General features: G+C 37.1%; 1 protein-coding gene across 1 annotated transcript; it reads right to left on the reverse strand.

The window, feature by feature from the left end:
* Window positions 1–23,609: 23,609 nt before the first annotated feature.
* Window positions 23,610–55,461, reverse strand: LOC146003243 (mast cell tryptase-like). Its single transcript, XM_083141419.1, has 7 exons — window positions 55,147–55,461; window positions 52,244–52,280; window positions 51,329–51,491; window positions 48,893–49,128; window positions 33,366–33,565; window positions 28,884–28,947; window positions 23,610–25,956 (listed from the first exon to the last, which is right to left on the reverse strand). The coding sequence occupies exons 1-7, from the start codon at window positions 55,204–55,206 to the stop codon at window positions 25,835–25,837; spliced, it is 882 nt and encodes a 293-aa protein (XP_082997545.1). The 5' UTR covers window positions 55,207–55,461; the 3' UTR covers window positions 23,610–25,834.
* Window positions 55,462–65,820: the final 10,359 nt, after the last annotated feature.

Raw genomic sequence — 65,820 nt, forward strand, 5'->3', positions numbered from 1 at the left:
TTATGTGCCTTGTAATTCGAAGGTTTCGCCGTTCGTATCTTCTTCCTCCCAATATTCAAACTCGTGACTCAGTTCAGAAAGATACATGTATCCTGCACACTTCACTTTTCACAATATGTCAAAAAAGAAGGGTTGAAAAAGTACATACCTCAATCACCAGGACAAAACTCGTCCTGCCGACCGATCGAACTCCGGCACCATGGAATCAAATAGGTTTTGGTGTCCTTCTCGCACAGTCTTCATACTCTTACATGGAATCTGGATACGTCCCTCGAACTTCCTTCTCTGTCAAATACCATCTGCAACTCAATGGTCCAAATGTCGAATGGTACCTTGAAGAATACGGCAATCGAGCTGTCCTAAGGTCAAACGAAACTCTGCTCAACCAGATTCCCTTCTTCGCAAAAAATACAGTTCTTCCATGTCTTTACTCCAAGCGGTGCAATAAAAATGAGGCAGTTTGCGTAGTAGTCCGAATATAGAGAGAGTCCAATATCCCAGCGTGTAATCGACGGTGGATAGACAATTCTCGTCCAGCGAGTTTCTGTTCCGCTCTAAACACGCGTCATACTCTCTCCCTCTCTTTTCCTTCAAGGCTCGCTGGCTGGTTACGTGGGTGCCAGCTGGATCGGGACTGCTCAGCTTGCACGCTCGTAATCGCAGCACTCAAACAAAAGGCCCAGTGGAGACCTCTAGCGGTAACTCGCACAACCAATAAAGCACAAGACAGACGCAAGGCGTACCGACGAAGGAGGAAATGTGAGGCTTTTCTACGCGTAGTTTAAACGTAATACTTTTTATTACGAATCGCGCAGAAAAACGTCACAACCTCTATTAAAGGTTTAGACCTTTAGAAGATATGACCCAGTGTATGGACTGTCAGTCGTCGGTACACACAGGTCTGCCAACGTGAAACCCAGCATTAAAAGGTATTTTTGTACAGTCATGTTCAAAAAATCTGTCGCATGGATTTTTTCTAAGTCCAACGTCTTACGAAATTATGTTGGTAGCTCTGAAACAAGGAAGTATTGTGAAATATAAAATCCTCCAATCAGAGTGAAGTTCGATTCGGAGGTGCAGGAGGCGTGGCTCACGGTCTTGTCCACAGGAAGTTCAACCAATACATCATTTCTAAATATGAGATAACGTCCCAATTGGTTAAATATTGTTTCAATAATGCGAATCGGCAGAAAGATTGCGCAAAAGTTTACTTTGTCGTTTTAATTGCCTTTAATCGTTTCAAATTAGTATTAAATTGTCCCAATTATAGAGCACGAGCTTAATATAATGTATTCATGCATGTGTTTGACAATCATATATAACTCATTAGAACAATTTTCACATTGTTTTCACTACGTGAGATGACATTTCATTTACATTTACGATAAAATAGTGCTTTGGGTGTAATAACAGTTTTCATTAATTAATTTAGAGATGCATTTTTATTTGTTGAGTTAATGATTAGGTTAATTCGTTATTTCTCGCGAAAAGATGGAACCACAGCTGAAGGAAAATACACAACTTGTATTATTGAGGTCAAGAGTTCGTTTTAACATCACTTTTTGCACACATAGGATAATCACGACTTGGGATACATTTAAATTGGAATCTGAAACATTATGCGACCTGACTGGAACTCGGAAAAGGACATACTGATTACAAGACGTCGATACATTACCACTTGGTCTGGCGAACGCCAATAATAATGAGGGGTTGTGGGAGTGGGAGAGGGGTGACAGAAAGTAGAAAATAAATAGTATTTTTGGGGGTATTTAATGTTATATTTATACACATACAAACCTAAGAAAATATTTATTTTGATACATGTGTGTGGGGGTGGGGAAGGGGGAAAAGAGAGGGACAGAAAGATATTGGGAGAGATGGGACGAAGAGGTGATTGTGGAAAATGTTTCATTTGACGTTCAGTAATAAAAACAATCAAATCAATGATGATTATCTTATAAATACCATATTTAATGTAAATTTGTTTTAAAAATGGGGGCGGGGAGCTGTTTATTTTACGCAGTGCAGGATAATAAGTGGAGACACATAGTGGTTCGTATCTCACTTTAAACTGTAGGTCCAGGCCCCATTAGCTTATCTGTGTATAACGTGGATTTAGAATTCAGAAGAAAATAACGTCGCTCTAGTATTTTGGATTTTAGATGCGTTGAGACCACTAAAATTTCCAATTCTTATAATAAGAAACCTGTCCTCATATCCATTTTGAAAGAGAGAGAGTTAATTGTATAATCTTTCGTTGTTAGTTTCAAAGAAGACTAATTCAAATAGTAACAATGGGAACGAATAAAGTTTACGAAAAGTTTTTGCCAACGTGGGGATTTGAACCTACGACCATTAGAGTGACAACCCAGTGCGAAAACCACTACCCTACGAGTTCGTTCCTTCTTACGGCATGATTATGAGTTAAGACCAATTCGTTCAATATGCATTAGAAATGTAATCTCCACCCGCCTCTTTATAAACAACACACCCAAACGCTCCTTTGTAGCAAATGAAATAGAGGTGGTATGAATGTCACAAAACACTTAAGCAAAATCTACTATATTTACGACGCAATCGTTTTACATGGAGAGGCTACAGCTTCGAAAATTGAGGTTGTGACGTGGTTTTATGTAGTCGTAGGGTACATATTCGTATTTGAAGGTTCCTGCGTGTACTAGCCAGTAATTTCCGAGAAAAAAAAAACTTCATTTTTTTTATGATGGTAAATTGGTTCGGTGATGGGCTATCAGTATTACACGCCGTAGATTATAGGTTTGACTTCTGTTCGATTACCCCTATTATTATTATATATAGCAACTAAGTGTTGTATTTAATTAATAATTTAAACAAATAAAAATGTTATATATATTTTTTAAAAAACTAACACTCCTTTCTAATGATTTTTCAATGTTATTTTTGAAAATAATTTTCCAGAATATGTTTTTGAATTTATCATAATTTTACTAGAATTGGCATAAAAATTATCCATGTGTCATATTCGATGAAATGTTATGTACAGCGAAAGTTATACATTTTTATTTTAGGGAAAATTATCAAGAAACAAAACAAATAAATACTATTGACATCCTTTTGTGAATAGTATTTATTTTACATTATTTTTTGTTCACCATGCATAGTTGTATTCTTGTAAAAAGCATGAAAAACAATATATTCTCTACATTTCGCAAAGCAAATAATATACGAATTTTCGTAATAAGTAAAATGCAATAAATAATTTTTCGGTTTAATAAGAAATAAAAATCGCATAGTTAACCGAACTCAGAATTTTACAACCCATAAAATGCCTTGTAGCCTTTGCAATGAAGTGATGTAGATTCAAGTAATAAAATTTCATGCAAAATCGCAAGTTATAAGATTGTTCAAATATATTAAATCAATGTGTCCATACGTTATTATACTGTCAGCCATTTGGCACATCTCGTTACAAAATCTCAGCACATCACCATTCACTAGTTAATCGAATTGAATATTGATTCACTTCACAGTTCAATGTGCAACGATAATTTCGACTCATATCACGTGAGATGTAAACTCAATTCAATTCTCTCATTGTATGTAACTTGTATGTTGAGCTCATGTAGAAATATCAATTATGAGCTCTAAGCTAAATTTGTCGCTACAACTCTTGCGTCTCGCTGCCAGACATTCTACGTTCCTGTTTGCTCCAGGTCGCTTCTGCATTTCATTATCATCGTTTTTACCTCTGTTTCATTCTCATCGTCGTTATAAACCTACGTAATTTCTACTGTATACAGTAGACAGAATCTACTGTTATCAATTGTAGTACTCTACTGTGTCTCTCGGAAATCTACTCAAAATCAATGATTTCCTACTGAACACTTTCAGTAGGCCTAATGTGTAATTACAGTTGAGGAACTACAAGTGAAATATTGTCTTCAGTACTACATGTAATATTGCATGTAGTGTTTGAATTTGAATTCAAAATTTTGGGTGCGTCAGCACTTAGGCTATTTTGCACCTGTCACTTTATACGGGGTCCAGCCCCTTACCAGAACTAAAATAACATAACTGTAACGTCGTGTTGTAACTAACATATTAAAATATTCTGAATTCGGTTAAAAGCTGAGGCTGTAAAGAGGCACTCAGCACCCACAAGAACCAAACACAGGACAACACAGAAAATTATACTGGCCATGTAGCCAGTTGCCAGTGCCTCGTTCGTCTGGAAACTGAAGTCCAGGGTGTACTACGTGGAAGCAACAATTGGGTGTACATACTTCTTGGAAGGTCATCCCTTACACCCTTGCAGTCGGTTTAGCTCAGCATGTTATACGACGTACGGTTTTAGAAACGATATTGGGCGGAGTTACGGAGAGTGTGTCTTTGGCGACCAGCCAATAGCAGGAGTGCAACGTTGTACAGTTAGGAAACTGCGGAGAGCAAGTTAAGCGCCGTGTTCTGTAATTTTTTGCGCGCAAGAAGTTCTTTATAAAACTCGCCACTTTAAGGTTCATCATTGCATGGGACACGACATTATGAACCTGACTGTCCAAGTCCCATGCATTTCCGTCGCCTACAGCCGGAGATATCGTTTCTGGAAGAAACAAGGGAAACAGCACGTCTCTACACACACACACAATGACCCTTCGTTTTCATTCAGTGTTCCGTCTGTTTTTTTTTTATTTGCCACGTTGTTAACCCCGCTGAGTTGTGTCTTGGTAAAACTATGGGTGTCAAATTCGGCTGAATATCAACAATGGCCCTTCATTGTCGTGGGCGGTGTAAGATAATTGTACTCGTAAACCACGAAGAACAGTTGTGAGACGATTCAATATGGCCCTTATTGATTGATTAAATGTTGGTTTATTTTACTTCGCTTTTCTGCTACCTTTGGCTAATCGCAAAGATGAGGATGGATGATGATATGATGAAATTGATGAAGGGACACTTGCAAACACCTATGCCTGGGCCGGGATTCGAACCCGGCACCCCTGGCGTATTAGCGCACTTTGAAGTCCAGCCGTTATGTTCGATAGTTATGCAATAGTGTGTGTTCCGCGAGTGTTGCTTAATAATTTCGCGCCGGCCCCCATGGTAGAGTGGTTAGCATATCGCGCTACGACGCCAGGGATCCCGGGTTCAAATTACGGCCTGGACATGGATTTTGTGAATGTCCATCCATCAATTTCATCATATCATCACTCATTCCCATCTTCGCAATTAGCCAAAAGTGACAGAAAAGTTAAATAAAATAAAGTAAATCAAATCAAATTCATAATGTCGCTCTCGAAACCTATTACAAGTAGTACAGGCGCCAAGGGTAAAATATTACGTTCACAAGACAGAAATCTAGTGTATTCTTGCTTCAAAGAATTGGCGTCGGAAGAAGTGCATGCTGAAACAGTGTTTTCTCCGAGTCGAGAACTTACGGCTAATGCGTGTAGTGTCTGTGTCCATACTGTGTTGCGTATTATGAAACAGGGTAACGTATTTACCACAGAAATCGGTGAACCCCTATTCAAAATTTCTGGGAAACATACCAGAAAACAGAAACGAGAGTGATGATGATGGTCTTCCAGTTCCTCTATAATAAATACCATCAAACTTCTTTCAGGTACGAGTTTCTCTTATATGCTGCAGTGCTATGATATAATCCTGTGTAGAATTACTTCCGTTCAAGGTAAAAGGGGAAGGGGAAGAAATCCACCACAGTACAATGACGTATGAAGTAACATGTTCACAGGCATCCAATACAACTGATAAGGGTTCACCTGACCTTGGAAGTGTAGGAAACACGTTTCACTACTAAAGGCAATTTTGTGTTAATTTTTCGAAAACAGATGGCAGCACCGTTTGCCATGGCAACCGAGGGCCATGTTGCCAGATCTCCGCCTAAATATAACCAAGGTACATACATACAGGTAGGTCGATTAGGGTACTCGATGTGCGATGACGCCATATTGGTTCGAGGTGAGTTAGTGAATTAAAAAAAAAGTAGTAAATCAGGGAAATTGATAATCATGAGATTTTAGTTCTATGTTCTTATTACAGAAATAAACAATATATCATCAGTGGAGGGTAGTAATAGTCGAAATATTAATATAAAATCCGTTGTTTTATTTTAAGTATTTGTTTCAATATTTAGAACGCAGAGAAGAAAATGCAATAATGAGTGTAGTTAAATATTAATATAAAATTCGTTGTTTTATGTTCAGTATTTATTTTAATATTCAGAACGCAGAGAAGAAAATACAATAATAAGTGTAGTTAATTCAAACACGAAACTGACCAAGTGAGGACAGTAATTGAAATAATTGAAAAATTATGTGAATAAGTTTGAAGCAAATGCTGCTTTGACTCAGGCACGTATCCAAGGGGGCTCAGGGGGCTAGAGCCCCCCGAAAGTTTTCGGTTAACACTAGATAAAATGAGGCTTTTTGGTTTCTTGTGTGTGTGAAATAAAATAATGTGACGAAAATTTAAGGAGAGAAATAATTATCGAGGCAAGGTAAATTTTTCTACAACCCTGTAATTGATAATAGCACGTGTCCAATGTGGGGGTAAGGGGAGTCGATCCTCCAGGAAATGTTTCGGTTTACACTGGATAAAGTAGGTTTTTGGCTTCTTGAATAATGTGTCGATAATTTAAGGAGAGTAATAATTATCTAGGCAAGACAGAAAATGTTCTATAACCATGTTATTGATAATAGCATGTATCTAAGATGGGGATCAGAGGGGTCGAGCCCCTTCCAAGGGAAATCTTTCAGTTTACACTACATAAAATTTGGTTTTTGGTTTCTTGAAAGATGCGACGATAATTTAAGGAGAGAAATAATTATCGGGGCAAGGTAGAGAATGTTCCATAACCATATTATTGATCATAGCACGTATCCAAGTTGGAGATCAGGGGGCCGAGCCCCCGCAGAAAATCTTATCAGTTTACACTGGATAAATAAGATTTTTTGGCTTCTTGAATAATGTGACGATAATTTAAGGAGAGTAATTATCGAGGCAAGACGGAGAATGTTCTATAACCCTTTTATTGACAATATTGCACGTAAACTTTTCTTGCGTTTTCATTGTTGTTGTCGCAGCGAGCGCGATCATTGTGTAAAGATTTGTCATCATTTTGAATCTGCACAACAAAGCGTGCCACGAGTAGGACGATTCTTTGTATTATTTATTCTTTGGAAAGCGGAAAAGGAAACATTCTTAAATAAGAGGCGAAACGTTTTACCTGCGGAACATTCTAGAATATAATGAAGACGTAAATACCCGGCTTCAATTTCCCGGTTGATCAGTACAACAGAATCTGCTAGTAATTCGGAAATGAAGAGGACTAGTGAGACAATGTCCCGTAAACTACCGAAGACTACTTCTAGTTCGTGTCCAATATTGACGTCTGTGGAACTCTAGGAGCCTCAGTGTAGTGCTAGTTCGGGGCATGAGCCGAAGAGATCGAAGGTCTAAAGTGAATATTTCAGGAGTATCGGATATTGGGGCGGTTTATTAAGACATAAATAAGTTGCTCAGATCAATTGTAATTTTATTTGTGCCTGTGCCAAATTTCGTGTTTGCAGTCCGAGACTTTCATGGGATAAAAATGCCTTTTATTTAAGCCAACTGAGTTCGACCCACACTCAAAAACTTAACCACTACAATGGGACAGCCGAAAATTATATGAATGTCGAGAAGAGAAAGCAGGAAGATGTTGGATATGTAGATATTTTAGCGGAATTTTCAGGCTCTGCCAGGACCCGAACCAGGGTCTCTGGCATGTCGTGCGGTTCCTCTTCCCAGAATTTTCGAAGCGATGTGGGGGGGAGTGGGTGTTACGTACACTTTTTCTCGGTAGTCAGTCTTCATTTTGCCATATTTCTCTGCCTTTGACGTTTTTCTTCTTCTTTTTTTTTTTTTTTAGAAATACTGGGCCAATGGAGGTTTATGACCCCCATCACGCCACTGGAGATAAATGAGTGAGCATTTTATCATATTGGAAGTCGAAACATTAGATGTGTTGGGAACGGAAGGGTTTTCACTGTGCATTAATTGTTTCTCGATCCAGCTGTGTTCGAGAATACTTCCTTTGTTTCGTGCCGATATATGACAAGACTGCGGAAGCTGTGACGGACAATTTTGAACACTTGCGAGTGCTTAGGCCTGAATATGAACAATTCGGTGGGTTTCAGCTTTTATAAGAGCTGCATACATGGGAAGACAAGACACATTAGTGGTGTTCAGGCTCGAATCAGCGAGAAATATTCGAGAACTTTGTGCATCCAGTTCACAGCCCACAGTTTGAATCTCGCATCGTCGAGTGGATTGTCCATCCATTGTGTAACAGCTTCGTGAAGACACTCAAAGACACCAAAGATGTTTTGATGCCTGATGAGAAGAAACGGACAAACACGTGATACAAATGGCAGCCTTAAACGATGGCTACTATTTAGGGGACAGTTGCTCCCCATTTTTTTGCCTCCGCACTATGGCCTCTTAATGCTAGAGAAAGTAAACTTTCCTTGCCCCCCCCTTTCCCCTCTTTGCCACCAAAAGGGCACCACTGGCACCTGTGAGGTTCTATCTATACCACTTAAAAATATATTGTCCCCCCTCGCCCCGAAAGGAATTTCTGGATACGTGCCTGCGTTGACTATACACTTCATTTGGTATGACAGTACTTTCTACTTTTGATTGGAGACTTTATACTCTGTCCCAACTATCTCCGCTGCAGCAAGGCTGCACATAGCGGCAGAGAAAGGGATCGAGTGGGCAGAGCGAAGCAGTACACGATGCTGCGAAAGCTGGTAACTACAGCAGCTTTCCGCCGTTCCGCGCAATCCCGTTCCCTCTCACGTGTTCATTGGTAGAGCCGTCTCGCGTCACTACTTGCGCAGAGACTTGCTTTCGTTCGCTTGCTCCAGCGAAGTTCTTTTCTTGTGTATGGAGCGATTGTTCAAAATATTCTTTGGTAGAACGTATTCAACGCACCGTGCTTTCATTGTTGAAATACCATTCGCAAGATATTATTTTCTGCACCCTGTGTTAGTAAAACTAAATTAAAGATAAAACACATTTTCAACTTTTTCAATTATAAACATTGTTGAAAAATGCTTAAAAGTATTAATGTTAATTTTTCCATAAGGCCGTAAATTTCAGTTTCCTAATATATTTTTCTTGCAGAATTACAATTGATACAAAAAAATGTTCCATTTTCTCAGGATGACGATAAGACCAAATAAGGTGGCCGCGGAGGCTCAGTTGTCGACCTCCGTGGCGAAGTGGTTAGCAGAGCGCGCTACAACGCCAGGGGTTCCGGGTTCGAGTCCCGGGTAAGGCATGGGTATTTGTGATTGTCTGTCCTGAAAAAGTCCTGAAATAGAAATGTGAATGAAATGATATGAGTGAATGTGATGGGGGAAGCTTCCGCTTAGGGGGCTTTCCTTTTTAATTGACCTTAAAAAAAAAAAGTCGGTAACGCGTCTGACTACCATGCTAAAGATCCCGGGTTCGATCCCCGGCCGGTTCAAACCCGGGAACTTGTCTAACGTTGGAAGCGGCCCCGGCGTCCACCCTGCGTCGAATAACATGGGTACCCGGGGGAAACCCTGGGGGGTAAAGGCGGTCAGGGGCGTGGTGCAGATCACATCACCCCCACTCACGACCGGATCAAGAAAGTGTGGGGTGTTACCCCCACACCCCCTATACGCCTTCATGGCGTAGTACTATGCACAGGGGAGTACTTTTTTTAAAATCTTTGCTTATTGTCAATTGTGAATATTCGTCTGAAAAAGGTCTGTTAGAGGGTGGAAACGTTACCTTTTTTATGTATATTTTTTTATACTATAAAAGCTTTCCTACGTCAACATTTTAATGACATGAAAACAAGGCTTAACAGTGTTACAATGGAAATTAAATCTCAAATTACTATACTTTAAGAAAATTATTTATTTTAAAAACTTAAATTTATGTTTTAAGTCATGTTTACGCACAGAAAGACTAATCAGGACAGGACCTATCGTTTAAAGTGGGATCCGAACCACTGTGCAATGCGCCTCCACCATGTATCGAACCTCTTGAGTAGCTACAAGGCGACGACGTTACCACCACGCCATCGGGGAGGCCTTTATTTGAAAACCGGGAATAAAGGTAAACGAGCAGCAGAGTGATTGTTTGTTCGTTTCAAAATATTTAAGTACAATTTTACAAAGTTGCCTCCGCACAATGTCCAAAGTCCTGTTTCACAGTTCTTCACGAATTATACTGGTTTGTTCTGCAGCTGTCTTTGGAAGTAACAGTAACATTTTCGAGTAACATTAACTGTAAACTACTTACTTTATGAAATTAGTACCTGAAATTCAGTTATTTTTCCACCTAACTAGTAACTAACTTCGAAGTTAGTTGTACACTCCTGTTCACATAAAGTGTCACTCTTTATAGGCTCGAACAATTGAAGTATGTACCAATTGATGTGAACAGAAGTGTACAATTACTATTTTTTTTTTCCATAGAAAGGAATTTTCTTCTGTTCAATTTTTACAATTTGTTGAATCATATCCTCGCCTGAAAGAATGGATGAATTAGTGATTATTGAAATCGTGAAACCATGAGAACAATCTTATTTATTGCCAAGAACCGGAATGTATCTATTCCAAGTGTATTTTAATTAGAATAATTTCGACATAAGGCTATATAATCTCCAACAATCCTCATTGGTATACCACAGTTCAACAGTAATTCTGAATAATATATTGTTTGCTCAACAAAAATACAATAAAATAGTATTTTTTCATCTTTAAATAAAAGATGTGGATTTTATTACCTCTGTATTAACATATAAAATATATTAACTTAGTTATAATTATGTGGTTGATTGATTTAGTTTATTTTACTACGCTTTTCTGCCATTTTTGTCTAATCGCAAAGATGAGAACGAGTGATAAATGATGAAACTTATGAAGGATCACATACAAAGCATACCCATGCCGGGATTCGAACCAGAGACTCTAGAGTCGTAACGCGCTGTTCTAACCACTCCAACACGGACACCAGCAGTTTTAATTGAAGACTAAAATTGGTAAACGCTGTAAGTGCCACAATAATTCAAACATCGTTTTCCACGTTAAACTGTGAAATGTGCCATGCTTTATAATGTGGTAAACTTGAAATGTGGCTGGTAGTCCTCTAAGTAGTTCAAAGGGCGTGTAAAGAGGTCACTAGTGTGCACGTTCTTACGGGTTGATGTGCGGAACGATGCGATTTCCCAACACTTTCGCTTTTGGCACTTACAACGTTTACCACTTTTAGTTCTCAATTATATATGAACTTAATGCTAAGTTGTTGGTGGTCATCTGTGATGAAATGAATAGTGCACTTGCATTTCATGTTCTGAACCATGTCTTACAAAATGTAACTAATCTAGAAATAAGTAATTGTAATAGTAACTAAATTAGATACGTTTTAAAGCTACAGTAATTATAACTGAATTTTTCTCAAGTGATTAACTTTGAATTACTTTTGAAAAGTAACTTTCCACACACTGTTGATATCTTAGATAAGATACTCAGATAAGAAATGTGAGAGAAGTTTTCTAAGATACAATATGGTAATAATTACCATTAGAATAAAATTCAAATCATTCAAAAATCATTGCATGAAGGGACTACTAAAACTATATATTCGGGATATACGTATAAATTCACATTAACATTTTTCTTTCAATGTAACTTCATTCTCCTTCTTGCCCATCCTGCAACATTATGTGGTTCTCTCATAGATGCGTATGCTTCTTGCTGTCTTGAAATCATCATTCCATTCAGAAAGCAATAAATATCCTAAGATTGTGGGCAAATACCCTTCAAAATTGGAACTAGCAAAAATTTCAAGGAATGTGTGCTATAACTTGACAGACAAGAAAAACAAGTTATACCATTCCCATTATTTTCAGTTTCTCAAATATACCGTTCCCAATTGCTGACTACTTGCAATCAGATATTAAGAAATCTTGCAACATCATTTCTTGAGTATATTTTGGACTCTTGATATCTTGTAAACCATCACCATCCAACCATGTAGGTGCAAATTGTGTACAGTTCAAACAATCCACACACACGATTTTGATTCCATAGAAGCATATCCACAAGCTTCCACGGTATTGGGTTGCCATTGTTAGTCAAATCTGTTGACTTTTTTACAAATTTCAAGATATTCTTAGAAGACACATCAAATAGATCCTCAAGTGTTCATCTGCAAAAGGGGAAAATAAAAATATTGTTAATATGGTGTATGAGACTATGAACTTAACAACGATGAAAAAAATAATTTTCATTACATTGTTACAACCACAGACAAGTTGAGTTAATAATAAAATGAAAACAACTTAGAGATGTTGTGTAAGTGGATATGAATATAATTGATCTAAACTGCACCATAATGGTTAACGAAGTGGTCCTTTTATAACTGAATTATAAAAGGTTTGATTCACGGTATCAGCTCACTCAGATCTACGTATCTTTACAGTGCATGTTAAATATGACCATAGGCGTGCGCAGACCCTCTGATTAGGGGGGGGGGGGGGCAAAAGCCTTGAAAGTTTAGTCGGGAAAGAAAAACTTCACTTTAGCTCACTGTTTTAGTTCTATTGCATTGATATATGTGTGTGTGTGTATATGACATATTATTTATATACATTACATAATCAATTCATCCGCCCCATAACAAACCAATAGCAAAAATGTTATAAATTGTCTCTGAAATATTCGCCCTTATTTTTCTCCAAACCAAGCTGTTACAGAAGCTACTGTCTGAAGTACTTAATTGTTCTTACACTGTCTCTGGTAATTTACAATGCACTACAGAAAATAAATTGCGAGCGAAGCGAGCAAGAAGATTTCACGATCCAAATTTTTGCAAAGTGAAAACTGTATTGATTTAATATGGCGCAAAAAAAAATCACGGGACGCCATGGCGTTCTCTTTTACAATTTTTATCATTCAGATTGTTCATCGTCCAGGGACAACTCCCGCCGTCCCCAAGCTATGACTATGAACTTGACAAGACTGTAAGAAAAGCAGATATTGCGAGCGAAACGAGCAAGAAAATTTTACGAAATGTATTTTTGTTTGTATATAAATTTGAAGTCGAGGGGTCAATTGGCCCTCTGTGCCACCCTACAAGTGCTCCTGGCCGTCTGAAAAAAATGGTGATAGAAAGACGTGAAAACTAATTCCATTTTGAGTATCCTATTGTCCTGCTACTCTTAATTTCTGCTAGTTTTACTTTCTCTTAATTCAATGTTTGCCCTCCTAGAATTGCTTTCCGTCCAATGTTGTGATAAGGCAATGCCCCTCTGCCCCCTTGTGGTTGCGCCACTGCAACCAATATCGTTTAATAAGTCAGAAGATTCCTCTACACTAAATTTCTAGTTGAATATATAATAATGTAGGGGCATGGAACGTCTAGAAGGGGGGCAAGGATTACCACACCCCCCTCTTCAAAAACGAATATCTACCTAAAAGTATATATTTCACACGTATAATTTGATTTCAGTCATAGAATTTACATTAATTATTACGTATGTAATGGAGGGACGCAAGTATGCGATAATTTCAAATTCAAGTGGTGTTTTTGAGGGGGCAACACTATTATCGGGGTAATATGCCCCACGGAAAAATATCTTGCTTCTCCCTATGTGGAAAAAATCTGCGAACGTCCGTGAGCCCCCCCCCCCCCTTGCCCGCCCCCGTGCGCACGCCTATGAATAGAACTTTGACTTAAGTAGGTTATTGAATCAAATATTCGTAACATAATCTGGACAAATTATGATTTCTCTGAAAATCACTCAATCTTACCCACAAATAAATAATTGGCCTTGCACTTGTAAAATATGTGAACTTCTAATATTTACTAATCTATACTAATTTGTAAATTCTCAGTAAATACGCAAACTATTGTTTGGTAGATTGTTATGGTGTACTTTTACACATTAAATACATAAAGCTTGAACTTATTGGAAATGTTGCGCTACCATTACAAACCGTTCAAAATTATGAAAGAACGAGAAAACCAAATGTTTTATACAGCTTACAAAACCGGTTTTCTGACCTGATTCTGTGAAAGAAGATAACAGAACGTTGTCCAGAACTTGCACAAAATTCGGTGATCTCACAATAAATCTATTCCAATCCAACCTAACAACTTAACCTACTTATTGCATTTAACATTTGCGAGTTTTATGAACTGTGTTCAAGTTTCAAAAACATAAAAGAGAAAAATCATGTTCAAAACAGGTCAGAAACAACTCGTTCCAACCTTGTACAGTGGGATCCATGAGTATTACCGTGCAAATTGTCCATGACTATTTTCATTAACTTTTCTCTTGCATCCTATTTGCTTTTAAGCTATGGATTTTTAAGTATGCTGGTGCAGAAGCTGTCAACAGCATGTTTTGAATTTTCTTTTAATTCTTGAAGCTCTTGTTGGGTCAAAAAAAGTGCACGAACATGGTGATGGACAATTTGCACGGTAATACTCATGGATCCCACTGTACAAGGGTAAAGTGAAACTATAATGAACGGCTGATTTGTAATACAAATTCCGATGTACGTACATTTGAATAGCACCAGTGAAATACGAAAATAATCTCCCAAGAACGGTAGTAGAGCATTTTGTGTAATATCGATTTAATGCCAGAATATAATCTATATCAAGGTATTTCATGCTCTAGTAATAATCACAAGACTGTAATATCTGCATTATGCCTAATTTAATATAACATTCTCTTCTGATTTTACAATTGCAAAGAATTATGAACTTCGTTTGTAAGGAAAAATGCGTGCTGCGTTGTAAAGGTTGAGACGTTGAAGCGATATTCTCACAGAAATTATATCGGAAGGTATTTCCTCAACATATAAATAAATCATACATTCTGCATCACTCTTGCATATTGCAAACGTTTTACTTTTGATGGATTAAGCAACAAGCATTTAAATATAAGACTTACCTTTCAGTGTTTTCCGATGTTTCCTTCTTCCAACATGTACTGGATTCGTTATTCTCTGGTAACTCGGTTTAACTTTCACGATTTCGACGCACTTGTATTGATCATATAATTAGAAAACACGGCGTGAAATATCGGCAACAGTGTAGGCTAAAATCTGCACCACGGAGTATATTGCGACGAAACGCCACTTCAAAAGTTTTAATGATACTCTCTGAAGGTACGAAATGTTTTCATTTTTTCACATAGTATTTCAGATGCTTGCGGGAAGAACATGTGATCTTTGTTTCACCACGAAATCTTCCATACTAGTCATAAAAGAAAGAAAATGCACCGGTATTAACAAAACTACCACTTCAGCGCCATCTGTACGGAGCAGTTTGAACATGACGGAGACCTTATATTTTCTGTTATTTACTTAAATCCCTTCAATCGTAACAGAATTATAAGGTTCACATGTTCTAGTGAATAAAACAATCTTTCATATCGGAAAATTTCTTCCTTACCGAATCTATATTAGTTGTACGGTTACCTTTAGAAATTTGGGTCTATGCTTTAGCATGGCTTTAGAACCCCCTTAAGTAACAAAGGTTTTATCCAGCCCTGGCCCAAAACCATGGTAACGGTTGAAGTTTTTGCGTGCGATGACGTGTGACCGGCCAAGTGAATGCATCACTTCAATGTTAAGTCACGTGAAATGACAAAACGACAGTGTTGCAGTATGCAGATATTAAACACCAGAACAAGAACAATATCTAGATGAGGATGTGTACTACAGGCTGCAGAAAAGGAGATGCGATAACCACTAACGCCGTCAAACGGTTGGGCGGGAACTTTACGTCACATACCATGAAGAAGTAATAGGATCTGAGCTGATTATGTCCACTCAGAATTAGTTCACTTCATCAAATGATTTACTAAATCTCATCAATTTACATTGTCGAATTCATTATTTGAGTTTTTTTTGTTTAGGTACAACATCTTCACGGAAGAGAAAATTATGCTCATTTCTTTGTTTTCCTTGACCCTGTACATCCAGGGTCAAGGAAGTCAGTAAGTAATAAGGTGTGTTATATACAGTGTACGTACAGTGGGATCCATGAGTATTACCGTGCAAATTGTCCATGACTATTTTCATTATTTTTTCTCTTACATCCTGTGTGTTTTTAAGCGATGGATTTTTAGGTATGCTGGTGAAGAAGTTGTCAACAGCTTGTTTTGAGTTTTCTTTTAATTCTTGAAGCTGTTATTGGGTCAAATAAATTGCACGAACATGGTGATGAACAATTTGCAAGGTAATACTCATGGATCCCACTGTACAACTATAGATTGAATTGTATCTTCTCCAAATATGATGTATAAAGAAACAAACTGCCGGAGAACTAAGTGAGGTGAGTGTACAATTTTATATTACTATTATAGTGGAACTACAAGCAAAGAAACCTGCGCAGACTCGCGACTCCTGTGCACCGTACTCCAGTGTGGAGGGGAGGGGGAGAGTGGACCATGCTCTCTTATAGTCCGAGTTGAACGGAAGAGGAGGAAGGTTCTTTTTCTTGTGGTCGCTCTTGTAAGTAAGGGGAACTGTGATTGGCCATTTATCTATTTTATCACTTCTTCATAATCTCAATTGACTTAAATGGCCGGAAGAGCAAAGTAAATTTATCAAATATAAATAGAAACACGTACCGTTTAATAAATAACCAAAATGGAATGAAAAGTTAGCAGTTTGTATTTTTATTGCTTTATGTGAATATGTAGGGAAAAAGCGAGAGAGAATTGTACACCAATGGCAAAGAAATGGTAGGCGAAGTATTTACCAGGATTATACTCCCTACATTCCTGCTCATAATAAGGAGTCGAAGTTTTTCTTGCTTAAGGATCTTTCTTCGATGTAAACCTAAAAGTTGACTTTTCAGATTACGTACATAATCTTCTGGGCAGAAATGAGCACTGCAGATTCTAGCATTAGCATGATTCACGTTAGCGTTACCACACTAATCCAAGCTCGGTGACCGAAGAATCCTTTTGAAAAACGTATATAACGTATATATTATGTTCAACGTACTTGGAAGATGTATCTTGTGCTGAACTAAAATAAATAAAAATAACAAGTGGTGTGCGGTATCTCGGAAAGTCGGGACCGGGATAGGAAAGAAAAATTCCGTCCCTATCATGACTTCAGCAAATGACTTCCCTAAATTTCTGGATCCCGAGCAGTCGGGAAATACCGAATGGTCATTTTAAAACGGTATTAATTCTTGACGTTTTCTACATTGCAAGTGTCTGGAACTTATCGGAAATTGTTAGTTTTCATTCCAGAAATGCAAAGAAAATCACTTAAGGTGAAAATGAGAATTTGAGATTTCCCGACTAGTCGAGAAATTGCGAATATTTCCCGTCCCGAATGTCGGGATTTAAAAAAAATTCCCGTTCCGATCAAAAATATTCTGTCCCGCATAACAATAAGTACCTATCTATATTTATTTTCAATTTGTCTGAAGCCACAAAATGTAACTGGGTGGAAATGCTCATTTGTGTACTCGATTTCGTGTGTTCAGTTTCTGGCATGGTTTCCTATCTGCATAGTGCAACACTAGCGCATAGATTTGGAATTCATTTCATGGATAAATTCACCTCTTACCGTCGTTTCGTCATTACGAGTAAACAACGGATTGGCCCAACCTATACTTCTAATAACCTTGGGTTTTATCCTCATAAATAAATAAATAACAGAAATAGTTCATGATGTAAGGATTTCATGCGTCCGGAATAGGCATCTAAGGTAAATTTCTCGTATCGGACAAACGTCTGAAATTTGCTACTTCATTTAATTTGAATATTCGTACTTACGTATTCTGCATTGAGAAACATTGCTGAAGGTGGCATTTCGCTTATTTCACGGAAATAAGCTCTATTTGCAACATATCGAGTAAGTTTTCTTCGTTTCTTTTTGCCTTCAGTAACACGCAAAATGGCGGTCACAGTTTCACTACTGTACTCGGCATGCAGTGTTTCCTCCCCACTGCACCCAAAAATACCTACGTAACCCCAAAAAACCATTAATGCATAGCCCCACGAACCATTCATACATAGCCCCACGAACCATTTCCGGTAAGGTTAGGTTAGGTAGGGTCACTATAGGTTACAATAGTGAAAAATTGGTTTCGAAAAAAATATGCGTAGCCCCACACACCATTCTCGCATAGCCCCACGAACCATTGACGCATAGCCCCACGAACCATTGACACATAGCCCCACGAACCATTGACACATAGCCCCAAGAACCATTGACACATAGTCCCACAAACCATTTGTGGAAACGTACCTTCTTCAGTTATAAAAACATGTGTTTGGAAACACTGACCTGGATTACGTCATCAGACACAGGCTACATCCACATGGAAGTAAATGGATGCAAGAGCTTTCGTGCATCGGTCACACATTTATATCGAAAAATAAATGATTTACCGGGAAAATTCAATGAACGATGCAAGAAAACACTTCCCCGAACTTCCACAAGTCTAAAGAAACTGCATTCGGTAAGTAATTTCTCCTGTAAATTTGAAGAAATCCGTTTGTCCGATACGAGAAATTTACCGGCATCTAATATACTCTTAGATTTGGTCAAGTTCTATCTTTTGTCAACAATTTTTTTAGAAATATCAAATAACTTACCCTGAATTACAACGTTAAGATTAACGTTTAAGATGCGTTGTTGCTTATGATTGCAAAATAATTAGTTTTAAGATTTAGTGAACGTTTAAAATATTACGGTCATATCTACCAAAGCAGTTTTGTTAGTGTAAATATTATGTAAGCATTCGATAACATATTAATATAATTTACACAAATGTTCAGTTTCAAAATATGCCTAATGAAAGAAAGTTATACAACAGGGCCAAATTGATACATATGTATATTTACATTCTAATTTTACTCCGCTTTTATGCTTCTTTTGGCTAATCGGAGGATAATGGAAGAAGATATGGTATGATTTCAAATACAAGGGTATGATGTGTAACAAGAACTTCGATGAAATATTCATGTGTAAAATTATCCAAGATTTATATTACTTATGTTTCAACATAGCTAATTGTTTTTACACAAAAAACATTTTATTACCTAGCTATGTTATTATGAACTACAAGTGTAGTAAATTTTATAAAATTGTTTCATGTGAATTGTTATTTTATATTTCGACTTTGTGAAGCTTCGATGTTTATAATTTTGATTATTAAATCAGTGATAATGTTTCATAATTCACTAACATTATTCACATTTTATTAACAGAGTGTAAACAAAGTGTAAGAAATATTTCAAATGAATGCTAAGATCGAAATATTAATCTGCTTTTTTTCAATGAAAATGTTGAAACTCTTAAGTTATTGTCACAGATCTTACTAACCACAATGAAAAGATTCAATTTGTTTATTATCTTTTGTTCAATAAAGTCAAAAGGGTTGAATTTACAATGTGACAAGTGATTTAGGTTTAGTCTTTATTCACAGAAATGTAACATTGCCTTGTACCAATTTCTTTCGCATTTGCTGAGAGGTTATAGAAAATAAGTTTTTGTATTGAGATTTTATAGCTACACAGAATATATGCATTATCTGGTTGATTTTTGGGTAAAGATAAATAAAATTTAATTGATTAGGTATCTTGGCAAGTTTACTGTCAACCGAACATGCGGGGTTTTGATTTCATCCATTGATTTTTACATACAAAAGTTCATACAAAAGCTGTAACGAGTCTTACTGTAGCTGACTAATATTCCGGATAATATTTTTCAAAGAAATGCAATGTTTAATTTGTTTCCGCAAGGAAGTTTCTAAAGGTTTTCAACTCTCTCTCTGTGCTATGGTAGGAATTTTTGTGATGGACATAGTGACTTTCTGAATTTTGGTGAAAATATTCAATATTCTACTATTTTCTTCTAACTATATTCATCGGGAGGATAAATGTCAAAATTTAACATCATAAAAGAAATAAATATACCTTAATTCTCTACGACAAAAATACTACAAAGGGTTTACAGCGTTAAGACGATCGCCTCCAGATGATGACGTCTTGACCGAGCGCTGTGGCCTGAACCTGAAGATGGTCTTGGTTAAACCCTTTAGCTCGGGCTATTGATGTTCCTTCAGGTTGACAGTGGGAAAGCTGTGGATTGCGACTAATAAAAGAATAAAACAACTTTTTACTGGCCATTCTTTCTTCTTTGTTAAGGCAGTGTGGTAATTCGTATATCTCTGCAATATCAAAGGCTAGCTTACGAACATCTTTGATTGTGAAGCCGAAAAACCTTTCCTCAAATAACAGAATGTGGTCGGCGAGAATTTTTTCCATTTCTGCAGTAAAGGTTGCTTGCCTACCGAAGCACTTATTTGTATTCAAAAACGTATTTTTACTGTAAGCGTGTCCCTTTATTGTAGCCTATGGCACTCTATATACGCGGGCACACTAATTGTCCCCCTACTCACCGTTTCTGTAAGCAGCCACAGCCATCTGCAAATCATCTTCGTTCCATTTCCCATGCGTGCCTCTTTTCGACATCTTGGGAACATAATGAGAGACAGTCCTCCAATTACGTCCTGTCGAAATTTAACAAAAAATATCTCTCCTTACCTAACGTCTTCTAAAATGGACCGGTCCAATTTGGGAAACACATGGTGGTCCAACTTAGCCAACTATTCCCCTAAAAATAAAAAAATATTACGCTACACAAACATACGCAACTAAACCCTAGTTTTACGACATGTAGTTAGTGGTTAATGAATTACACTTTTATAATATACTACAGGACATTTGATTACATACTTCTACTCTACACAACAGCTAAGAACCGAAGCACAATAATTGCAACACTAACAATGAAACACAATAACAGCACTGCTACTTCGTCGAACATCTCTCTTTAGTTGACTGACCGTTGAGTCATTTGCACACGGAAACTGTCGCCAACCAGTAGTGCCAACTCACCTGTTTCAAGTACTCGTCTATAGGCAAAAACAAAGGCGGTCCAATTTAGGCAACGGACCAATTACGGCAACCTTCCCCTTTATCTTTTATCTAGGGCTTGCTTTGATGCTAAGAGAATATAGTTTTCATAAAAAAAATATTATATGAAAATAATCAAATTTTCATTTCAAGGTCACATTATGCTTTGACCTTGCATGTATAAATGTATGTATGTTCCATTTTGTGGGGAACAAACTATGTTACAAAGTTAAATGCAATCTCTGTTTGGTGTAAGTTTCATATTGGGATGACTTTGGAAACAGAAATAAAAAAATAATCTGGCAGAAGAATATGCCTTATTCAATGAAAAGCCTCATAACTCAGTCAATAAAGGGGGAGAAATATCGAATGTCAGGATTAATTCCGTAAAGCTGAATTTTGGTCATAATTCTTCCAATCCACTGACATTAGAAAAAAATCAAACAGAACCTTCTCATAGTCCATCGAATGAGAGTCATGACCAAAGAAATGTCTGTTTATGAAAATTAGTTACTGGGATACACGAGGAAACCTCAGTTCGTAGGTCAGGAACTGAGGTTTTATAAGGGCACGGGGGAAAGGGACGGCGACTTCTAGCACGTATATTGCACTTCTCGTACTGTTCACACAACAGACCAAAATTTAGACAAGGACACATCGTTTGTGGTGAGTTTATCCCGCTTTTATTTTTCTTCTGTTAGATTTGGAGGTTTCAGTATTTTTGCCTTTGAGGCGAACGATGAAGGAATGGTCCTCTAATATGTGGATTTCAAGTTTTTCATTTTCTGTTGCAATTCCCAGAGTTTGATGGCAAGGTCCTCAAAGCTTCCTCGTGATGACACAATAATATCATATTTCGCTGTAGACTCAGTTCATAGCTGATCTTGAACATGCACCTCGTGGACTGTGTCAGTAATAAATACATTCGCATTCCACAAACATTAAACTCATTTACTACACAAATTAACCCCAAAGAAGTGGCACTTGAAATTATTTAAATGCAATGAAATTCATGCATGTACGTACGTTTACCCCGACAGTAGCCTGTGTATGTGCCACGCCTGTAGCCTTTGGTCTTAATTTCAAAAATGAAGAAGAAAAAGAAAAAAAATCACCAAATGATAGCAGAAGGTTGGTTGCATGTGTACAAGGCTGGTCACCAAAATTAAAAGTTATGAATTTTTTAATCTTACCATTTTATTGATATTTTCTAAAACTATATTCCAGCATATTGACAGGGAACAAAATGAAAATCTGAATACCTGGAACAATATCTGATAATATTTGTATTCTGCATATTAGATTATAAGCAGAGATATTCTATGAGGTTTGAATCACTACACACGATAGTGGTCCATCTGGAGTGAATCCCTGTCTAGCCCGAACACGGTAAATTTGCGAAATATATATTGAACAAAACTTGCAAAGTACTGTGCAATGCACAAGAATTAATATTCAGCATAATGAGCAAAAGAAATGTATTCGTGACATGGTAAAGTGGTCGCTTGCGTAATCATCACCACGTTTATAGACTTTTGCTTCCAGTGATCTTGCAGTGTAATCGGTATATACAATGCCTATGTCTGAGATTGTATTTTCATTCAGGGAATTAGACGTCGTGGGTTAGAATACAAACGTTTACTTTTCTTTCTACAAGTATTGTATTGAGATTTATTGTGTATGAAGTGTAGTAATAAAGTCAAACCTTTTTGTTTCAGAATTTCTTCGTAATAAATAATTCGAATCCTTAATTAAATACAGCCATTAAACGCGAGGTAGCTGCCATGCCGAGAAACATGCTGCAAAATGTGATTAGAAGTTTCAGTCAACGAATCCAGTAGTGTGTGGATCAAAATAGGCGAGATGTAATTTCCGCACTTAATGTTGGTGGAAATCTTTTGTTTTTCAATAACAATGCCACGTATGTCTGTAAGACATTTTTTTTTATATACTGTGCCATATAATTTAAAAAATCATCAGGTTTTCACTCCCCACCCTGTATTTGTATTATAAACCTCTTAAATTACAGTTTTAGTAGTTATTATTTCCATGTGTGTCAAATGAAAAGTAAATCCTTTACATGCGTGTAAAGTATTAATTACAAATCGCGGACATTTTCACCAACGAGTTTTTCTGTCACCAGGTTTTCCAAGTTTGTGTCCTTTTGATTTCCAAAGATACCTTGGTACGTAATTTCCACAAACATAAAAGGTATTATTTATGGGTTCATTCATTACATTATTACAATAATACACCATAGAGAACACAAAACACTTTGGGGCTACATATTCATTAAAAATTAATTATAATATTCGGAGGAACAGAACTCGGCCGGTTCAAATCCGGTACCTTTTCTAACGTTGGAAGTGTCCCCGGCACCCACCCAGCGTCGAATGACATGGGTACCTTGAGGAAACCCTGGGGGATAAAGGCGGTCAGGGGCGTGATGCTGATCACATCACCTCCACATCACCTCCACTCACACTCAAGAAAGTGTGGGGCGTTATCCCAAAACCCCCTATACGCCTTCATGGCGTGGTGCTAAGCACAGGGGAGCACTTTCCTTTACTTTTAGGAACAGAACTTTTATATGCGTGGGTCGTTCAATATATAAGTTTCCGTATGCTGTAAAAAATTTTATTTTTAAGATACATTAGAAAACTATACATACATGTGTAGGAAGATCCATCCTCACTTCTCCACATAATCCCCATAGAGATTCAGGCATTTGTTCCACCGTTGCACCAATTTGTCCATACCCTTTGTAAGAGAATCAGGGCTCTGGCTATTGAGCACTATTCTCACATTCCGCTTCACTTCTTCATCTGTTTCGAAACGGTAACCTTGCAATTCAGACTTTAACACCGGAAAATGATGGAAATCACTCGGCGCTAAATCGGACCTGTATGGAGGGTGAGGCAGTCGTTCCCAGTCCAATTCTTCAATTTTGTGTTGTGTTTGCACTGCTGAGTGGGGGCGATCGTAATCGTCAAGAAGAATGACACCATCTCACAGAAGACCTGGTCGCTTATGTCGAATTGCGTTTTTCAGTTTATCCAATGTTTGACAATAACGGTCAGCGTTAATTGTTCTTCCTCGTTCCAAAAAGTCCATAAGCAGAACGCCCTTGACATCCATGCTTCTCCTTATGACACGAGCCCGCGTTTTCCGAACAAGCATTTACTTTTCGCCCTTGAGCGCATGCGCCTTCACGTCTGATAACGAATCGATTGTTGTTCCTTGTAGACGAAGGATGGCCCTTGTCAACCATGTGCTTCTTTTTAATGGCATTGCTTTATACAATATTTTATAGCACATATATATATATATATATATATATTGAACGTCCCTAGTAATACGTATCTAATGGTATATTGATATGTTCACTTAATTACTCAAAAAGCATACTATGTAATAATTTCTCCTGCTTGTTTTGTTTGGTATTTGGTCAATTGTTTCAGTCTGTTATTATAATTATACTTTTTGAAATGTCAAAGCTTGTTCACGGGAATTATTCCCTGTAGCCCTGAGAAAGAAATAACTAGATCAAGAACAAAATTAGAATTATTAAGTATTCTTGAAATCATTCATATAAACAATACAGCTAACAAATATATAACAACGAAGCACTAAAATACCGCCCATAACATTAGTAATAATAAATTCGTACGGACTTTATTGCTTCAGATAGAAAGTACAGCCCGAAAGGACAAAGTGCATGTGTAAGTTGCATATACGTTAAAGAACATAGAGGAGCTTTATTTGAAAAAATCAAACTCACTAACACATATAGTAGCCGCATAAATAGTTCTGCAGATTAAACAGTGTATTACACATTAATATGTATGATTTACTTTTCCATTAGAAATGTGTATATTCTAACGTAATTATTTTCGTTAGTTAGTTCTACACAAGTAATTAAAATATTTGTTGTAATAATGCATACACCTATGGAATAAGACATAATGATACTATTTATAGCAGGAAATTTGTTCAGAGTAGCCAATGTCATATCCTATCATCTGGTAATTTCTTTGCAGCTTCCTCAGTTTATTGCGCATAAATTTTCAAGTTGCATTGTAGTTCAAAACCCACTCTTCTTATACTTCAGTGTGTGGCCCAAACAAAACTATACCCAACGAAGCAAAGTGCGTTAGTATGTTCGATGAAGTACATCTGTAACTTACATGTTAAAACTTTGACAAATGGAGACACAACAGTGCACACATTCCACTGTCCAGACAAGATTTTGAGAGTGTATTTGTCCGCATAGAGGTAGCACATGACGGTTTTCTCAGAATGCTTTGGAATGCAGCTTGAAATTACTGGTGTATAATATCACAACTGCAACTGAGATTTTGAAACTCTTGACAAATTTTAAAGAATAAATCAAAGAACACGTCAGTCAAGAAGTCTCTGACAATAAACCACAAAAACATTCTGATGATAAAAAACTGGCTTATTAAAACTTTATTTTGGATATAGTTTTATTTGGGCGACTCTGTACTATGCATTGTTACATATTAAGGAGTTGGAGTAAAATGGTGCCAAGCCACATTTTGCATACTTATGAAATAAAAATATATTTTTACATGAAAACAAACCTAGAAATTCTTCCGCCACCTGCACTTTCAAATTCAACTTCTCGGAAAAGATAGGGCCTTGATAATGTCTGCCACTTACGTCCTTTTAAATGTCTTTGAAAATTAAAAGAGACCTTTCACTATCCACTTCCTACCCGTTTACTTATATTACGTACAAACAATTTAATTATAACGTTACATAAGCAATCCAATCCTACTCAGAAAATTGTCTTCATGACCTTCCATCTCAACATGGTGTTCCATCTTAAAATCTACAATATTTGGCATCAAGAGTATTTTCCTTAATCCAATCAAGGTAATAGGATACATTGACATAAACGCCAGGATAACTAAGATCGGCACATCCTACGCCACCTGCTGCAACGCCTAAGGAGAAAATTCAAGGAACACAATTACATACATTTATGCATGGATATCTGTTAAAATTGTGAATTTTTATAATACGCAGTAGTAGAAATAACTAATGTTGTGAAAAATGTGTATAGATGGTTTACATACAAATTATAATATCAATTCATTTCCACTTTTATATTCCGAAGATGTAAAGTATATTTTCAATACATATTTAACCCTCGGATGCATGTCACTTTTTTTTTACAACTTTACATATGTGGGGTCAATTTGACCCCAATGCAATTATGCATTGAACTAAGTACGACAGAGTAAATAGTTCAGCTAATATGGTTTATTGATCAATAATTTATCTGAATATAACATAGGAAACAATTACCCTTTTATTATTATTATTATTTAAGAGCCCTCCCAAAAAATAACAATGTATTGACAATTCACTGTTCTACATAATATTGGTAGTTACACTTCGCTCGCAATTATCAGAACTTCAGTTGACCTAAGAAACAGTATTTTAGAGATAACACAATACAGCACTAAATATTATTTTATCTAGAACAAATAAATTTAAAAAAAAATAAAAATAATAATAAAAAAGAAATAAAAAAGAATGCGCCGGCCTCTCATGGCAATTAAATACACCTCACTCGCATTCTGAGCACACCACAGTCACACTGCTGTGGACCTGCACACAGGTTTCCCACATCTTCTGCAACGTTCTGTCGTCTTCCTGTCCTCTTGTCTTGTGCAGACCTGGCATCTTGCTCTTTTCTTTGAAGATCTTTCCTCCAGTCTCTGTGCCTGCCTTACTACGCCGCAAAGTTTCATTGCCTCGGTTACTGGTTTTTTCAGGTTCAAGCTTTGGCACCTCCCCCGCATGTGAGAAAGAATCAACTCATTCTCCAACTCGATAAGGAACATACGGCGTCTGTGACTGACGCCTGATTGGTAATCAGAATGCTCAGACAAGTAGCACGTGTATGCATTGAGAACGCCTACATTGATTACATTATAGAAGAGGGCCACTGGCTTGATTGATTGATTGATTTGTTGTTTTAAGTCCACTTTATGCACAGTAAGGCTAATCGGGACTGGACCTACAGCTTAAAGTGGGATCCAAGAGGGCCACTGGCCATCCAAGTGTCTTGTGTTCTGCAGATGTACGTTTGAAGCAGTTTGTCCATGGCATCTACTCCACTCTTTGTTTGGTTGTAAAACTTTATGATTTGTGGCTTCTTCTTAGAATCATCATCATCATGTGTATGTCATGATGCATGGTTCTGAGTAGAATGACATTCTTGTTTCTCTTCGGCAAGTAGCTTACCAGGGTCTCATTTTCATGGAAGGCGAATTGTGATGTGCAAGGCTGTCTTGTCTTGATATTGGATAGTGCAGGTGGGATATCACGCTTGTTTTTCCTTACTGTTCCGACAATGGTTACATTTTGTAACAGGAGATCGTTAGCCAAGTCATGACTAGTGAAGAATTGGTCAGTTGTGATATTTCTTCCAGAATTCCGAAGTGTGTAGCACAGTTTCTTCACGACGTTGCTGCGGAGGTTCTTTGAACTGGCTCTCCTGGCTGTCGTCCCAAGTAGATTAGACCGTCTTTGGAGTAAAAGTTATTAGCATCGCACAACCAGAAGATCTTGATGCCGTATTTGGCTTGTTTACTTGGCATCTATTGCACGAACTTGCATCTCCCACGGAAAGGCACTAACTATTCATCAGTCGTAAGAAAGACGCCGGGTACCATGATTCTGCGACAGTTTTTGACAAAAAAAGTGTCCACATATATTGAAATGCAGCCATGTGATCAGTCTCCAGACGTGCAGCGCCAGTATGTGTCATCAGATCAGAGTAGTCTTCTGATGTCATCGACACGATTTACTCCAAAGGTTGCTTTGTACTTCGGGTAGGAGAATTAATTGAGAAATAGCTCACGAACAGGAACATCCCAACTTCTCTCAGTTCGCCTCGATACGCGCCAAATACATCTGCGCATGCGCACTTTGCAGTGAGTCATGGCAGGGTGGGTGGTTGACCTTGAGATGATTTAGTTTAGTTTGGCCATAATTGATCATAATATGTAGGATCAATTTCCCTTTATGAATGTTTTCAGGCTGGGGTCAAAATTACCCCACACATGGAAAGGAGGGGTATTGTTAAAAAAACGTTAAAAATGTAATTAAAAATAAATTGTAAGAAATTTATTTATACATGTTCCTATAGCTGAAGTAGCATGGTAAGATGTCACAGAAAATCAGAATTTTTTATTTAGATTTTATTATAATACCAGGAAATAACCAGACAGTGGGGTCAAAATGACCCCACACATGCATCCGAGGGTTAAGGGCGGCCCTCCTCGAAGGCTAACAACCTTGTAGTCAAATGATCCCGGATTCGATACCCTTTCGAGGCACATTGCACAGTGGTTTGGATCTCACTTTAAACTGCAGGTCTAGTCTAGACTAGCCTATCTGTGCATAAAGTGGACTTAAAGAAGCAAACACAATCAATGAAGGGATATTTAACAGCACATAAACGTTAAACGTCGCTTTTAAAATTCAAATTATTATCGTGAGACAAGTGCGAATGATAGAGGAAAACGTGAATTATAAAAAACTATCCTTTATTTATTGAGATCAATTAGAGAATAGAACAAAAATTATCGCCATTTTAATCCATTGGATCATTGAATCCGACATCTTTTGTAGAACACTAATATTTTGACACTGATACTACATAAATTCTTGGGTGCACATAGAACTCTACGAGAAAAACAAGTCAACCCTTGACCTTTCATTCAGTATGCAGTAAAAATTTAGAATTTTTTAATTAAGTAATTAAGTTCACATAGATCTTATACGCAAGACTTTGAAATATATACCCTAGACGAATAAAACACTATTTATAACTTCATTGCTTATTTTGTTTTCTTACCAATTTGTTCCATTGTAACAGGCGACCTTAGCACCTCCACTATCAAGGGACCTCCACTGTCACCCTGAGGAAATAATATTATAATATATAAAGTGGATTTAATGATAAATACGTACGTTTCATAATATGTATTTCCATATTGATAAGTTGATTGATAAGTGAATGTTAAATTACTAGGTGTTCACAAACGCTATCAAGTCACACATTAATACGCAGTATTCAGTTCTTCTCTCCCTTCCTGTAATATTCCCTGTCAAAATACAACCACATGCCAATATTTGGTCAACATTATTCCGTATAAGTTATCACATATGGCCTTCTGGCATTGGTGTTGTGTATGAAAAAGTCATGTCATAGATCAACTATTAATAAGCCTCTTTAGGTTAAGGAAATTCCTTCCAAGGCATCATATTCACAAATAAAGTCAGAGTTTTAACACAACGTATAACTTATATCGTTCTACTAAACAATATTTTAAATATTTATTCCTCTCATAGTATGCGGAAGTACAAAATATAAATGAAATAGGCAGTAGCGGCCATTGGGAGCCCAAAGTAGGGGGAGGGGCAGTTTACTTTTTCTTGATTGACATTAAGAGGTCACAGTGTGGTGACAAGAAATCAAGGGGGTCGCGCAATCAACTGCCCTCCCCACCCTAATTGTCGTCATAATATTTAATATAAATTTTTTGGACAGTTCTACAAATATAAAGTATGCATTACGATATTTCAAACATTAATTTGAAAAGTTAATTCCAATTTGAAATATATGAATATACGTATATGTGATTACTGCTTTGTCAGCAACATGCATATAAATATCACTACTTTGAAAACTTCTTATTGAATTCATATTGATTGATTGGTTGATTTGCTTTATTTTTCTTAGCTTTTTGTGCCACTTTTGGCTAATTTGCGAAGATAAAGATGAGTGATGACATGATGAAATTGATGAATGGACACTCAGAAATATCTATGTCCAAGCCGGAATTCGAATCCGGACCCCCTGGCATCGTAGCGCCATGTGCTAACCACTCCTCCACAGGGCCGGCTTATTGAATGTATAAGTCAATAGCTTCAGGGAACCGTGTTTAGGTGTTTATTTTTTTTCGGGAAATGTGATGCCAGAGTTAAGATTTATATCAATATGATTCCAATATTGCTGCGTAAATGAGTTTTCAATGAACATTGAATTATCTAACTAGGACTGTGGATATTACACTACACTAGGGGACAAATTTCAACTTTCTTTTTTTCTGTATCCTGAATGAAATAACGTGATATTTACTAACTTTGGTTCGATGAATTCAGAGAAAGTCTCAAAATTTGTGTATGACGTCACATTTCCGACATATACATGGTGTCCAAAATGTCATTCAACCGAGACTTTGAACGTACTTAACTTTTGTTCAAAAGACGATAGACATGAACCTTGTATTAGTTATTAACTTTATCTATATTAATATTCTCTAAACATTAAAACGAAAATAATCCTCTGGATGAACGTTCAGTATCGAATAAAAGCTTGTAAGGTGTAAAGAAAAATATTGTGCGAGGGAAAGAAAAACATGGATGAAAGACAGATATGGAGTCGCTTGCAATAGTTTTCGATGCATGTCAATGGTCTCAATGATTATTTATCGAATTGATAAAATAACGATACATTTTCATGCATTCTATGGATGAAAGATTAAAAAATAAGTCAAAGTTTCCAGCGTATATAGTAGCACCGTGCCATGAGGGTGCATTAGAGGATATGGGAGTAATTCAGACGATTTATGGGGATGATCATGCGTATTCATAAAAAAATGTAAGTTTTTTAAAATTACGAATTTTACTGGTCACATTGGTTGTGCCAGAGTGCAGTACCATTTGCGCCGATATCTGGCGATGTTATTCAGTTAGTTTCCAGATGAAATAAAAGATTTGAAATTTATCGTTCAAGAAACTAACCTACCCATCATTTTCTATGTAACGCTATCATTTATATTTGAAAGAACGTTCCTGGTCACGAGAAATGTTCAATTCCACTGTGGTGGATAGTGATTTAGGAATTGGGAATCCCTCACTATGTGGTAACGACTTTAATGTGGAGGGCACATCGGTATCATATGCTTTTATTCTTCGAGGAATAGCCACGCATTACGGTGAGGCAAAAATAACAATGTCACGTGGTTCCTTGGTTCAAACTTTATCATGGACACATCAAAAGGCATTGAATGAATAACATTCTACCAATCTCTTAGTGTTACAGCAGGACTATGACATGTACCACGTGAGGCACATGGGCGGTCTTAGCATTCCAGTGACAACGAAAGTACAGTCGGTACACTATCTTTACACAATCTGTGATGATTTTACATTGGAATTTTGGAGTGCATTGGTCAGAAATGTAACAGAAAGTATTAGGATGATATACACATTTAAGGTTTTTTTTTAGTCGACATAGTTTTTTTATTAATCACAGCACAGTTCACTGTATCACTGCACAAATCAAATGCTGTAAACTAGATGATACTTTTTTGTTAGAATATATTTTATTATCCTTTTCCGTAGCAAAGAGCGTTACAATACACCTCACATACCAACACATAAGAGACGACTGAAGGTATACATAAAAATTTGGCACTGAAATGCTTTGCAGTGTTGCCAGATTACAAGAACACCGGAATTCAGTGGTGTATTCATCACCCATATGATGCTATATATGACGTCACATGTATCTCGAAAATGGTACATTATGGAGAAATGAGTGGTAAATCCGATATCAGCATGGCGAAATTAGTTAAGAACTCATATTCGCTAACTGGGTACGAAATGGCTGTTCCCTAGTGTTATCAATTTGTTTATGACACCCCTCCCCCATCATTTACGTTTCACTCGTTCATAAATAAGGTGATGCATTCTTCCTAGGACCTCCATGTAGTGCTTAGAGAAAAGATAAACTTGTGAACCCTACTTTAGAAAATTGATACACTCACAGAACTAAAATTAAAAAGTAAATTGTGCCTGAAGTATAAAGTTTATGTAACGTCACAGTATACAGAATGTCTTCCTTGCATAAATTCTCTAGAGTACATTATAATGTCTAGGAATATATTTACTTCTTCAAGAGTAACTTCTTCCAACTTCTCAGCAGTGATTGGATCTATTCGATTAAGACTGCTTTGGGAGCAACTTGTTGTGGTATATCTTTCAGAAATCCACTGTAACATACAAAATTGTCTCCACTTAGGTTTAGAATGGTATTGTCATGCATTCTATAGTGTCTACAATCAGGGCTCGGAAACTGATGAAATATCATCTTATTCTCTGGGTCTTGAAGACAATCTTAGACCTGAGTTTCTATCGCAAAAATGGAAGAAAGATTTAATCTGAAAATCTGAATTTGATTAGCATGCTGTATAAAATTGTAAGTTAAGGTACAGATAAAGTTCCCCGTGCATATAGCACCATGCCATAGGGGATGTGAGGGTAGGGCCCGACACATTCTCGATATAGGAATATTTTTTTTGGAGGTGATGTGATCAGCACCACGCTCCGACCACCTTTATCCCTCAGGGTTATCTACAGGTACCCATTTCTTTGAGGCTGGGTGAGTCCTAGAGCTGATTATTATGCTGGAACAAGGCCGGAAGAATTCCGGCCTTAAATCACCCACCCAGAGAATCGAACCTCGACCTCCCGCGTGGCAGTAAGACGCCCAACCGACTTGACTATCATCAAAATATACTCTATAGGGTTAGTATCTTTATTACAATATCGTGAGCCTGAATTCAGAGCCAGACCGAAATCTGGGTTGTTTCATTTGCCGAAATCTCGAATAAACTTGGTAAACTTTTCCGATGGGAAAAATGGCCAAACATGACAGTGAACTGGAGGAAAATGAACCGGTGCTTGATGTAAACAGTACATCATTGCGTTCTTTCAAAGGATCCTTAGTGGCGCGGTGGAGAAAGGAGTGAAAATTTCATCTGTACTGTAATTAATGACTCCAAAATTATTTCTGCAATGCTAGTATGCATGTAAGCCTCAACGGGACAATGTTCTCTGTCATGATTTGTCTAATAAATACATCAATAAATATTCTTCATGATTGTATAGATTGGGTTTGTTGTCCACTTTTTTCAATGAAAGGACGAAGGAAAATAGTTTTAAAAGCATTCCAATGTTCTCTATGATTTGCAAATTTACATTAGATATCACGTACTATATTCGAATATCCAGATCACTTTACGGAGAAAAATGCAATCAAAAGTTTCAGAACGATATTCAAATTGCGCTTACAAAAGAGGCATTTCTAATATGAAGCAAGCAATTCAATGTCATACTCTTGATTCATTTTCAGGCGAGAAACTTCCTGGGATGGTTTCATAACTAGCCTAAATGCTTTTCTTTTTCACAAATGTGATGAACAATGGTGTAAAATGAAAAACCGTACAACTAAGTCTTTTGCTTTTCTTATTATACAGAGCGAACTTACTGTGCAAGTTTCCCCATCATCCGCAAGGGCACAGAACTGGCCCGGCTCCACTTCTTTGTGGGTGTATTTGGACTGCACCACGCAGTTCTCCCTGGACATCGTCTTCACCCTCCCACCCTTGAGGAAGGGCTGGGATGCGCCGTGGTTCTGTAGTCGCCCCCAGCCAGCAATCTGAGCTGGACGTCCATGCTTGAACATCCCTGCCAATAAGCTATTAGTACGTGATGTTCTGTACTCTATTTCAATTAACGACATCCTAAATGAAATCACATACCTGGTCTTAAATCTTGAAAGTAATTTGTAAAATACTATAATATAATATTACATTATATTGTAGTTAAAGATTGGCATAAATTATTAAAGTTAGTGTTGCCTCCTTATTAATACTGTATATTTTTTTATTTTGTACTCTTACATTACTAATTGTGATTTTCTAAATGAAGGTTCTCATTCCACGTAGCATATCGTTGAGCAAACTTTGAAATGATAAAAGATTAGTACTAAATACTAATTTAAGTACGAACAATAAAAATTAGAAGATAAATTACTTTAGTAGTATGGAAATTATACAAGACAATTTGAGTCCAAATGTTCAAATAATATGAATAGTTATTGTGTGAATATGAAAGAAGTTAGATTCATGATATGATAGGCTACTATTCTCGTACTTGCCTAGTCCTATGTACACCTACACACATCCAGAAAGGCAGACAGACATATGCAGACAGAAACAGAGAGAGAGAGAGAAATAAGGTGGAGAAATAGAGAGAGAGAGAGTGAGAGAAATAAGGGGGAGAAAGAGAGAGAGAGAGAGAGAGAAATAAGGAGAGAGAGAGAGAGAGAGAGAGAGAGAGAGAGAGAGAGAGAGAGAGAGAGAGAGAGAGAGAGAGAGAGAGTATCTAAAACTATTTAAGATTTTTAAAATGTTGAGAACTGCTTATCTAAGCAAAAGCTTCCATAATTCTTATTTTCAATAAAAGTTTTTTTTAGTTGCAGAGTATAAAACGGAATTTTGCAGTAGAAGTTCTAAACGTATCATCACGACACTTTCTGTCAGATTATGTAGACACTATAGATTATATTTAAAAAGTACGGGCACCATATTTAAAAAAAATTCTAAACAAATATAAAAAATGTGCAAGGTTACATAATGTTTTCAAGATTGATATCGTAGCGTTCCAACATGAACGCTGGGATCTTAAATAGGGATGTGACTTGCCCCTCCCGATTAACAGTACTGATGGTAGAGACAGCCCTGAAAGGGCAGGTACAAATATCTAAATTAACATTAATATAAACGCATGATTCGGTTTAGACTGAACTGAGCAATGCGAATGGCAGATAAGAACGAAGGATAGGTTACCCTGATTGGTTTAGGAAATAGACTAATAGCTCCTGCTTCCCCGACGATTACCGGCAAAAAGACCTCGTGTTACTTTCATCACACCTTTTAATCCCTCGCTTGGCCTCTCGTCACCTCTAGCCAAAGGCCAGTGTTCTTACAATTTCCTGTAAAAGTCTTATTCTATACATTTCTAATGCAGGATCTGACAAGGTCTGCCATGGTGAATATTTCTTAAACCGAGCGGATACGCTACGATCCCTCCCTTGCAAAACAATTTCCCAAATTGAAATTGTAATCATTAAAATTTTAAATTAAACCTTCTGACATTCCCGAAAATTTAAAAGTATTTTATTGCATGAAAAAAAGGTACATAAAATAAAATAATAAGAATGTTGGAAACCCTTCACCTAAAAAATAAAATTGGTTGAAGAAAGTTGAAGCTCAGAGCTTGACTGCAGATGGAAAGGCTTTTGTTTTTCTTTAGCCACACACAGGGAGAGTCTTTTGAAATCAAAATACTGACGTTTGATCAACATGCGCCAGCAAGTGTTGTTCGCAGGTCCGCGAAGTCAGCGGAAAGTTCAATACACTGTATCATATATGTACACATATATGCCAATGGCTCCTGCGTTTCACATAACAGCACGGATAGATAAATAACGGCAACTTGGCAAGTGCTAACTAAGCGCCTGGCGTGAGCTGAGAAACCTCGAGGCGTTATGTTCGGGGTCTTCCTCGTCATCTGGACGACAGTTCAACAGGCGAGAGAAAATGATCGTGGTAAACACCTATCTCCGCTTGTACTGCTCGGAGGTAAATCACTGACGCACGTGAAGACAAATTAAAACGCACTTGTGGTATTTATAACACGAAAACACTCGAAGTAAAGATTATGATAAATTCACTTGCCATAACGTAGTTTGTTACTTATACACCATATCGTGACGTAAACAAGTTCCTGAACAACCAGAGTTCGTCGCCAGGCGGGGAAATTCCAGTCCAAAGCGGCGAAAGTCCAAACACACTTGAACCCTGGAGTCCTGGGGTACGAAGCACTGTTCCGGGAGAGGCACTGTCCGTGACCGATCGAAATTTCACAGGGGGACCGGGTTCGAATCCCGGTGAGGAAAGTTCTGGAATACAGTCCATCAGATGAAAACACGTTGGCAGTGGGGGCGGTCGAATACCGGGCAATCCATGAAGAGCCACTCCAAATAGCGTTAGCAAGCCCCAAAATATGCGTTGTCCAATGGCTGTCAGTGGGGGTGGGCTGATGATAGGCCTCGAAACTCCAGGGAAAGCACACGCCATTCCATAGGTCCCGCATACCTCATATGCCCTGGAGAGAAAATGCTGCTGGGTGCATGCGTAAACGAGAGTGTACGGTGCCGTTGCATCCTGTATGCAAAAGGTGTCCATGGGTCATGTATTGCCTCAGCCATTCCAAGAAGGGGAACACTAACAGGGACACTGCTGGAATGAAACTGTGTAGAGGTGGCCTGGCAGGTTGCATATCCACAGGGGTGGGGTCTCAACACATTTGGGTCGTTGACTGTACCCGGAAAGTTCCAATATGCCGTTACGATACACTGCCTGGCAGGACAGAGCAAAAAGGGATGTTCATGAAAGATGCTCACGTTTCTTCTTAAGAGGGTTATAGCGTATGGGGGGGTTTGCTCTGTAAATCTACATTTCTTGTGATGTTTAGTATGTTCCGTTTCTGGGTTGGCACGTGAGGTAGGATGTTTGTAGCTGCTTCGCTGGTCCCAATTGATGGTAGATAATAGGGAACAGGGGCGGAGATTACCAAGGGGATAGGCCGTACTGGTTGCATTGAGTGTCGAAAATCCGTGACAGCAACAGGGGGCATTTGGAGGGGGGATTTCAGCTGTCGCTCCGGTGACATAAGCAGCTGGTATCCAAAAGGAGGCTGTGGAGCTCCAAAGCCATCAGGAATGACGCGTTCTTCTTCCGTCCTCAAAAGGAATCGCTGGATTTCTTTTGAAATTCGTGGAACTAGTAGAACTACCGAACAAGGTAGGAAACAGGTAGGACATTGGAAAGTATACATTGCACTCAGTCAGTGTAGATTGAAAATATTAAAAATGTATAAAATAATCGTCTTTTTATACGCAAGTGAAAATCATGAGTAAAGTAAAATGAAATAAATTCCCAATAAATTATGTAAATTATAAAACAAAATTGGAGAGAATGAAAATAAAATAAAAGGCGGAAAATGTACTTTGTCGCCTTAACCTTGTAGCACTGGAAAAATTAATAAGATGAGTTCTTTAAAATTAATATATATAGGTACCCAGTTGCTCGGCGTGGATCGGAGCCGCAGTACGTTGTGAAACACCGTAGCATTGGGCAATCCGTGTGTTTTGAATTTCTGTGTTTACCCATCGTTAGTATGGTGAGTCGGCATCGTTTAGATGATGCCACAAGATGGAGGATAGTTGGAAGGCTCGAGGCAGGCCAATCACAGGCAACCTGTTGTAGGGACCTCGGGGTTCCGAGAAATGTGGTGTCCACGCTGTGGAAACAGTTCACAGAGACGGGAACAGTGGTCCGCCGACGTGGTCAAGGCCGCAAAAGGGCTACAACGCCGGCTGAAGACCGTTATTTGCGACTTCTTGCCAAGAGGGATAGGTCCGCGACAGCAACACAGCTGTCTCGAAACCTGTATAATGCAACAGGGACATCAATTTCACACATAACAGTCGCCCAGAGACTGCATGAAGGTGGGTTGGATGCGAGGCGCCCTGTAGTGTCCATCCCTTTGTCTGTGCAGCACAAAAGGGCCCGGTTATCATGGAGCAGAGAACACCTGTATTGGACGGATAATGATTGGGGGCGCATTCTCTTCAGTGATGAGTCGCGATTCAGTCTGGACAGCGACTCAAGACGTGTCTCATCTGGCGAGAAACGGGGAGTCGATATCGGCCCTCAAACATTGTCGAAAAGGACCACTATGGCGGAGGGGGTGTGATGGTGTGGGCGGGCATCATGGCAGACGGGCGTACGGACCTTCATGTGTTCGATAGAGGTTCTCTGACAGGTCCGCGATACAGGGACGAGATCCTTGCACCCTACGTGCGACTTTTCCGCGGAGCATATGGACCGCATTTCATGTTTATGGACGACAACGCCCGTCCACATAGGGCGCAGTTGGTGGATGAATACCTTCAATCAGAGGATATTCAACGATTGCCGTGGCCTGCGATGTCCCCTGACCTTAATCCCATAGAACACGCCCTTGGACGCTCAATTGCAACCCTCCAACCAGCTCCAACAACCATCGCTGAGCTCAAGTGTGCCTTAATGTGAGAGTGGCTGCGGTTGCCACAGGAATTGCTAAGGACCCTCGTACACACTATGGATCGCCGATGCCAGAGTTGTATTGCTGTAGGGGGCGATCATACGCCCTATTAGACATGTTTTTTTGGCCTCACTGACAGAGCGTCGGTCAGCTGCTGTGCTGGACATTTGGCATTTTTTGGTTTTTATGGGTGGCGGTTGTACCATTGTTTGTTTTCTCATCTATTGTTTTGTTCTGGGATGATATTGTGGCCACATTTGGCGTTATTTCGTTGTTATCTTTTGTTTTTGCATTAAAAACCATTTGTCCCTTTAATTGTTTTCACCATTGTATAATAAAGTAAGAACAATAAAAGAAACCAAAATAACTATGATTAAGTATTGATAAATGTATATGGAGTAAAGGTGTACGGTATAAATTATAACCCGTGGTATCAGAACAATAACCCAACGAAATCCATTAACGTCATGTCAGAAAAGTCGAAGCATTGTAAAAATAAGGAATTGATGGAAAAGAAAACTATAATTAACCCAAAATTTGGTAACGTTACAACTGTTAAAGGGGACCAAGCCAAGAAAGTATGTTCTGGATCCTTGATATATAGTAAATAGTAAATAACATGGCTCCGATGAAGTAAGGATCAATATTGACTAAATATACAGAATAAAATGGATTATTAAGGCAAAAGCAGCATAGTCACGCATTTTTAACGCTCACTAGTCAAGGATGGTTTGCGCCTGCATACCCCTGAAATATAGCATATATAAACAGTTAAAAAAAAATATTTCAAATTACAGCGACGGAAAAATTGGATAAAATAAATGAAAACTGTATTGCGCTGTAATCAATAATAAACTGATCTAAAGGGAATAAAATTGCCTGTGAAATTTGGGTTAAAGCTTGACCAGTTATGTAGCGCAGTAGGCACGGTCCTTGCGAATAGGCTAGTGCATATTTAGGCGACGATATTCTAAGACCAGCTGGTGGTACGTAATACCTCTATTTTGCCGTTAAAATAAGTGTCCTGTGCTTACTGAGTATCCATGAAGTTAAATAATCCCCACAATTGCATTTGCATAGAAACAGTTGCTAAATAAATAATAAGAAAAACGGTACTAAAATAATGATAGAAGTTCCGAACTAAAGTAACTATTTCGAGTTCTTACAGGATAGAATTTATTGCATCGTGAACGTTTGGAACTAAATAAACTGTAATATGAAATATGTACTTTCTAAGTTTGAATAATACATTTTGGATGAAAAATTATGGTGTTAACTCTAAAAAAGGGGGAAAAAATTAAAATATAAACTTTTAAAACCTGGGAAGCCGGTGTTCAAAGGTTGGCCACTGGCCGGATCGTCGCAACTAAATGTCACAATGTACGTCTGTTTTAGCCTCTAGGCGCTATTTAGGAATTCAACATTGAAAACCAATACATATTATGAACAAACTAAAATTTAAATTAAAAAAAAATACATTTTCGATTCCAAATTTGCAGGAAACAGAAGAGAGAGAAATCGGACTGTTCAAATTTGATGCTTATCCGCCGTAGACCTCGATTCACTTGGTCTGTTAGACCCGCCGCGAAAGGAGATATTCTTTTTTAAGAGAGAGCTCTACGTCTCCATTCACTCTTCTGATTATCGGGCTAAATAGGGCAAAACAAAATATAATATTACGACTTTCATGGTCGTTTTGTGGTTAAAAAGCCATCCAATCGGATCCGGAAACTGTGGCCAATCGTTATCGGCCTAGAAAGAGACTGTAGCACTTGTCATGGTTCATTGCGTTAAACCCAGGTGCCTAAATATGCCTCAACGACAATGAAAATAAAGCAACTTGATTTATGACTTAGGATAAACTTAAATATAAATGCAAGTATTCTTATTATACAATTAATTTAAATTTGGCATTAAAATAATCTGTAATCCCATAAGTAATTATTTTGCATTCTAAAAGCACGAAGTTCCCTGGCTATGAAAGGAAAGTCACGTAAGTTAAAGTTAAATATGCTGCTATGGTGTTTTAACAAACTAAAAGTCATGCAGACTAAGTCATTCTTATGTCATTGCGCTACAATGACAGTGTCATTCCTCTAGCTACGGGTACCTTTGTGTACACAATTAATTCGTAGGGAAAGACATAATTAACCTTAAAACTAATGGGAAGCGAGCGTCAATCTTACTACTATTAGTAGCGGACATCATTGCTCCATTATTCCTTAAAACATATACCGGGTGGTCCATTTGTAATTTGGGAATTTGATAGTATGGAATATCGCATGCACAATGCATCCAATCGAAAAATTGCACAGAAAAAAGTTTGATACTAATGAGGGGGTAAGTCAATGCCGCAAAAAGTTTTCCGGCACTACCCTCTTAGGGGGGTTGGGGTAAATGTGAAATTTCAAATGGAACACCCCCATTCGTCTTACATATTTGGATTCCCTGTTGAAAATGAAGTATTTTGTTCGAAAAATTTTGTAAAAAAATTGTAACCTTCGAACATTTATAAACATTTTGTAGTTTCACTTTCATTTTGTTCCCTTTATGTAATATCAGTTTTGGTTTCCGTTGAGAACATTGCAAAAACGAATTTTATTCAAAAAATGTGTGCAAAGAATTCGGCAAAAGAAAAGTGTTGGCAATTTATGTTTTTGTGTAACAATAAATAATATTAATTTGTTCCAACTCTTTGGTTTCAAGGAACAATTTCATATGAACAACAAAATTAAGTATGTTACTACAAATTAGTTATCATTTGAGGTACACAAATAAATGTTTTAAGGAGCAAGTGTTCAAAATGATGACAGTTCTTTTCAATGCATTTCAACGGTCATCATTTTGAACATTTGCCTCTTAAAACATTTATTTGTGGGCCTCAAATGATAACTAATTTGTAGTAACATACTTAATCTTGTTGTTCATATGAAATTCTTCCTTGAAACCAAATAGTTGGAACAAATTAATATTATTTATTGTTACACAAAAACATAATTGCAAACAATTTTCTTTTGCCGAATTCTTTGCACACATTTTTTGAACACAAATCGTTTTTGCAATGTTCTCAACGGAAACAAAACTGTTATTACATAAAGGGAACAAAATTTAACAGAAACTACAAAATGTTTATAAATGTTCGAAGGTTGCAATAATTTACAAAATTATCAAATTTTTATCTGTGCAATTTTTCGATTGGATGCATTGTGCATGCGATATTCCATACTATCATTATAAATGAACATCCGAGTATATACAGGGTGATTGGTAATTCGACCTATTCCTTGAAAGGGGTTATAATAGAGCACATTTGCAACAAATTTGACCCTATGCACCGGGGGTCGGAAATCAATGGGTTTCGAGTTTGCAGTTTGTAGATTTTCGTGACATATTCCGACTTTCGACAGAAAACTAATAATTGTGAAAAATCTACTACACCCTGGACACTTAATCGACACGTTGCTAACAGCTGACGAATGAGTGACTACTGGGGACAAAATTTATGCCCAAAATTCCCATACCCACAGAAAGAAACAGTCATTGGTGCACACGTTATGAAGAAACTTGGAAATTATCGTTTAAATCTAAGAGGATTACTCAAAAATTGGCAACACACTTAGCGTAAAAATTACGGAAAAAACTTCCTCCTTTCATAAGCTCTCCAAAAATATACAAATGTTGTCAACTGGCACACGGGTTGGGGAAAAATCTGAATAATAAGCGGAGAAGGCGCGTTGTAGACCTCTTTGTAATGTGAAAAGAAGTTGTTAGTTGTGAGAAATAAAGGGACGAAAATGAGTGAAATAATAATGTTATTTACCATTCTCATGATTCCAGGTTGTCAGAGTTAACTGTTAAAACAACTACAAATCCTGTTCAAATTGCCTCCCCGGTTACGTATGCAAGCACGCAGCCTGCGGCGTACTTCAGACACAGTCACTCGCGTTGACACTCTGTCTCTTATGTCTCAAGTCTCTCTATCAACTCTTCTTGGGAATCCACTGGTGTACTGTAGATTAACTCTTACATGTGACCCCAAATGTAAAAGTCGCATGCTATTGAGGAGGGATATCCTGTCAGAAGGATGGATTTTTGTCGATTTTTACTACATACCGACACTGAAGACCCCCATCACCTGACAAGAATTCTGTGGACGGACGAATCCAAATTCGACCTCGATGGTATTACGAATTTCTATAATGCTCATTTTTGGGCCCCTAAGGGTCATAACCCAAGAACATCTAAAGATAATTCTCACCAGAGAAAATTCTCTAAATGTGTGGATGGGAATCATCCACAATCATGCGATCGGGCCATTCTTTCTGCCACATTACCTACGAAAACAGCCTAAGGAAAGAATTGACGACGCTGCTGGAGGATGTGCCGCTCGCGACAAGATGGGGTATGATTTACCAACATGATGGCTGCCCAGCCCACTATTTCCGGGGTGTGCGACAGTGGCTGGACGACAATTATCCCATGCAATGGATTAGTCGAGGCGGCCCGAAACCCTGGCCGGCGAGGAGTCCGGATTTGTGGCCATGCAACTTTTGCATTTGGGGCCACATGAAAGAGTTAATCTACAGTACACCAGTGGATTCCCAAGAAGAGTTGATAGAGAGACTTGAGACATAAGAGACAGAGTGTCAACGCGAGAGACTGTGTCTGAAGTACGCCGCAGGCTGCGTGCTTGCATACGTAACCGGGGAGGCAATTTGAACAGGATTTGTAGTTGTTTTAACAGTTAACTCTGACAACCTGGAATCATGAGAATGGTAAATAACATTATTATTTCACTCATTTTCGTCCCTTTATTTCTCACAACTAACAACTTCTTTTCACATTACAAAGAGGTCTACAACGCGCCTTCTCCGCTTATTATTCAGATTTTTCCCCCAACCCGTGTGCCAGTTGACAACATTTGTATATTTTTGGAGAGCTTATGAAAGGAGGAAGTTTTTTCCGTAATTTTTACGCTAAGTGTGTTGCCAATTTTTGAGTAATCCTCTTAGATTTAAACGATAATTTCCAAGTTTCTTCATAACGTGTGCACCAATGACTGTTTCTTTCTCTGGGTAGGGGAATTTTGGGCATAAATTTTGTCCCCAGTACTCACTCATTCGTCAGCTGTTAGCAACGTGTCGATTAAGTGTCCAGGGTGTAGTAGATTTTTCACAATTATTAGTTTTCTGTCGCAAGTCGGAATATTTCACGAAAATCTACAAACTGCAATAACTCGAAACCTATTGATTTCCGACCCCCGGTGCATAGGGTCAAATTTGTTGCAAATATGCTCTAGTATTGCCCCTTTCCAGGAATAGGTCGAATTTTCCAATCACCCTGTATATACTTCCTCACTCTCTTATATTTCATTACCGGTATTTCTGTGCGTACAACTAAAACACATATTATTATTTCTTAGCTCGAACATTTAATCAACGAGCTGGTTATACTCTAACCGAATGGTAGCGTTATTCTGACTACTTACGCCAGCGCAGTAGCGGACATATATTTGCTACTCTGTTCCTAGAAATATAATTATCGTTTCGTTTTTTCACATATTAACTTTACTTTAGTAAAAAAAATATTCCTTAAATAAGGTAAAATAAAAAAGTGCAATGCGACTGACTCATGCATTTTCTCGCTACAATTATTAGTCTCAAGGCTCTCATCTTCAGGAGCGAGGAGATTTCAGTCATTTAAACTACGAACTACGAGTAAGGTTGTTTTATTGTGTTTCGTCTTTTAACTTTGTTTATAATATAGACAGGTCTTAATGCATTAAAGTGAGACACCATGTTTGGAAGGCTCAAAATGGGATGTAAAATTTAACCAGTAGCAATACTGTATGGACATGTAAACGATTTTGGCTCTAACGTAAAAGAAAGATAATTCAGAATTATTAGAATTCTTAAACTTGCATATTTAGTCTATAACCGCAGATACTCTTTCTTACAACTAACGCTATTTCCTGCCTGACGTTTTACCTTTCTTGCTGGTGGCTTTTCTGTTTTAAATTTGTTAAAACTTGACTATTTAAAAGATAATTATTATTTTAGTCTCGTTATTTTACTTTTGGCCTGCTGATAATCGTTCATTTTGAGATCGACCATCAAAAATAAGATAAAGTACTCTATAAATATGCGATAATTAACTTTATTTTACACTAAACTTCATTAGAAACTCGAGCATGCAATATTTCATTCTCTCATTTCATTCTAAAATACGCTTAGCGTATTGCTATGGCAAAGATTAAAACTAAAACCGTTAGTTGTTTAACCATAAACATTCTACGATAGCAAAATGCATTTCCAGGATTTTGGTCATGATCCAATATCCGAGGAAAATACTTCTTATTTGTGCGCAACAAAATCTTGTCGTCGACGTATTCATTTTCGCATAAAATAAATATTCTCTATAACTTTGCGCTAAATACAAAACTTTGCTAATATGAAAGTTTACCTTCTTCTTGAAGATGAAATTATTTTTTGTGACGGTATCTTTGTGTATTTAGCTCGAATTTTTTTTTCGCATATTTATCAATTTTTTTTTTTTTAAATTAATGCCTTGATTAAAGTTATTTTGTGCACACTTTATTTTACCACCTGGTTTGAGATGTTATTATGTGAGAGTTAGTGACTTGTTTTCTTCTTATGAATCTTCTTAAACTTGTGCTATTGTTATTTGAAATTGTTAAATACTATGTGTAAAATTTTCCACATGAAGTTTAAAGTATTGAAAATTCAAAACTATAAAAATTCTAAACAGGGGTATTAAGATATGAATACAACAGTTAAGAGAGAAAAAAATATATATAATCAACAAAAAAATATCATTAATATGTGAGAAACGTTCGCACCGTGTATACTGCTCTCTTAATTTTGTATATCTATCCTATTAAGTTGGCTTTGCCTAACTAAGGTGATTGAAACATAAATATATATATATAGGGTGTCATTTTAATGGCGCCCACGGACCACAGATTCGTATAGAGCACATCAAACCTACAACTTTTCTCAGTAACATTTTCCTCGTTGGTGTGTCGATTCGACGCTACAGCCGTTCAAAAAAGACCGTTTTGCCGCCTGGATGCTGGCAACCCAACACAACATTTGATCGTATCTGTGACGTGATTTCCTGCGGCGAAACAGCTCACGGCAGGATTGCAAGGAACACACAAATTTTCTTAAAAATGAGAAACTACCAACCACATTATTAGCTGTAAAACCAAGCGAGAAACGCGTCCAGAAGACCGAACATCATAGCCTACCAGTCAGAAGATCAGCAGTCATCTCAGGGGAATAGGGAAGTGAACCAACGATATGAGAAATGGTAAAAAACGTATTCAAAATAAGGTGTTAATATCGGATTTTGTCTCAGCCTACATGTCAAATATTAACAACAATAATTTCTATTGGAGTTGCAGCTTACATGTGGCTGTTTACGCCCAGCTACATGTCAAATATTTGCAAATTTCGTTGTAAAGTTGATAGCTACAGGTTTGTGTCCAGATGCCTTGTGGTACTTTTGTGCTTATAACGGAAGTATCCGAGGTTCATGTTGTTACATTATGGCTAAAACACGTACAACCACAGTAACAACGTAATGATTAATCAGTAACGAATATACTGCCATGTTCACAGTTGCAAACTATTACATGTGTATCTGGTGCATAGATAAACACAGTCGTCAGAGACCTTGTATTTCTACTACTTATATCCCTGTATTTTCAACCATTTTTGCCACTTGCCTCATAATGCCGTGAATATACAATATATTGGGCGTTACCCTCACACCCCCTATACGCCTTCATGGCGTGGTGCTATGCACAGAGGAACACTTTACCTTTTTTTTTATTATGTGTTGCTTATATTTTGAATTTTGAGTTCTTTCATTTGTATTTTGTCATCTGTTCAGTGTGTCACAGACAACTAGTATCAGAAGAACGAAGTGGATAGACTAAATTGTAGATGCTAACTTGGTAACTAGATTTGCAAATATTTGACTTGCAAGCTGAGACAAAATTCGATATGACCACTTCCACTTGAATTCTATTTTCTTTCTATCATTTTTCGTATCGTTTGTTTACTTCCTGTTAGTTACAGAACGTGTTTTCTCGTTTTGTTTTACGGTACATAATATGGTTGATTTTAGCTATGTCATTTTTCACAGAACATGTGTGTTCCTGGCAATCCTGTAACGCATCGCTTCACAACGGGATATAACGTCACAAATCCTATCAAATGTTGAGTTGGGTTGCCAGCATTCAGGCGGCAAAACGGGCTTTTTTGAACGAATGTAGCGCCGAAACGACGCTCCAACGAGAAAAATGTTACTGAGAAAATTTGTTTGTTTTGATGTCCTCTATGGTCCGTGGGTGCCATTAAAATGTATATATACTCGTACGTGTACGTACTCTTTTATATTACTAAAGCCTATTCTATGGCTTAAAACATCTTACACTCTGTCCTAGCAGACTGCTTTATTTATCCTTATATGCACATTATTCATTATTTATGCATACAACTAAAACACCCATTATTTCTAAACTAGAACTTTTAATTAATCGGATGGTTTATAATTAGGGTTTCGTTTCTTCACATGTTAACCATGTATCTAATGATAAAGCAATTTATTCCTTAGTTAAGGTAACGTAAGGCAATGTCAGTGACTCGTGAATTCCTCGACTATCTCCTTAATCTAAGCTCCCTTCTTGAGGGGTTGGGAGATTTCAGTCATAATGAATATGAATGAATCGACCACAGGACCTTGTTCGTTCCCAAAACTATATTTATTATAATGTAATATCCTCTTAGCAATAATTTTAACATTTTATAGCTAATGCATTCTAGATCATTTACTAATTACGGTCGGGTTATGAGTAGGAATTTAGATTGATACTTTAAAAACTTCAATTAATTAAAACAAACGCAATTGACTCAGCACACTCTCTGCTGTGACTCATTGAAGTACACCATAGTGCAATTGAGTCAGAGTCTTTTGACACTAATTTATATTCCTCATTCGTGATAACTTTAATATTACTTTTAATCAAGGTTAAGGATGTAGATAATTAATATGTTAAGGTATGCAGAATCACAGTCTGAGCGAATTGCACAGGAACGTCAAGTATAAAAAATTGGTTTACAAAATTTCTATAGCTTGCTCCTGTATTGTAACACTTACAGACGAAGCTATGATGATTTTCATACCAAAGGCCATGTAAAAGAAAGAAAGAAAATCCTAAATTTTACAGTCTGGGACACTTTCTACATTAGCTAAAATCCTGGGAATGATGAAAATTTCCCAGGTGGAAATTCTGTCGTAGCCAGGGTACCGGGTTCGCGAGCGAACCACAGCGCTACCAGGAGCGGAATGATAGGAAATCGTCCACGGACGTCCCTAGGCCGGCGGTATTTTTGACGGAATGGGCCTCACTAAAGTGCGACATCGAACCTTCTGCCACGTAGAATGGCGGACTCTCCTGATACCAAATCGCCAGTCCGACACGGTTAACCGCGACGGAGCTAGGGCGCAGGTTTCTCCGCATCTTTACATTTTGCGGGTGATCGACCCTGACTTGAGGTAGATAGCTTTCATCTGATTCATCCCCGAGTTAGAACTCGACATCTATCATAGCTTAATGGTTTTACCCCGCTGATATTAGCATTAAAACACGTGTAACTCTATAAATTCTCTACTTTTAAATGCGTACGCAACCTGTTATTTATTTAATGTTTTCATTATAACTTTCATCCTTTCTTTTCTCTGCCTAGAAATGAGAAAAAACTATCTGGAGGGTTAGGAAGCCAAATTTAAAATGAAATGTTATTTTTCTTTGCGTTTCCGCCTGAGATGAATGAAATCGTGCGCAAAAGTGACATGACGGTTCTATGTTCTTAATTTTCATATTCCGGCACCTCCATCTACGTGGTTCGTGGGATCGAACCAAGAACCTTTAACCATTCAGGTGGGTGATGTAACTCGCTAATCATTCATCCTCTTAATTTGAGCACTCGCTCTTCATGGTAAGCCTAATGGTAATAAGCAAAAGGTACAAATATCTACATACTTGAATGGCAAACATAACACTTGAGTTTTAAACCCCTACAGACTGAATCAGCATGGTTTAAGAATGATGGTATATCTGTCTCTACGCTGCGGTCGAAGTTCTATGAAGTTTGATTCTGATGGCCACTATACGTACAAAAGCCTGATTTGCGACTCGCTACTTAGTACGTTCTTCCTTGAACCATACGTCTCCCCTGCTCCATTTCAGGCTCGTTACTAACTGCCTGATGCTCCGTATTCAAATCGACTTCTCAACTGCCTGACCGTTTAGAATTGCTCGTTTGGAACTGACCACTGACCTCTCTCCTCCCAGACATTTATTCCAACTCAATTTACTCAATATCACCGACTGAGTTATCTGACGACTCTTCCTTGATCGCGGTTGTTTGCACCTCTTTGCAACAATCGCGATCCAGGAAGCTCAATTAAGCTCGGCAATGTCGGACAAGACATTACATAAATGTTTCGATCTATTTCCTGACTGGAAAGGTGTCTGGGGTTCGGAGGTCTTTGTGCTTTACATTACAACAATTCTACAGATTGTTACGATACTCCTTTGATGCATTATGCTCTTGAATTTTGTATTCAGATTTGTATCCTAAAATCGAATCAAGAAATGTATAAATCTATATTTTCCATCTTGTTCAGTCTGTTATGACTCTTATTTTTTTATATATATTTATTTATGAGTTTGAAATTTGAATTATGTCTTTATTACTAATTGTTAATGGAGTTTTTTGTATAATAATACGTATACATAACTTAACTATTGAATGATCGAATACATACCTTTCACTCCTCTGTCTCCCATGGATATGCTAGGCAAGCATATGGGGTTAACTTTCCAATCAAGAAGAATGACGTCATTCAAACGAAGGAGAGCGATATCGTTCTGCGAGTGGGCCTTTCCGAGACTGAAATTCGGGTGGACGATGATCTTGGAAACATTATTGGTAATTGCGTCGTGCTGGTAATGGTAGTCAGAGTGGGATCCTATAACTACGTCTATTTCGTCAAGTGTACGACTGCGCGTTTCATATGGAATGAAGAATACAATTTCCATTTTAACCTTGCAGTAGTTAAAAAAAATCAAATAATGTTAAATGTTTAACATAAGCAGTTAAATTAATTTACTGAAAATGTAGATATTTCATGTATGCACTTTAATATAAATAGAGAATCATGGACCATAATTATTATAAAATAGTACTAATTAACAAGATAATATTACTTCTAAAATTAATTATAAGTTTTAAAAAATCTTGATATATTGACTAAATGTTAAGTTGAAAACCTCTTGTTTGTGTTTGTATTTGTGTGTTACTTACAATGAGGATGAATAATGGTTATTCAAGGAAACACCAATGTGGAACCAATGAATTTAGCACTATAATGACAAAGTTTCAGAACTGTAAAAATGCACATACAACATTATTTTGTCATCTTTCATAAACGCAAGTTTTATAATGAACAAAAATATAAACAGAAAATATGTAATTAATGTTTTAAGTAGCTGAACGAACGAGCGTTTAGTCTTGCGTACACTCAAATGCAATTATTCTTGACTTTTAAATATTTGTTTATTAACAACATTTACGTTTGTTTCAACCTATATATACTTACGATAAATTATTCATTAATTGTGTAGTACTGTACAATACATTTTCGATCTATCAGATTAAGCCTAGCTTACCGGTGCCAGATGAAAAACTTACTTACCTGGGGGGTAGGCTCACAGGACCATACACTATTATTTATGACTAGAATTCAGGAAACAATTTTGTTATTGATTTACTGCTTCCTTCGTTTATTATATGTAGGCCTATTTAGTTATTTATTAATTATAATAATTACATAAATTACCTGCTTTAAAAAAAATAATAACCAATTATTGCATGAGTGTCACACACATACTTTGACAATCGCTAAAACTAAAAAAAACCTAATAATTATTAATTGATGCTTTCTTGTTTATGGAGGGAATTTTTTTATTAATTCTAATAATTACAATTGTATAATAACAAATTGTACTCTGCAACTGGCATGTGTGTCTCGAATAACAAGCATTCAAGATAGCGACTGGTAGACCCATCAAGTGCATTTCGCCTCCTATTTACGTTACATTTATGTTTCTATGAACAAAACTAAGACATTGAGAACTCTCTAGTGAACAATGTAATTTACTTTTATTTTTTTATAAAACATTTCACAGTACAAAAATCGAAAAAAAATAGAGGTAATGGGCCTGACAGCAGCCACTCCCTCCTCGTGTAAGCTAATGTTAAGTGAACGATAAATAAGTAAGTACATAGTGATTTATGGCATTTGGCGAGAGAAGGTAATGCTTCAAAATTGTTAAATGAGTAATTTGGTTAGTCAGATTTTCTCAGTCTGTGATGCGGTTTGATTCCGACATAGAAAAATCCCTGTGAATAATATATTTTGTTCCGAAAATCATACGGAGGAATTGAAAAGAGCTGCAAGATTACATTTATTTCCATATGATTGCAAGTGAGCTGATATCTATGAACCCTAGCATACCCGTGCCGTACAAGAAACATGCTTACATGGAGGGAGGGTGGCTCAGAAACCTATTCTTTATTATCATTAAAAATCAAGAAACAATTTGTTGTTGAATTACTGTTGGCTTTGTTGTTTATATAGTTATACTATAATATAATAATAATAATAATTGTAACAATTACAGAAAATGCCATCATTTTCAAGAACCAATAACCAATTATTGCACATCATTCACTAACACTAAAAAATAAAACTATTAATGTTGCATCAATGCTTCTTTTTAGGTTTATAGCCTATACCTGCAGGTATATAGTAATTATGATAATTATCAATATTTTCGCCGTTACCAATCAACTCTACACTGTTACAGGCATACGTGACATGTCAGAACACACATCCAAAAAGGTTGTGTGGACTCATAGGCCAACCAGGTGAATTTTACCTTCACTGTAGCTTATGATTTTATGAAGCAAAGTAAAACAGAAACATAGAGAAAACCTTACGAAAATATGTAATTTTATAAAAATATTCACAGTAACAAAACCGAAAAACAAGAGGGGAAGTTCCTCCCCCTTCGGGTAAGGTAGGTTAAACACAAGCATGCTTATAAATGTACCAAATTTTTTGCATGCTAGCAGTGAACTTTTAATTATTATAATTTTTTCTATAACTATGTTATCAATTAAATAAACCAAAACCTACTCGAAAACACAGTGTCCAGCAGTGAGCACATATCTGTCATTGATGAGAGTCCCTCCGCAATCGTATTCTTTGCGTGATCTGATGGCAGCCATCCAAGGGAATTTGCGGGCTGTTGTCTGAGCCCCTCCCACGATGCCTGGGGCCTTCGTTGCAACGCCACAAGCTGCGGAATCAGAATATTACAGTTCTCAGTATAGGTATTGAATATTAACCAAATCTTTCACCACTGAGTAATTCTAAATTCATTGATTTTGTCATTTTATGTGGCTTTTGTATCACTTTTGGCTAATCGCGACGGTGAGGATGAATAGCGAAAAGATCAACATGAAATTGATGAATGGACAAACACAGATTAAAATTGCACAAGCCCCACTGAGAATTTGGCTGCGAATTCAGACGCCAGAGCCTCGTTAGTCTGTGTAATGAAGTACAGGGTGTACTACGTGGAGAAGAGGTTGAGATTTGCATGTCCTTCAAAAAACGTTACTCATTACACTGCAGTAATTTATACATAATTTACATTGATAGATATCTAAGTTAGAGCATATTGTGTACAAAGTGAGTAATGCAGTTCCAACAGATAGTATGTGACAGAAACTTTTGCAGGATTGTGAAGCAAATACTAAATTTTTAATGGAATTCATAACTTTACATATAATCGTTAGCGTGTAGGTATGGTGACATATCCATTGAGAGTTAATGATATTCCTATAAGGATTCAGAAAACAGTTCTTCATAAAACCAATTTAATTTTTCTCTTCAACCACCTTATCCTCTCGCTGATTTTCCACATGTTAGCTAATTTTATGGAGTCAGACGGCGTTGCTTAATTATTGTCATACTCATCTTTTCAGCTAGCTACATCTGAATAAGCGAACATATATACGATTTAGAAACTTGAATAAAAATTCTTACAGCATGGCTTTGTGTATCTTGTCTTGTCTCGGCGAGCCTGAAAAATTGAAAAATGAAAGTAAACTTTAAACAATGTAATATAAGTGTTTTAAGGAGGAAATTTGAAGTGATATTCTTATTTTCTATTTCTGGTAATTCAGTACTTTGCAGAAACAATATATAGGTGGTGATAGCTGAAATCGTACTACGCTTACATCTTGGTAGATGCCATTGGTTAGAGAATTAGCATTATAATGGGAACTTCCGTCTTTTGTCTCCTATTAATATATATATATATATATATATATATATATATATATATACGGGATATTAAAAACGGTATGCTACGGGAACAACGCTTAACTTTTACATAAAAAGAGGCTTCACATTCTTTGCGATTGATATGAACTTGATTGCAATTGCGGAAGTATTGGGAGAGGACAAAAACGTACGGCATAGAGTAAAGGGGCCAGATAAAGGAAAGTGACATGGATGATTGATTGATTTGCTGTTTTAAGTCCACTTTATGCACAGTAAGGCTAATCGGGACTGGACCTACGGTTTAAAGTGGGATCCGAACCACTATGTGCCTCCACCGGTTATCGAACCCGGGATCCCTTGATTACAAGGCGAGGTCGCTACCACTCCTCCATCGGGGAGCCCTGCGACATGGGAGGGAGAGAGAGAGAGAGAGAGAGAGAGAGAGAGAGAGAGAGAGATAAATGTATGGCTGGTGATGGCTACGTTCCATCTTTTGTACCATAAACTGCAAATTCTCAGAACCATAATATTATCAGACTCCTAGGCTTATCTAAAAAGAAGAAAACACCAGGGCCATTTTCGAGATAAACAAAACAAAAGACAATTTCAATGATCACGCAGTCCATTTTCCTAGTTTTCTGTATTGCGAATGGAAGAGTCCACGTCTTGGAAAATTGGTATTTATTTTTCTTTCATTGATGGATAGCGTAGTGGTAACGTCGCCTCATTGTAATCAGGGGACCCTCAGTTCGATACTCAGTGGAGGCACAAGTGGTTCTGATATCACTGTAAACTGTAAGTCCAGTCCTGACTATCCTTCGTATTTGCATAGTGTGGTCTTAAAACCAATCTCTATATATTTTCCTGATGCAATTCATGCGATAGTAAGTAATACGTTGGTTGTAAAATAATCTATATATTTGTACTAAAGAAAACATTACTTTTAGCTGAAAGAAACATATTTCTTGTAAAAGTCTGTACTTGTTTTACTAAACCGTGTTTTGGAGATTCTCAAAATATACTACTTTCAATTCAGATAGGCCTAGAAAAAGTAGGCTAGGATATTTTCAGCATTTTTATTATTGTTACTGAAGTAATCAACTTACTTTTGTTATCATCATATCTTTGTTCTAAAGAGACCTTAAAACGCCACACACAAAAATTTCTCACATATTAAATTAATATATACGTGTGCTTCACCTTGCAAACATAATGGTTTACTACGGATGTGCATGGTTTTCTTTTAATTATGGTGTGGACAATCCATCGAAAGTGTTCAATTCGGCAATCTGGCAGAATAGACAAATATACACAACCTCTGTATGCTCAGATATACTCGTATATATAGTTCACAGCAGCATATTTTAAATGTACATGCAAACGGAAATGTGTTCGCCTAAGGTTGGACATTTGCCAATGTTTATGCTATATAGGTAAGTAGGGAAAAGGAGACACCAAGGAACGTGAATATACATGAACATTTTATGAAATATTTGGTACATTTCCGAAATCGAATGAAAATTTTCTAAAATACATAATCGTCTCTAGTACAAATCGAAAATAGGCTCTATAACTTATTGTGATTGGCCTTACTTGTCGGTAAATGGAATCATTGGACCACATAGCTATCAAATTAGTATTGCCCAAGGTGTTTTCATACTTAGTTCCGTAATATGAGAAGATATGTGTTAAATGGTTCAACATTACCATTTTGCTAAATTGTTAGAGTTGACAAATAGGCGGTAAGTATGGCTTCATATGAACCTCTGAGAAAACCCAGTAGAAATATCCTCCTAACAACGATTAACTGCAGACTCTTTCTCAGGTGCTAGGCTATTAGGTTTTTAAAGCAAAAGTAAAACAAAATACAAACATAGAACCCATTCTCATAGCATTTTAAATAGTATGCAATAAGTTTGGTACATAAATTAATTATAAGATGCAAAGGTATAATACACACACAGTGCCCTTATAATAAATGTACTTAATAATGCACAGTACAACAACGTAAACATATTTCTTCAATTAACAATTAACTGTAACTTGAAATTAAATGATCAGTTTGAATATATATCTGTGATAATTTAAAATATGCAATATGATATCTTTATTAGTACATTGTACATACACCCAACGGCGAAAGAAAAAGTAGGTGAATTGTCCACCACCATTTTCATTCGGTCTGTATTACACAATGTGATGACAATGAATTGAAAATAGAAGTCAATAAGCAGTGAACAATGCCTGTTTCGAACCAATATAGTTTCACTCCTTAAAACAACACAGGATATAGAATAAAAAAGTAATGAAAATAGCGGTGGACAATTTGCTTACCATTATCTTTGCCGTTGACTGTAGAAGATAAATTGAGTGTATTATGTTTCACTTTGTTTCTCAAGCTACAAGTATTACTCATGTATCGAATCTGTATTGGATTAATTGTGCATTGTTGTCACAAGTACTTAAGGTGCTAATAATTTCCACTTAATATGTAGCGTACTTGGAGCATCAAAATTCACTTTATAATGTAATGGACATTAAGTCCTTGTAATTCACTAATGATAGAAGAAACAAGTAAATACGTCATTGATGAAATACTTTTTTACCGAATGATGGAGTAATTTTGTAATTGAAGTGGTTTCTTTTATGTAATCTAAACTTACCGGTGATGCTGTTGCCGTTACTAAGACTACAAATAACGCTGTTGAATACATCCGACCCATGGCACTGCCTCGCGTAGTCCACTAGAATGTGTAGACTGACGTGAAAAGGCAAAAACTGGAGAAATAGTGTTGTAAAGCTGATAACGATGATGATACGTAAGAACAGCTCCATAACGGCACGTGTACTTTAGAGCTGTTCATTGTTCTCCTTCAGGAGGACAATTTGAAACGGGCAATTGGTGTCTTGCAGTACTTTCCTTCCTGAGTTTATCAGCGTTTGCAGAACTTAATTTCTTACAACTGGTCCAGGGGAGAAATCTTTTGCGTAATACATTGTCATGTTGAACACAGCAAGACTAATTTGAATGACATGTCTTGAAAATCCTGCAGGATGTAGACATTACAATACGTGTCTCAAACTTAGTGACCATGTCATATTGGTGGATAAGTGGAAATAACTGCACAAGAGGATGTTAATAGCTTTAGTCGTGAAGTAATCAGAGTGAAAAGTAACTCATTCATTTGCCATGTATTTCTATCCGTTCTAAATTGATTACTAAAGTTTTTTATTCCGAATGTAATGAACTACCCTGATTCGTTTTCTAATAAGGGAAACAGAATCAACTCAACTGTGGAAGATTAATATGTGTGGAATAAGTATCCTAGTTTCTCTTTAACATGATGTTCCATGTACATTTGACTCGTACTTGTTCGTCGTAAATACCTGACGACGAAAGGTAATCTGTTTCTCATGCCTTGAGAAATAATGAACTTGCATACACTGTAAGTTGTATATCTTATCACGGTTGTTCTTCGATTCAACTAATGGTGTTATTGTTCTTCCCTTCTGAACAAGTATTAGAAATGTTCCAAGCAAACAAGAAATTACAAGCACATTACTTTACGTTTCTTGAAAAATGTTTATTTTTTAAAAAGTTCTAGTTATTACACTTTGCATGGTTGGACGAATTCAACACATTCGGCAATGTCAAACTTAATACGTCACATGTTGATGATAGTCTTTAAAACATTCGAAATAACATAAGGAGCTTTCCTCTGAAATTCATTTTAGTTATGTGCAATTGTACAAAACGACAAGATTGCTTTATTAAGTTATTTGTGTCCTGAGCTTCAACCATTTTGTAAATAGAAAAAAAATTAACTGGTTTATAATTGTGAAATTTTACATATTGAATAGGAAAATACATTGCGCACAAAGTAACGATTGTCTTTTATCCACTTCCTGTATTTTGTGGATAGGAAAAACTCTTTCGTATCGTATATTTTGCTGAATAAGTCACAACTGATATAACCTACATGATTTTTCTTTTAAATGCAAAATCTGCGTTACCAATTTTGTGCGAAGAGAATATTTTAAATCTCAACAACGCGTTTAATATTAGCTGGCAGGAAAAAAAGATACGACACATCCCTAAACCAGTGCCCCAACTAATAAAGGACGAGAAGCAACAGAAGTGCCATATTAACCATGGTTGCATGGTTTTTTCGATTCGCTTCTTAAATGCCACACTCATTTCTTTCAAGTTTCATCTCAAGGAGTCAACAAGAAAGTGCAGACAGTACCACTCTATAGCAATTTTGTAACCCATTTATTAGCAACACTGATTTTAATATTCCAAATTTCTTCCTCATTTCTGAAGTTAAACCGTTCACAAAAATCCATGTTCATCCATTACAATTACAAACAGTCAATGTTAAAACTTCCATCCATTGGTTTATTTATATTGCTGTAAAATCTAATTTACATCAACTATGTAAAAATACTTTATTTACTTCTTATACTAGGGATAATGTTTGATCATTAACATGTACGAATACCGAAGTGTTTATATTTCTCTAATTGTACATATACTTTCTGAAGAAAGTAATCCTTCAAGTGTGTGAGAGGAATTCTTTAATAACATTAGTTTGTATGCAAAAATTTGCGTTTCCAGTTTGTATTTGGAACTTTAGTTGAATACTTAAATTAGTTTTTCATTTGATTAAAGGCATTTTCAAATTACTACAATTGCTAATTTAAAGAAGATGCTTCAGAAAGTCCAAAACTTGCTGGTTTTGAAATGAAAATATACAGATGCTCATTCGAGCTCATTCGATATGAATGTACGATATTCATATTTTATACATGGCCTTCACCCCAAATCAAAAACATGGATGTTTATATATCATGTCACAAATAATGGTAAAGAGAGAATGCTGTTTCCACGTGAAAGAACAACAAGACTAACTTTTAATAGTTTACTCCCTCCAACTTGTTTTTTTTAGGTCGGTCTAGGTAAATATTTTAATCTCACTCTACTATTTGCTAGTCGTGTCTACGACTAATTTAATTTTTGACACTTTCAAATCCCTGAAAAGCAGAAAACTATCCCGCCTTACGCATAAATAGGTGTGAAATTGATATTCTAATTTCACCTGATTGTTTATTGCATAACGTATATTGCAATGCACCACTAAATCTCATTACATCTCAAAGTAACTAAATTGTTGAATATTAAATTCATTCTGAAAAGTACACTTTTTGAAGAACAAACGTTAAATGAACTATCAAAAAAATATCCAATAATATTTCCTATAAATTCTTATTTCTCCAGTTTCGTGAGATATTACTCAATTTATTTCATAACTTTCAAAGAGGTGTTTTGATAACTACATTTAGACATATAGCTACATGGATATTTTGATGAAATATCATTAGATATTATAATTAAGATTGCCATATTTTTGGGTAACATTAATTTTTCTCTTAAATTTGAAACGAATGTAGAATTTGTGTCTTTTTTATTTTTGTTTTTCTCTCACTTTCGGTTAATCATAACTACGACTATGAGTAATGATAGCATGATACTGATGAACTGTCACTCATAAGTAATACCTATATCTATCCCGGGATATGAACAGTCTAAATTCGGTAGCGAGTTCATAATTCGAACACTTAACGCGCTCAGCCACGGAGACAGCGAAAGAAACATTGAACAAAGTCCATATCTATATTTTGTGTTTATAAATTACAAACTTATTAAAATATTTCTAAAAAAAATAATAACATTTAGAAATGACCATAAAATTTGTAAAAATTCTTCGTGCGTTACATTAAAGAGCAGGTATACGTAAGAAAAAAATGTGTTGTTCAGACATGGTGACTCACGTGACACATTGGTTTGAAAATTTCTTTCAAGTACAATTTGTGCACAAATTGGCTCATCTGGACTGGAATCGAAACAATGCATTCACATACTTTCGCACAATACACCCACACATCTACACCAAAGAGAAAAAACCTTTGCAAACTAAATCAAAGACGTTCGTGTGCCATTGTCCTCTGTAAACATTAAATCTATTGTAAAAATGTACAGTTTGCATTACTCGTATTTTTCTAATATCATATTAACTAATATTTTAGTCCGCTCATTTACAAGGCTTTAATTTTGTTTTGGATAAATTTTGATATTATTTTTATGCAGCTCTAGAACCTTCATCAATCTTGATTATGGAAATGTATAATGATAAATATGACAGATAAGACACAAAGGAATCCACATTGCCTTAAACAATTATATTAACACTTGGCTTCACAATATGACATTAAGTCACTGTAGCACGATATTTTTATGGAACCATGAAGGTCTGAGGAGGTGGAAAAGTGCTCTAGTTGCACAGTAGGATATAGAGTCGGTGGAGCCGTTCATTGGTGGAGCCGTCTAGCGTCCCTTCTTGGCCAAGACTAGTTCTCGTTCGCCTGGTCTACAGTTAGCTGGTACGGGTTTTAAACATCGTCTTGCCACGTTACCAACACACGTTTCTCTAAAATAAGAATGCTCATCTAAAACTGTCATGCTTTGCTACAATTACCACGCTTCTCTATACTATGTCCCTTTTCACGGTTCATATGGTTCCCCCAGGAAAATGGTCCGGCCGAACCAAATAAACCAGAGAATATGGTCCCCCGGACCAAATCTCACAGCGAGGGGGAACAAATACTTGGTCCGCCCGCAGAAAATACGGTCCCGTAACAAAATCATTGACACTGAGTTGCAAATTGAGAATTAAAAATATCACTATTATATTGCAAGTGACAAAATTCTTTCTGAAAGAAAAAAAAAAGTTTTCTAGTATTTCATCGCTGATGAGTCTACAGAAAGGAAAAGAGATGAGAGAAAACGAAAGGTGACAAACGAAGGTAGTACAACTCGGCGAAAACATTTAATGGAGAATTACACATGATGAAAACTTTTCATTCGATATTTGCGGAGGTATCCTTGCATTGAACTCGAGTGGGAAAAGGGGTAAAATTAGTATGTCCTGAATTGCCATAAATATAAATAGTTATTTCATTAATATTTGGCAATGTGTTTGAAGCAGTACACAATTATCGTTAGAGTATCATAATTCACGATCTTATACATGAAAATATCCCTCTGAATGTGTGTCAATTCATTTTTTTATAAATTCCATATGCAGAGCAATGTAGCCACTATACATTGCTATTACAAATATTGTTACCATGCTCTCCACACCTAGTATGGAGGATCGAACCTGGGACCGCTAGCAGCCCAATCGGGAACTCTAACCACTACATCACGCCCTTACCTTCGATTGAAATAACAAGTTTTAAGTATTCTGTCCCTCCAATATTGTAAATGTCGTTGGGTACATGTAGTTGAACTTTTACTTTAATTTTGAATTGCTTTGTTGTAGTATAGCAGATATCTTCGAAAAATAATTTTCGAAGTGATGAAGAAAAACGAGAATGTTGGTAGTTGCGAAAATGCGAGTTATTTCTTCTAACTTATTATTGTGATTAGAAATAATGGAAAATTAATTAATTAGATTAATGGAAAATATCTAGAGGCTTGAACATTGCAGAACGATATTCATTTCCTGTGATACTGCAACAGACAAAATGCTTGTTTACTGACGAAAGTGTCGTGTTCAGAACAGTCTTATGAAATGTAGTTGCTGTTGCGTAAGGTAACACGAAATAATTATACCGTTTGCGAACTACCAAATCTGCGCAACGTTAGACGTAAACAGGCGGAAAATTTTATTCATAAAATCACTTCACATTTTACAGTATTAGTAAAGAAAGACTCGTGGGACATAGTGTTAAGGTGCTGGAGTAAATCCTTCTTATTTTTCTTCCTCGAAGAACAACAATTTTTAAAGTAGAGCAACAGTCGTTCTGCTCTTTCTTACGTCTTTTAAATTCTTCCACATTCCTTTAATTGGGTTAAAATTTAATAATAATATTGCTTGCATTTCTGTCATTGACGTAGACCAGGCCCACACGCAGGATTTCTTTGAGGGAGGGGGCAGACCCAAATATATATATATAAGATAGAGGGGCTGTTGCGCAAAGGATTATTATTATTATATAAGAGGGAGAGAGAGACAGATATTGACAAAATAGTTCAAATAGTGCGAGCGCCATTGAAAAGTCATGATAATTCAATGTTTAGAAAATAATATATTTATAAATTAAATGTTGCGGACTAGGAATTATTATTACTACAATAAAGAACATGTCAAATTGTGAGTTAAGAAAAAGCAATAATAAAGAGACATTCTCGCATCATGATTGCAGTTCGAAAAAGTCAGGACAGGGATTGAAAGTAACGCAGTCTTGACTAAATCGCTAAATCGGACGTTTAATAGCCTTGCATCAATGATTATAAAACTAAAAGTACCCAATATTGCAACCTGAAGACTTTTGCGCAAGAAACAGATTCATTTATGTAAGAAAAAAATTGAAATTTTTACTCATTTCTAAAATGGACGATGTTATTTTCGTAGTTATTGATAGGTTCACATTTAAATATTTTTTCAGGGTTCGAGGGAGGTATGGCCCCCATGCCCCCCGCCTGGGTACTGGCCTGACGTACACAGTGGGAGATAAATTTGGAAAATCTTTCTATTAAATTTATTATTTACATCCACCTTATGCTCAGATAGGTTTATTGGCAATTGTGAACTTTTCGTTTAATAGATAATATTTGGTTTTAAATCACAGGAGAATATTGGTCAAATTTCCTTTCGTGCTCTTTTGAGAGAATATATACTTCTACAATAGCAATCGCGTTCGGAAACTGTGAAAAAAAATGACTTGGTTTTCAAAGGCAGACAATCTTGGTAGCGTAGCTTGCTCGCGTTCAAAGTGACTCACTCACGCTATTCAAGGCCGCTTCTTATCGCAAATAGAGGCCAGCATAGTCTGCATTTTACCTAGCCACTGCCCGCTTGCCCGTGAGGACAGGTATACCTGCTAGCCTGCCCACGGCAACGAGTCGACTTGCGTCTTTACCCGGGTTCTTCGTCTTCCAGGCGCTCTGCGCTTACAAGGTAACTGGGCATTCAACAAGACCCGGGCGCCTGCAAAACCTGCTGGAAGGAAACAGCCCTCCGGCAGCGTGTCGCTCCATGTGTTTCATCACCACGTGGACAGCTTCAGCCAGTGTTGCCTACTTACGTAGCTCGTAAATCCTACGAGGTCCTAGGAGGAGCTCTCTCCTCCAAGGAGAATTTATATACTTAGCGATTTCAGTTCAGCGTAAGCAGTTTTTATCTTATTGCCAGGAAATGCACGCAGTATTACAGCTTCATTTATTTAAATGAATGATCGAGCAAACAAAAATCTCCTCACTGAAAACTAATTGCTTTTCTTTGCATGGTGCCTTAACCAGGCACGCAGTGGCGCAACCAGAGGGGGTAGGGTGCATTGCTCACAACCTTGGACGGAAATTAAGTCTAGCGGAGGGGCAAGGGTGGGGGTCAAACATTAAAGTACAAGAAAAAACAGACTAGCAGAATTTAAGAGTAGCAGGGCTAAAGGTTACTCAAGATGGAATTAATTTTCATATTTTTCTTGCATTTTCCTTCCAGACGGCCAAGGGCACCTGCAGAGGGGGAATGGAGGGGTAATTGCAACCCCTTGATTTCAAATTTTATGAAAGTAGAAATATATTATAAAATATTATCCAGTGTCATCAAGTTCAATGCCGTAGCGAAGGGGTAGCGGGAGTCGGCCCTGAGCGCCGAACGATCTAACTGAGAAAAGTTTTAAAACAGAGAATGCTATGGCGGCCCGTGATATTATTTGCTATTAATGTTGGTTTGTTACGAGTTGGATGAATTGATTATGTAATACGTCGCTCCATGTGAAAAGAAAATATTGTAGATGGAAATTTTACATGCCATATGTCTGTACATTCGGAATGCATTTATCATGCACTTTCTTTCTTTCAAAAACAGTTTGTGTGCTTGTTTTCCATTATTAGCTAATGTGAAATTGACGTGTTGAAAAAAAATATTTCTAATCCTCTGTTTCAACACAAATGCGCGTGAGAACCGACTTCTATCCTCTTTTTGCGTGATTTATGAGGATTATAATGCCTTTCATGCTACTTTATTACTATTATTGTGATTGTTCTTGTTGGCACGTTTATCCAAGTACTTGGCCCTACCCCCCAAACGAGGGTAACGGCAATGGCCCTGGCTGGCTACGGCCCTGGTGTTCGCAGTAGAACAGTGTGTTGTTCGACTCGCGACCTCAGCGTCGAACGTGACATGTTTCAGTCCTGTCCTATATCACTATATATACGTATATTGGTTGTTTACGACATATACTTATGGATCCTGTGCCACGGAAAACCTATTTCAATGTGTGTGTGTGTGTGGGGGGGGGGGTAGCAACATTCGTAAATCTCATTTCATTGGTGATGTGGCTTACGAAGCTTCGAGTTCCCTTTTTTAAGTAGTGAAAATCTATTGCAGTTGGCAACACTGCAGAACGGTGTGGGCCCGGTGCAGTTTCTACTCGAAGCAACTACGTCATGTAGAGAGAGGGGTCTGCAGTTGATGGAAAGAACGAACTGAGACCTACTAGGTATCGTAAGACTGCGGGTACCCGCCGGGTCTACAATGCCTGCCAGGAACGATCTGTGCAGGTGGGCATACAAGCTGCTCAAGCGAGGGTGTTGCGCAGGTTGCATGGCATTTCAGGAGCGATGTCTCGCGAACGGGTCTGCTCCAGGTCTTGTGCAGGCCTTTAATCGCAAAACACTGTGCGTTGATGCACAGTGTCTTCACCCAGCAAGTTACAAGTGACCAGAGTCGAATTTGAAAGAGAATCTGAAGAATTATAGATTTTATCAGAGGCGGCTAGGTGGGCACTAGCTCAACATGCAATAGTATAAGTTATAATTTCTGACAAACAAGAAATCTTATTGAATAAGTATTGGGATAGTAATACATGTAAGTAATAACAATGTAAGCTCGAAGACAATCTGCATTCCATTGTTTATATTGGCAAATTGGTCAACCGGAGTTTATTATAAGGAACTATTTCGTAGATGTTCATGTAACCGTTATAAAATTACAAATATAGTATATTCCCAAGCTTAGATATACTAACAACGAAGAAATAAATTCAGAGTTAAATTTCAAATGCATGTGTATAGAATAAATCTACAAGTACAGAGCTATATCATAGTACTGAACATCTTTTTGCAGGATAACGTTTTCAATATTCACGCGACAGAATAATTAAGAACTGTTGCTCCAAGGGAGACAAAGGGCGTAGTGTATTGGTTAGAGTTCTGGAAAACATTGATTACGGTCCCAGGTTCGATCCTCCATACTAGGTGTTCTTTTTTAAATTCTCCCTTTATTATAAACAAGAGCATGGTAACATTATAAAAAAATGAATTGACACACATTCAAAGGGATATTTTCATGTATAAGATCGTGAATTATGATACTCTAACGATAATTGTGTACTGCTTCAAAGACATTGACAAATATTAATGAAATAACTATTTATATTTGTGGCAATTCAGGACATACTAATTTTACCCCTTTTCCCACTCGAGTTCAATGCAAGGATACCTCCGCAAATATCGAATGAAAAGTTTTCATCATGTGCAATTCTCCATTAAATCTTTTCGCCGAGTCGTACTACCTTCGTTTTCTTTGTTACAAACAAGTACGTTTTGCGCATTATATGAAGGAGGAGAGTTGCATCTACATTTCACATTGGTCAGCTCCTTCTATTTACTTTCAGGAGCGAAAGCTTGCAGGGTAGTGTTTACCGTTCAGGACTGTCAATCTGATGGTCGTAGGTTCAAACACTTCCGGTGGCAGAAAATTTTCCTAAGTTTTAGACTTATCCCATTGTGTTCATTATCCACGCCGTGTGAAACGGAATGATTCAGTTCGGAATTAACGACGGGGGGGAGGGGAAATATTAAATTATAAAATCTCCATTTCATCGAACCGAGAAGTGGACGAAAATTGGATGATTCTTATAAATATTCAAATTACATTCATGTTTTTAGTGGTAATATCGCAGGTAAAATGAAGGATCTTACATGGAAGATTTTACTTTGCTCTGAACTAAGCCAAAAGGCATTTCAAACCGATCTAATACAATGTCCAATACATTTCAAAATTTTATTGAATGTTTCATGTCGATAATTTGACCAATGCATCAATTCTTGACGCTGAGACGATATTTTCTGCAACTACCTCTTCTCTTCAGTCCCTTCTGTTCTTCTCTTCTCCTTCTCCTCTCCCCTCCTTCTGATCGCTCTGCTTTTATCTAATATCGCCTTCCCTACTTTTCTCGCATCTTATCTCCATCCCACTCATCTCCACTCCTCGTATCTCCTCTCCTGTCTTAGATTTCCGACTCCACTGCACTCTCCTCCTCTTTTCGTTCATATCTTTTTCTCTCCTTTACTTTACTCTCCACTTCCCTCTTCTCGTCTAATCTTCTCCTCTTCTCTCTTCTTTGCTCCATTTTCCTCATCTCTCCTAGAATATTTTTCCATTCTCCTCACTACATCTCCTCTCCTCGTCTATCCTCTCTTTCTTCTCTCCTCTACTTTTCCTCGTCTCCTTTCGCTTTCTCTTTCTCCTCTCCTTTGTCACCTTTCGTTTTCTATCATCTTTTTCCTTTCTGTAGACTCATCAGCGATGAAATACTAGAAAACCTTTTTTTTTCTTTCAGAAAGAATTTTGTCACTTGCAACATAATAGTGATATTTTTAATAATTTTATACAATATTACTTGTTTTTATTCCTTTCGCGTATTTTATGAACATTTATTGTGCATGGTGCAACCCTGAAATTGAGCCTAACTCTACATGCAACCCATCAACGCCTAGTGTAAATTGGGTTGCCTAGTTTAAAATGTCGTTGTCCTAAAACTTTTGACAGACACTGTACAGCACGGGCTGGAATGAGAGTAGCAGTCTGAAACTTCGTAGATATGCTAAGGAAGCAATGCGCTTGCGAATTATGAAAGGAAAAATTCCAATTCTCGTCACCAGGGTAAAAAATGGCGCTGTAAGCAGTCAAATCGTGGTATAGTTACAGGAAAAGGCAGGAAAGATGAAGCACATAAGAACAATGGTTCCGGCATGTTTATTAGGAACTATGGTTACAAGAACTGTTCAATATGGCCTCCCAATTCAGCAACATGCTGCATTCGTAACACGGCAGCATGGTCGACGGTTGCTCGCAGCATGTCTGGTGAAGTCTCAGCGACATCCCGTTGTATGCTATCCTTCAGATTAGGCAGAGACCGGACATGTCCCTGATGGACACGATCTTCTAAATATCCCCACAGCCAGAAGTCACATGGATTAAGGTAGA

The sequence above is a fragment of the Lepisma saccharinum genome, chromosome 20 (genome assembly GCF_977018435.1).
Source record: "Lepisma saccharinum chromosome 20, izLepSacc3.1, whole genome shotgun sequence".
NCBI lineage: Eukaryota > Metazoa > Arthropoda > Insecta > Zygentoma > Lepismatidae > Lepisma > Lepisma saccharinum.

Excerpts from the sequence above, each read along its gene's own strand:
- LOC146003243 (XM_083141419.1), bottom strand. The coding sequence starts at position 55,206 with ATGGGTCGGATGTATTCAACAGCGTTATTTGTAGTCTTAGTAACGGCA. Across the intron at positions 49,129-51,328 it reads GCTGGACACTGTGTTTTCGA|TCGTACACTTGACGAAATAG; the intron begins GTAGGTTTTGGT and ends TGAAACGCGCAG. Across the intron at positions 25,957-28,883 it reads TGTTACAATGGAACAAATTG|GCGTTGCAGCAGGTGGCGTA; the intron begins GTAAGAAAACAA and ends TTTTCTCCTTAG.